Raw genomic sequence first — 55,800 nt, forward strand, 5'->3', positions numbered from 1 at the left:
GTCTCCCCAGCACGTCCTGTGTCTTTTCCCAGGAGCGCGGCCGTTAGGAACAGAGAGCTGTATCAGAAGGAAGACAGTACCGGGGAAACCCTGCCACTCAATCTGCCATGCTCCCTTATACCTGCTGGCAGCGAACTGGTCCTGGCCAGTTTCCTTCCGCCTCATTGGACTTAAAATCTTCCATGCTTCATAGCACAGCAGGTACACTGCACTACTTATCTTTGTTATTGAATCAGCATGGATCACAGAATTGAGAGAGAGGGTGAGGGAGAGGAGTGTGAGGGGACAGAGGACAACATGGACGATAGTTTCTACCTCAGCAGTGACTACCTGCGATCGCACAGCAGAGGCTCCTATGAGAAACGGATACAACTGAGTGTGAAAAACTCCAGTCCAGCTCGCCAATGGTCAAGTTTAACTTATTTTAATTTCATCTCTAGATTAAAAATAGCATTCTATTCCAATGAGGAAAGTATGTTTCCTATCTACAGCAGTAGGGCTGGCAGCAGTCTTCACTCCTGAAAAGGACAGAGGGAAGGAACAAAGTTTCTAGTGACTCATGCTTTCTGCTGCCCCTTATGGCCCTGCATGGACACTGCCTTCACAAGAAATCCAGCAGTCATCTCGTAATGGAAACAACTGTAGCTCATTCCCTGACTCTTTCCGCTCTGACCATCATTAGGCGTACAGCAAAGAGGTCAGTCAGTCAGTAAACAAGTAAATCTAAAGGGAGGGCTCAGGGAACACAGGGCTAAGTCGGATTGCTATTATTTAGATAGTAAGGTGGAGCCGTTCACCTGTCAGCCTATTTGGGAAGGTGGAAGCTACTCCTAAGAATCCGGTAGCATTGGCTCAGTGATGGTCACCTCCTCGCATCTTCAGAAATGCTTACTACTGCACTACTAAATCTATTCCTAGAGGAAGGAAATCCAGGGAACATTCCATCTTACCTCATACACAACATTTACTAGTTTTCCAAGCATGACAGGAATGGGGGGAAAATATATATAGATAAATATTAGAACAAGAACAATTTATGTTAATATTTCCACAATCTGTTTTTTCTGTGAGCAGTGCCTGATTCTTTTCTAAATGAACAAATTTCAGTTCAATGCTAAGGAAAAAAAATCTAATGTGGGACTAAATACAAAATAAACAAGATTATGATTCCAGTGTTTGCTGTAACTGCATTACAAAATCCTTCTTCCCATAGAAACTCAGGAAAACTCCTATAAAATTAAATGCAATTTTCTATGTTCATTTCTGACAAGCAATAACCAATAAAATGTCCTCACAAGGGACCCAGGAATGCTGCCTCGGGAGCACATTACCATTCACGGTCTGTCTCCATAAGCCTTGGCTACTACAGGAGCCCTCTTCTCAGGCCCACGGACCCGTCTCCTGAAAGCCCTACACCAAATCTGAGTTGTTGCAGAAGTGAAACTTGCCAAGCGCCACTCAAATTCTTCTAAGGTAACCATTCTAAAACAACATTGGCAGAAGGAATCTTGTTTAATAATAATAAGGCAGCAAATGTTGCTTTTGCATCACTGGGACAAACAGAGGCACAGAAAAAAAAAAAGAAACAGAAGAAGAAGAAAAAAAAAAGAAAAAGAAACAAGAAAAGGGGAAAGTGACACCAGCGACAAGTCAGGTAAAGTACGTGGACATTTAAACAGGCCACTTTCACAGGACACAAGGGAAGGACGTGAGCAGTGCTGTAACAGAGTCAGGAAGCTGAGGTGTTACCACCAACGCTCAATTCACCTTACAGTCATCAATAAGACAATTGTATATATTTTTGCACCTTGCGCTTGTAAAAGCAGATAAAATATTTAATATGTAATTTACAATGTATTTTATCAGCTCAGCATACAGGATGTTTATAGATTATATCAAAGTAGTAGACAGTTAGGGGCCTGTGCAAACCCTGCAAAAATAGAACTTCACGTATCTGCTAATCAAAAAACAAAAACAAAAACAGTATGCTGTTTAGAAGTGATACAATTCAAACTACCACAAAATACAAAGGACTGCAAAAATGTATACCATTCCAACATCATATATAAGTTATTAAATAAAGATCTGATTTAAAAGAATAGAAATGAAGCCTTTAAGTAGGTCTTTTCTACATGCATATTATTCCTCATTAAAGAAAAAATATGTAAAAAGGCCATTGGTAATTGCTTTGTTAACATTTGTAGAAAATGCCAATCCTCTGTCACAAACCCCACTAAGTTTAGCACTTAAGGTCTCTGCAGTGTTACAAACGTAATTGGAAATACTGTTAATTCTCTAACTCCATTGGTAAAATGACGTGACTTGGAATATGGCAGTCTTCATGTTGAGGGATGATCCACAGTTCCATTTTGTTTAGTTCGCAGGCGTGAGCCGTTACCCAGAAGAACAGCACCCTCCACTGCCACTCTGGGCTTGAGGTTCGTCGTCGATGATCTGCACGCCGCGCCTCGCAGCCCCTGCTTGACTCGAGCCATTGCCCTTCGCCCTCTCATCCACCTGGGCCGTTTCTATCATCCCTGAAACAGAAAGCCAAGGTGAGCAGACCCGCCCAGGGTCTCTCTGCACAACATTTGCCTGGACAGCGCCCTCCCATCAACAGTCTTTCAAGGACACACACTCGATGGTCTGACAACTAAGAAAGCAGCTTTAAAAACTAGAACATACAAAGCATGACACACAGTGGTTTAAGAGCCACAAAGAGAGTAACACAGGAGTCGGTTTTTGTTTGAATAAACACACTGTGTACACTAAGTATAATCCTTGATATTTTCTAAAACTATCAGAAATAGGTAAAGTTCAACTTATTCCTGGTGCAAGGAGATTACATTTAGGGCACAGGACATACTTAAGAAAGTGGTGTTTGGGGACTAGAGACATGGCTCAGAGGTTAAAACCACAGACTATTCTTTCAGATATCCCGAGTTCAACCACACGGTGGCTCACAACCATCTGTAATGGGATCGGATGTTCTCTCTGGTGTGTCTGAAGACGGCTACAGTGTACTCATATACAATCAACCAGTCAATCAATTGGAAAATATGGTATTTGAGGGGCAGGAGAGATGGTTCGGGGTTCACAGTATATATTGCTGCACCCACATCTGAAAGCTAACTGCCTTGGCTTCCTCCAACATGTACAGTCAACATGTAACTCATGAGCACATTCCCACGCAGACGCGCACAAACGTGTAATTAAAGTAATGTGTGTATTATTTTATAAAGCCAATGGTATCTGAAAGAGTAAAAAGAACTTAAGGGGCGGAGAAACAGTTCAGCAGTGACAGTGCAGGACTGGAGTTTGGACCCTGTGTGAAGAGGTAGTGTCCCAACAGAGGTCCTACTGGCTTCAAAGAGGACGGAGGCAGGAGGATGACTCAGGCTTGCTGGTGTGTAGCCTAACCAAGAAAATGCAGCTTCAGACTCAGAGACTCCAGACTGTGAAGAAAGGGTGGAAAATGATAGGAGAGTTCACCGTTGGCCTCCTTTGGCTTCCTTGTATACACACATGCTCACACACACAAATCTTAAAAAAAAAAAAAAAAAAAAAAAAAAAAAAGGAGAGAACTATCGATGTGTGGTACATAGTATCAAATTAAATGAATTGGGTAGAGTGGTCTAAGCACTCAGGAATCAAAGGCAGGAGGATTTCTGAGTCCCGGGCTGGCCAGAAAACCATACAAAGTGAAACAACACATGAAGCCCACGTGAATCATGACAGTGAGAAGCTGGATGCTGGTCGCAGGTGCCTGTAATCCCACTACCTTGGGAGGTGGAAGCAGTAGGATGGAGTTCAAAGACAGCCTCTGCTACATAGGCTTCAAGGCTAATCTGGACTAAAGTAAGATTCTATCTCACATAACTGGGACAGAGGAAGATGGGGAGCAAATTTTGTAATTTTGGCTTAAAGTTTTTTTTTTTTTTTTTTCCGTCTCTATCTCTTGGTTTTTCCAGATAGAGCTGTCCTGGACTTCACTCTGTAGACCAGACTAGCTTGGAACTCACAGCCATTGGCCTCTGCCTTCTAAATACTGGGATTAAAGGTTTGTGCCACCACCACCAGGCAAGAGTTCTTATATAAGATAAAAGGCACAGATTCATTAATAAATAAATGTATAAAAAATAAAAGCAGAAAAGCCAGGTAGGTAGTCCTATGGCCTTTGATCCCAGCACACAGGAGGCATAGGCAGGCGGATCTCTGAGTTCCAGACTACTAGACCAGCTTGGTCTACAGTGTGAGTTCCAAGATAGCCAAGGCTATTGTTATACAGAGAAACTCTGTCTCAAAAAACAAAACAAAAACCCAACCAACCAATTAAACAAAAACAACACCCCCAATCATCTCTTTTTTGAGAAACAATTTACAACAATGAAAATTCAAGAAAGACTGGGAGAAAACTTTTGCACACTAGTCAATCAACAAGACCAAGGAAGAAGGAGAGGGAATCTTTAAATCAGTAAGAGTTCTACAGTCTGCGTGCAGTCTGTAGCTCAGGGAGATCAGTTTTCCAGCTGGGGTGTGCCAGACAGCACAGTGAGATGAAATAAGGAACCATTACAGAATCTGTTTCGTCTTACTTATTAAGCCTTTTCAAGTTTTCCATTTCTGGGTATGTTTTAGTATATATGAAATGGATTTATATTAGTATTTGTATGTTACAGGACTTTAAATGAATATATGGAGAATACTGTAAATATTCTTAGGGCATGAGACTTAGCACACTGGTTAGCAGTCGATCTACCATCTTTGATTTGAAGCATGTCTGAGAACTGGAAACATGACACTTGGGTACTTGGAGAAATTCCAACTTCAGGACGTAACACACCTACATCCGAGTGTGTGCACCTAGATCCTCATGCGGTTGACACAGCACTGGTTCTCAGCTCCGACACATCAACATCACTCGATGGGTTCCACAGAACCTGCCCTCCCCAGACCTCCTGATTCAATAGGGTTGGGACCGGCCCAAGAAGCTGCATCTCTAATAACCTCAAGTAATGGTAATGCTGACTAGCAGAAGGCCTCGTTTTCCTAAAGAAATTATGAATAACTTTAGAGTCTTAAAGTAAAATTTACCTCAATTTAGTGTACACATTATTTTTTTCCTAGAAGCAGAGCCAGTTTCATCAAATTCCGAGAGAATGAGGTCCTTAAGTTTAAAGGCTACAATTTGACAACTACTCACTCTTACTCCACGGACTAGCACTCTCCTAAGTATAAAAATTGTATTGGCAACATGAGAAATGCACTTCTTAGTAAGACCATACTTATTAAGAAACTTGCTTTTCTTTCTCCTAGAAAACCTTTTATCATGAAACTTCAAACTTGTAGAGAAAAAGAGCCTAATAAAACCAACCCCTCATTTTACCCACATGTGTCCTACAATTATTTGGAATCAAGTACCAGACACATTTTATTCATGGAGTACTTTAATGTGCATCTGTGAAAGCCATGCCTTTTAAAGCTTAAGCACATCATCCTGACGCTGGAAAGACTTAGTGACCAAGCCTTCTGTGCTTTCAGGCACTGATTGTTTGCACAGTGTCTTCTTCACTAATCTGTCAATCAAGATGAAATTAGATCAACTCATTGCAACACACTGCTATGGCTGTTAAATGTGTGTTCTTCTTTCATTTAAACAGTGTATGTGTGGGCCCGGTCACCCTCGGATGCCACCCACCTTACTCTTTGAAAAGGGTTTTTCACTAGGATTGAGATTTCACCTATTGAGTTAGGTTAGGCTAGCCCCAGGGATCCAACACCACAGCTTGGGGGTGGGGGAGGGGCATATGAACTTGCGTCACCATGTCAGTGGGTTTTGGGAGTCAGGCTTATGTCCATACATAGCACTTTACCAATGCAACATCAGCCCCTTGCATGTAGTTTAATTCACAAAATTTTCTTGTTTTTTTTACAGATAGTTGTGAGCCACCATGTGGTTGCTGGGAATTGAACTCAGGACCTCTGAAAGAGCAGTCAGTGCTCTTAACCACTAAGCCATCTCTCCAGTCTCCTTGCAGAGACATTTTAAATACATCAGTACACATGAAACAAGTGACTTCCAAACCATCAGTTATTGCTTATGAAAGGCAAAAGTCCCAAGACATTAAAACAATACTTTCTTTTGAGGCAGGGTCTGGATCTCACTATGTAGGCCAGGCTAACCTCAAACTCTGAGATCCTCCTGCCTCTGCCTTCTGATTGCTGGGATAAAGGTATGTGCTAGAAACATTAATAACAGTTTTTTAAAAGCCATTTTTAAATGTACTGATGTGAGTATACGTACTTTTACAAAGGTCAAGAAAGAGTTCCTCAATGCCTTTGTTTTGTTTAGCAGAAGTATGGTAATGCTTTGCTCCCACAGACTCTGCATACCTTAACAAAGGGAAAACAAAAGTTATTGACATAAAGCTTTCTACAATAACAATCTTATGGCTAAATTTACCTTTATTGACTTACTAACTTATCCAATTTTAGTTACACTAAGGTTATTTAGCTCTTTAATTACTCTCTATAATAAATCAAATTTAGAAAGGAAAAAACATAACAGCATAGAACTTTTTATACACTAATTTGGAAAGCAAATACCTTAAAAGTCTTTGTGGTCCCTGGTATTTAATCTTGACAGCTCTCCTCCACATACTTCTCTCATTTTTAGAGAAATCAAGAAAAATTGCAAGAGAAATACCTTACTCTTTCTTGCAGCTACCCACCACTGTGCAGTGCAAACAGGCTTCCTGAGAACAAGTGTCCGGTCCTCCCTGAGGTCTGTGTAAACTAACCATCATAGTGCACAGCAAGTACTCCCACTGCGGAGCACTACCACTGGGGAGCGTGACACTTACGATTCTGCTTCTTGAATGGAGACGTGCCTCTCCTTTTCCAAGTCTATTTTATTACCTAGTGTGAAAATAGAAGAAACACTATCCTTAATATTGATTTATTTTAAATAAAATTAGACAATCCTAAATATATTGTGACTAATTATTTTTAAAAAATAACAGTACTCCCCATCAGCCTTCTAAGTGTCGCATCACTAAGATGTGAGAGCGGTTCATAATCTCACCTCCTGAACACCGGTCAAGTAGCTACTACTTCAACTTTCAGCCTGTCAGAGGCAAACAATCTCTCTTCCAAAGAGACCACACGGCCCAGTAGGGGCTTAGAGTCACTAGAAAGTATAGTTTGTCTTTTAATTAAAGTATATATACATGGTTTTAAAAAACAAAAAAAAATTCTTTATTTCCCAATCAACTTAAAGCTAACAATAATTAAGTATAATTATTGGTTTACTAAAATACAGCACGATTGCATCTTGGACTGTAAATTGGAACTCTTTTATTTGATAATATGAACTAGTTAAAGTAAAAATTTTAATGTGTGAATTTTTAAGTACTCTTCCACCATGGAAAGGCTTTAAGTATATTTTATAAAATAATTTTAGTGATCTTTTACAAGGAAATATATACATGCCATGTAGATTTAAAATTACTGAGAGTACATTTAGTTTTCATGAAACAATGGATCTAAGCCAAACAAACAAAAAACCCACAAAAACCAAGTAGAACCAAAATTAAGATACTGAAAAAGAAAATACAAAACCAAAAACAGTCTTATTACAGAGCAGTGGACAGAAGCTGAACAGAAGGTAAAGGTCAGAGAAACCACAGACAGGTAAGAATGGGAGAGAAGTAACCTAAGGAAGCACACTTGAAACAGTTTCCTTCCTTCCACGTTAACTTTCAGACAGAATAAACAGAATAAAGGCAGCACCCACGGAGAGTGAAATGTTTACCACTGAGAAGTCCCAGTGCAGTGGTCTGTACTGAAGACCTCAGACAATCTGAGCACTTAACTCCCAGGAGCTGCACAAATGGCGAAAGAATGAAGTGTGTGCGTGGGAGATGCTAAAGTCCGTGTGCACCAATCACACCGGCAGAGAACGCTATTCTCTGAACCACACGCTACAAGAACCACATTAACTTCATGTTCTACATTACAGTGTGTCAGTAAAAATTCAGTCTAATAAATATTATAGCCAGTATACTGGACAGTAATCAGGAAGAGAGCAAGCTGTTTAATTCTATAAATATAAGAAGTACCACCTGGTGTAGATCTCCTACAAAACTTTAGTACAGAGCTGGGGCGACGGCTCAGTGGTTAGGAGAGCATTACTATGCTTCCAGAGGACGAGAAGGCTGTTCTTGAGCCATGCTGGTCAGCTCACAATAACTGTAACTCCAGCTCCAAGAGGAAAGGGCCTTGGGCTCTTGTGGGAACTTGAACTCACATGTATATATCCCTCCATACACATATAACTAAAAATAATAAAAATAAATTTAGCCAGATGAGGTGGCACATGCCTTTTATCCCAGAACTTGGAAGGCAGAGGCAGGCTGATCTCTGGGAGTTCCAGGCTAGGCAGAGCTCATAATGACCATCTTTGCTTCTCTGTCTCTCTCTCTACATATGTGCTTGTATGTATATACACATACATATATGTGCATGTATTATGTATTATATATGTATAATATATGTATTTAAATGATGTGATTATATTAGAACTTCTGACCAATCAACATGACTGACCAATCAAAAGGAGATAAGCTTTTGTTAACTATAATCTATATAAAAGCAATGAGCTGACACGGCTGTTATGTAAATATGTAAACCTTGAGCTGGGTACATGAGGACAATAATCCCTAGGAGTCCAGCATTCCTGGAAGTCCAGCATTGCTCCTCATGATGACACCTCCCACAGCTGTAGATTCTGGTGAGTCAGTGACTCCTCTGAGAAGGTGGACAGCATGGAGAAGTATCCCGTTTATCACGGTGCATTACTCAGAGGGCAAGAGCTAGGCACCATTTTGAGAGAAACTATCTGGAAATGAGCTACCCAGAGAACTTAATAATGGGGAACAACCCCAGAAGAGGGAAACTCAGTTTAATCTGCAGTAGCCCAGTGGCCAGGGAGCGCTGAAGGCAGTGCAGAAGGACCAGATGCTGACGAGTGCTCAGTGCAGGAGGAGCCGTTTACAGGAAAGAGCGACCCCACCGTCAGCTGTCAGACAGACAGAGCTCACGTTCTGAGACTAAGCTGGCAGACCCGCAGACCCCAGCCTGAGGCTGGTGCGGAAACCAACCTCTCCAGTCATCTATCTGTTCACAATGGCTGCAGAGTCTGAAAACTGGAGCTCCGCTGGGTACCCGACCCCCACAGCTGCACCCTTCCGGCAGAGCAGTGGCACTTAAGTCATACTGAACAGATGACGGTCCTCAGACTTGGCAGATCTCAGTGTTGTAGCTGCTTTCTATGATCTCTATGCACTTAGGGGACAACCCCTTCAGCTAAGACAGCCATGCTGGAAACTCCATGCTGGAGAGCCAAGAGACCTTGACCGAACTGTAGAATGCAAAGCTAAGTGTTGTTAGCTCCCGTGAGCATCAGACATTTGTCCCCTGCAGGCTCGATGCGAGCATAAACAGTAGAACGAGGAGAGAGCCTGCATGTTCAACTGAAGTCTCTCCCCGATATAAGTAGGAGTCTATAATTATTGAGAACCAAGAAAGAAGCTGTGCCAACAATTTTTTTTGGCCTTTCATATCTTTTTTTCCTTTTCATTACATCTTTGGGGGGAGGATTTAATTATTTATTATGTATATATATGTATGCCTGTTATTTATGTGCACCATGTATGGAGCTGGCAGGGCAGAGGCCACTGGATCCTCTGGAACTGGAGTTACCAGTGACTTTGAGCCTCCTGACATGGGTTCTGGGAACCAAGCCTGTAACATCTGCAAAAGCAGTCAAGTGCTCTTAACTGAGCCATCTCTCCAGTTCCTCTTTTATTACACCATAAGCACTACTTTCTTCTGTCATATTTCTAAAAGCTTTTCCTGTTTACTTCCTTGTATATGTGTTACCTATTTTGGTTCACACATTTATCATTATTTCCTACCCCTTTCTGCTCCAACACACACAGGGACTATTACATTTCTAGCTTCATCTGACTGGAGCTTTTATTTTGGTGTTGGGTTTTGCATTATAGAAAAACTAATGCTTTTACCTAAATAAAAAATTACTATCTTATATGCATGATGCATGTGTGTAAGGAGAACATGCTCTAGCAGACATGTGGAGGCCACAGAACAGAGTTGGGTCTCTCGACACTTACACGGATCCCAGGAACTGCACTTCGGTTATGAGGACTTGTGCCCACTGATGGGTTCACTTTGGATTCCCTTCTTATGGTTACTTACATTTGTTTTCACACTTTTCACTATGAAACCATGAAAAGGGAACTTTTTCATGGTTTCAACTTTCCCTCATCTTTTGCTCTTTTCTCTTCCCTGCCATTACATTTTTTCTCCTTTCCTTTTGTTTACACTAGCATGCTCTTATATTAATTTTCTTATTTTCTGGTCTATGGTCACTGCTGAAATAATAGTGGAATTTTATATATATTTTTATATCTTACACAGTATGATGCTGCAGTTATAACTGTCTGTTTTGTCAAACAGTCATTTTGGGGACTGAACCCTTTCATATAAGCTACCCAGAAAGATCTCAAAATATAACCACAAGAAACAAAGGACTTTAAAAATAAACCAGTACTAATACTTACCAACTATACACAAACAGATTTCATTTCCCAACATTTTCCGTAATTCTTTGACCCAGTTTTTTACCTGTGTACAAAACAGAGCAAACATGACAACAGATCTTACTGGAATTAGTTCCAGAACACCTAAACCCCATGAGTGTGTAAAAACACGCCTCTAATTACAAATTTTTATACATTTTTCATACATTCAAGCAAAGCTATTTGCCAGAACAAAACATTGTGAAGCCCAGTATCTGGTATTAAGACATTTATAGCAGTCACTTTGGACTCAGGAGGGTCTGACCAACGTCTTTTTGATCAAGCCTTAATTGATTCTTAATAGAGACTATTGTTTTATAGCCTTTAGAAGGAAAAAAGTGTGCATGGCAAAATAAGATTTCATTACTTAGTATCTGACAAGAGTTTTCCATTGGCACTACTGATACTGGGGCTTATACAACCCTCTGTGGTGAGGGCGAGGGTTAGCAGAATCCCTCTACCAACTGAAGCCAGCATCACTCTCCCATGCTGTCAGCTAAAGATGTCTCCAGGTTTTTGTCATCCTCTGGTGGGAACCTCTGGTAGAGGACAATTACAGTAACAATGACTGTCCACTAAGGAAGCAGCCCAGCTATGGACCAGTTGGACATAAACTGGAATTAACAATATTAATCTTAAATATTACAATAATGAAATCATAATCAAACAGCATGATAAAGAACAAACCAGGACATCTGCTCTCAGTTCTTACAGTAAAATTTAATCTATATGAAATCAAGTCTCAAAAAACATAAAAAATACACATCTGTGAGTTGGAAAATTCCAGTACTATGTGGTAAACATTCACTGTGCGTCTATACCTATGACATGGATGTTCTACGAAGCTACTTTCTACAAAAATGCAGAGGAAGCGTCGTTATAAATCCTTATAAAAGCAGAGATCATTAGCTACCATCCTATAACAACACACAGTTGATTCCACATGAGAAATATCTGAGAATGGTAAGTGTACATCTTCACAACTCCATTTCTCCCTCAGAGAGAATGTAACCGTCCACCAATCCACATCTTAAAGAATTCACCATCACGAATCAGATCTCTCGGTGGATATCCTAATCTGTGCACTCATGCATTTGTGATGAGGTAAAGCTGGGCCTGTACTCTTCCTTTACCAGGTGAAGTTTTGGCTGGCCCTCTAACTCATTTGATCGAGCGTATGTGACAGAGGGAACACTATGCCCGCTCCAGACCCAAGGTTAAGCCAGGCCTGGTGGGTTCTACTTTCATAGGAATCTAACGATCCTACAAAAGCTTAGACTACAGTGCAAAACGAAGCAGAAACATACGGACAGTGGGCCATATGAAGAAGAACCAGGCCTGTTGGGTATTTCAGCCTCCATCAAATTCCCACCTCAGTACAGCTCTGGGGACTCTAATGCATGACAGGAGCAGAGGACCCGTTGGCCAACCCACAGGACCATGAGAAGTAGTGCTCCTGTGCTTAGCCAGCTTGCTTTAGGGGTTCTGCTCAGTATCAGTAACTGGCTCTTAATCAATGAGATGTGTAAGCCTCTGCTCTTTATGCAAAAAGCCAAGGAACGGTAGCAGGCAACATGGAGCAGCAGCCTCAAAATAACTAAAAAGCAAACAAACCTTAGATCAGCATTTGTTTCATGTTTATTCCCCAGGCTGTTTTCCTGCACCATTAATAATCTAACAGAGAAACTGTATATTTGTATTTGCCTCATTAAAATCGACAGGTGTGGGGGATGAAGAGGTAAATAGAAAAAAAAGAAAACAAAACTAAATTAGAAGCCATTTCACCAAGCATTAGCTTGTAACTTAGCACAAGAAAAGCTTCTGGGGATTTAGCTCAGTGGTAGAGCGCTTACCTAGGAAGCGCAAGGCCCTGGGTTCGGTCCCCAGCTCCGAAAAAAAGAACCAAAAAAAAAAAAAAAGAAAAGCTTCTGACTTGCAAATTACCCCTTTCCTCGCACAAGCCCACACACTACTGACCAGAGGAAGGTCATATGAGAACTATCATGACTGTGGGGAAAGTTCACAGGTGACTTATTTTTGGTCCCAAATCAGCTTAAAAATTCTACATTTGGCAAAGGGCTTGCTCCTTTAATCCCAGTTCTTGGGAGGCAGAGGCAGGGGTTCTCTGTGAGAGCCTAGCCTGGTCTACATAGTAAGTTCCAGGTCAGCCAGGCCTAGATAGTGAGATCCTGTCTTGAGGAGAAATATTCTACATTTACAGTATAAATCTGAAAGGGGTTAAACAAATTATTAAAGAATTTTAAAAATCAACACTATCTTTCTAAAGTTCATTCCTCCAGGGTGTTTACTTGGGGGCTGGGGGAGGGGCACCGACTTCAGTCTGCTCTTCCTCTCCCCTTTAAGAGGAGGCGGTCCGTGCAGGCACTCCAAGCTTTAGGTGCCCACTATGTATGGAATCAAATGCAAGTAGTTTTTATTTAAAGGTAAATATAAAGTCTCTACATTTTTCCTAAGCTTAACTTCAATGATTTCCCTTTCTCTAATATTTGAGAAAACCATAATAAATCATTAATACTCCAATATGAACTAATTGTTTTGATAAATAATGGTCACCATGTATGCTCAAACTGTGTGCTTTACTGTTTAGAAACTAGTCATTGGCAAATGCAGACACGAAAACGAGAGACCAATCAACCAACCAACCAACCAATCAGCATGGTCCTTCCAATTAAGTCATCTACGGAAATAAACAGAATACCTTCTGAAAAGAATCTTCATCTGTTACATCATAAACTAAAATAGCTCCATTCGAATCTCGGTAGTAAATTGGACCCAATGCATGGAATCTCTCTTGACCGGCTGTATCCTAAGGAAGAAAAAATGCTTAGCAGATCAAAAGGAAAAAGCATATGGCTACGAAACCGAGAACCCAAAAGACAGTGAAAAGAAACACAAGGCACAAAGAGCCAGTGTGCAAGTGTCAGGTGACGCTTTACTGTTACATAGGATTATCCTTCCTCCCAGCTATGCTCCTTGGCAACCTCCTACCCACACTAACAGACCAGACCAGGAGTTACATGGTCATGGTTAGAACACTCTCTGCCCTAAACTGAGGATCTTCAGAATGCAGAAGAGGGTGCATCAGGACCACGTGCTAACACTTCGTGATCTCCGCTAGCTGCTGCAGGTGCAAGGAGGAAAGTGAGTGCAAGCAAGGCAGTGCCATCAACCCTGGCCCTTCTGCCACTGAGAAATTATAACGGCAATATTAAAGTGGTACTCCAAATAGATCTCTTTCTTTTTTTTTTTTTAAGGTTTACTATTTTATGTATATGAATATATTGTAGCTGTCTTCAGATACACCAGAAGAGGGCATCAGATCCCATTACAGATGGTTGTGAGCCACCATGTGGTTGCTGGGAATTGAACTTAGGACCTCTGAAAGAGCAGTCAGTGCTCTTAACCACTGAGCCATCTCTCCATGCCCCCCCAATAGATTTCTTAATTAGATTTTAATTAAGGAATGGTTTGGGGTACTTAATTTATATACTTTAAAAAAAATAAGTATGAAATCCAAATTCCTATTCCTCAAATGAGTTAGTTATTAGAATATTTCTGAAGCCAGCCATTGTGGCCATATACCTTTAAGCCCAGCACTAGTGGGGCAGAGGCAGATTGGATCTCTGAGTTCAAGATCAGCCTGTTTTACAGAGTGAGTTCAGGACACCAGAGCCACACAGTGAGTGAGACCCTGTCTCAAATAAACAAGCAGAAAAAAGATTTCTGAATACTTACCCATATAGCAAGGTTTACTCTCTTCCCACCAATATTTAACTTCTTTGTTAAGAAAGAAGCCTAAAAAAATAAAAAGGAAAGAAATACTTGTTAAGCAATGTTTCCTATAAAATAATGAAATGTCCTTTCCTCTGACCATACATGAATGAATGAATCAACTCCATATCAAATTTAGATTGTCTGAAAGAGAAAAGGCAATCACTGAGTTTTTAATTTATTGCCAACTATTCACTAAAGACAAAATATTATTCATAATCTAAGAAAAACTATCTTGTTCTATGAACACAAGTTATCAAGACTCTAAGAGAATGTGAGAAGTGCTCAGGGTTTAGTTTGGCGGTTAATGGAGGAACAGTAAAAACACTGGAGATGGCTCAGTGGGTGAAGCGCTTCTCATGTGGTGTGAGGACATGGCATGATGACCCGAATGCTTGACCTAGAACAACCCAAGTCAAGGATGACATCCCAAGTTGTCCTCTGAATCCCACACAGACCTCGTGCAACACACACAAACACACACACACACACACACACACACACACACACACACACACACACACACGACATGCATTCTAAAGAAGAAAGAATTTGAGACAGAATCTCACTGTGCAGCCTGGTTCACCTAGAACTCACCATGTGGACCAGGCTAGCATTTAACTCATGGAGATCCTCCTGCCTCTCTCTGCCTTCCAAATGCTGAAATTTAAAGCATGTGCCACCATGCCTAGACATGTGTGTGCATGCACACACTTAAAAATTAATAAAATACCCATAAAAACACATTAAGAAGATGGTTCCTCTCCCTTTGCATATATGAAGCATTTTTTCCTAGAGCATTTAATCTAGTGAAATCTTCCTTACTTCTTATTAAAACGAATGTCTAGAAGATCCCTAAGATACCCAGCATTGCTCAAAATGGTTCTGTGCCTACAATTCAGATGTTTAACATGTAACTCTGTCACAGAAATGAAAGGCCATGCGCCAATCTTTCAAGGGGAGCTTACAGGATACTAGAGACTGAGGAACAGAGAAGAATGTTCTGTGACACAGACTAAAACAGAGGATCTTGTCAAGAGAGTCACTATAAGGGGACTTGAGAAAGGAAGTTCAACGCTTGTGGCATTGGAAGGAAGGTGATAAATGATCCCTCTGTTAGGAGTAGGTTGAGTTTCTCCTACCCACTCAACAAAGTCACTGAAGCCTACAACTCATGAAGCCACCCCCACCCCCACCCCCCCGGGAACTCCAGTCGGCACGGTCAGTGCCAAAGTGAGACCACATAAAGAAGCTAAGGCGAAATCAGAAGGTCCTAGGATTGTGACTCAGAAAGACAGCTCAGCAAATAACAGTGCTCACCATTGAGTCTGCCAGCCTGATGTCAGTCCCCAAGACCCACAAGTCATTCTTTTTTAAGATCCTATGAAGGGACTGGAAAGATGGCTTAGTGGTTAAGAGCAGTTTGTTCTGGGGTTGGGGATTTAGCTCAGTGGTAGAGCGCTTGCCTAGCAAGCGCAAGGTCCTGGGTTCGGTCCCCAGCTCCGAGAAAAAAAAAAAAAAAAGAAAAAAAAAGAAAAGGAAAAAGAGCAGTTTGTTCTGACAGAGGACCTGGGTCCTATTCCCAGCACCTACATGGCACAGTATTCCAGGCCTCAAGTTCACCATGTAGACACGGATGACCTTGACCCCTGGTCATCCTGCCTCTACCTCCCACGTGCTGAGATTACACATGTGCAACAATCAGCCTGGCTTAGTGCTGATGATTAACCTCTGGCTTCAAGCACACCAGGCGGGCACTCTAACAAATGAACCACATCCTAGCCCCGCCCGCCTCGTAGGTCTTAATGAAACCTGTTCCAAAAATGCCAGACCAGCAGACCAGCCCCCATATACACATACACACACACACACACACACACACACACACACACACACACACACACACACACACGGAAGGTACATTTGGAAAACTGTACATACTGCTTCCTACATTTCCATAATACCCATGAACATACTACAGTCTGTCAAGGGGAGCTGGCTAGATGCGTCTACACGAGTGCTCCCCTAACTCATTTCCCTTCTCTCACTCTGGGGTTCCTTCTCTACAGAACTAAGCAACTTCTCCCCTGGGGAATGTCTACATCCTAAGAAGCACCCGTCAAGACAACTTATCAAACAGAAAAGACACCCAGGGTCCAGAATCAGTTGGTATGTTTCTAAAAGAGAAGACCAGAGTTCAGAGCTGTGTCAAAGGAGTCACGGGAGAGGAAACACAGAGGAGGCAAAAAAGGAGAGCACAGCTAACTTCTGGTGAGGATAAGAATCATGGATCCCAAGAGCCGTGGCACACTGAGGGAAATGGAGTCGAGAACAGCCTTTGTCTGCGGTGTCCACAGATGGGATAAATGGCAGTGCTGAGACAAGCAGGGATAGCTACCTCCAAGGGACACTAAAACTAATGCAGATGGCTAAGGGAAACATAGATTGTCTTGAAAAACGACAAAAACAAAATCTTAAATGGCAAAAAGCAAAACTTGGACAATGAGACGGCTGTAAGTTAAAACAAAACAACTTAATAAAGGATTTCTCCTACTTTGCAGCACAGAAGCCAAAAATGTTTCAATCTGAATGTCAGCTTTGCTCCTTACTACCTATACAATTTACTTGAATTCAATCCTTCCCGATATGGTTTAAATATCAACGTCTTGTAGAAGAAATGCAAATTCTGTGATTCTTTTTCAAATATATATAAAACTAAATTAATTGCTCTTCCCTGAAAACCTTGTTTTCCAACTTTAGTATTTTGATCACATTCTCCAAGTCACTAAGGTTTAATCCCCGCAACCTGGTGTGTGCGGTCGTGTGCTCATGTTTAAGGATAAGGCCTTACCTTAGTCTCCTCAGAGGCTAAGACACCACTATGTCCAGCTTTCTCGAAGGTTTAGAGTCTTCGAATTATCTCCCTGCCAGCCAATATTCATCCCCAAAAAACTCCCTAAGTCTTCATATTTTCTATAGGATTCTATGATAGCCTTGCCTCAGAGTCAGCCCTTGGTCTCCCTTTACAACCTGACATTGCCCTGAATGTACTGTGTATCTTCCTCATGTCTCCCTGTATGATGCACACATTCTATATTGAATTTCTCTGTTCTATACTTTCTGAAAACCTCACTTGCAACATATGAAATATACTGTCTTCCACTATAACATATCTTTTCCGGATATAAGAATTCTACAAGCTAGATTACATTTTTCATTATTCAATCTTTTTAGACTAACATAAAATAGGCAATATTTAATAGCTTTCCAAATATTATTATTCCAAATAAATTCTCAGAACACTCTGTGAGTCGGAGATAATCATCACCCAAATAACATAGGCATGGAAATTGAGACTCAAGGAAAGTGTCTTGACCACACAACAAGTTCCAAAGAAATAAAACAAGGGTTTTTAAATTAATCTTTACTTGTATATCCATGTGTGTGTAGGCACACATGCTATGGCTTGAGTACCTTTATATGGTCCTCATTCAAAGCTTCCTACCTTTACTTGGGTTCTTGAGACCAAATTCAGGGTGGAGGGCTTGTGTAATAAGAGCTTTTAGCTGCTGGGTTACTCACTGACCCATGGACTAAATTATCTGAATTCAAATAAGAGACGCACTTCTAAAGCATGTACCAAAAGAGACCTGTTTTCCTTTCAGTCAGCCCTCATGAGTGGAAAGATCCTCTCTGTAATGTAAGTCATTTCACTTCACCACACTCTGTTTTCAATAACAGTGGGTTTTTTTTTTAAAGATTTATTTATTATATATGAGTACCCTGTCGCTCTCTTCAGACATACCAGAAGAGGACATCAGATCTCATTACAGATGGTTGTGAGCTACCATGTGGTTGCTGGGATTTGAACTCAGGACCTCTGGAAGAGCAGTTAGTGCTCTTAACCACTGAGCCATTTCTCCAGCCCTGTTATAAATATTTTTATGAGCAAACACTGCTTTTAAAATATAATTTTGGTTTAATATACATCAGAATAGTAGCAATAATCATAATCCTGATATTTTTCTGCTTAAATCAGCTCTATAAAACTATGCCCCTAAATTGGCCAGATTAAATTACCCTTTGTGATTGTAAAATACCAGGCGAGTGTATTTCTTAATTCTGTTATATGGTAGCAAAGGTAAGAGGAAATAATCACAGATTTAAGAACCACAATTTCAGCATTTGCAGGGAATTATACACTGCTGGTAACTCCTAAATAAACCACCAGTACCATCTGTCAGAAGGAGGAGAAGTGATGTATTCAACAGTAGTAATCTGGAAGGTTCTAGGCCTGGGAGTGGGGCTTATAGACTCTGTCAAGCTCTGTGCTCTCCAGTTCTCACTTAATGCTTGTATCAACCTGGTGAGGTAGATAATGAACCCTATTTTACAACTATAAATTTGAGATTTACAGAAATACAGTGACTCAACCAAGGTCAGATAATTAGGGTGGGTGTGGTGGGCAGAATCCTGTCTGACTCCATAACACCTTTCCCATTGCACAGAGTTGTCTAGCCAAGAAAGCACACGTTTCTTAACTTGGCAATTCTCCATTTAGACAGTAAGTGTTCCTTGATACCAAGTCACCTCCCTAAATCTTCTCACGGTAGGAAGAACAGAGCAAAGATCAAAGTAATGGCGTTTTTTCTACCCTCTTCCTCCACACGCCATGAAATCCCAAGTATTTCATCTTCCAAACTTCAGATATATTAAAAACTAGAGATCTCTAGCTGGGTGGTGGTGACATACATACAACTTTAATCCCAGCACTTGGGAGGCAGAGGCAGGCGGATCTGAATTTAAGGCCAGCTTGGTGTACAGAGGGAGTTTCAGGAGAGCCTGGGCTACACAGAGGAAGCCTGTCTCAACAAACAAACAAATAAAAAACAAAAACAAGTGATCTCATTCTTAGTTCAGGTTGTTACTTTTTCCTGGTGCCTATTACCCCACATCTTACCCGAAACCTAGTGGATGAAGGGTAAAAACATGAACTGTGGGCGGGAAGACACAGGATCTTTCCATATCTTATCAATCACTGGTCAGTTCTTTATTGTCTGCTAACTTCTGGAGGTCTTTCCAATAAGCATGAACAGGTTTCTGAAAGCATGGTACTGAATTAAGAACAAATATGATTCTGTTTCTATTTGCTGACTATGCTATACACAGAACTAATCACATTATTTTGCTATCCCTAATATTGTTGTAGACCTCAGTGTGATCACTCCCAATCTTAAGATAGAACTCAAACAAGTAAATTATATAATTACCTTTCTGTAGCAAGAGAATAAAAATGACCAGAAAAGAGACCTGGGTTCTTCAATATTTGTACATTCTTTATTTTCTTTCTTAAAAAGGAAGGACAGGAAGGTAGCTAGATAGGATAGATAGGTAATAGATATTGGTACCTATTAGGTATCAGACACCCAGGACAAATCACATACAGCAAATGAAGAGTACTGAGTGGAGTTTCACAGAAGGCTAGCCTTCTCTGTAGCCTCCAACTTTTTTATTAAAAACAACACAAACAAACACCAACCGGACTTGGTGGCACACCTTTAATCACCCCAGCATTCAGGAGGCAGAATCAGGACAACCATGAGTCACAGGCCTGTATGGGCTACTAGGTAAAATACCATCTCACTAATAATAAATAAGTAAGTTAATTCCCCATTTTCTATCGCCTTCAGACAGCTAGTAAAATAGTAAAGAGGTAGTAACTTTAAATATTGTAACTATTGTGTAGATGCTATAATGGATTAGCTAAAAAAAAAAAGCCACATGATATTCAGAGCTATCTAAAAAAAATTCACACATTGTAAACAATCTAAGAAACAAGAAAAACAAGATTCCTAGACAAGCAGCTGTGATACAAGCATAAAGCTGCAGAGTCCTGGAGGGGAAGGGACCACTAAGACATAAACATTGACATAACGAAAGTGGCACACCTTGTGTTTGTGGGATGTTAAGTCTTGGTTGTCTCACTTGCTAAACTGTCACAATCAGTATCTCAGTCTAAGAGCATTGCTCTGCTTGTCAAAAGCCAGGAACCTACTCTAGACTTTGGAAGGTAGATGGCGGCATTTCAGTTACAACCCAAAAGGGAAGATGATGGTTCGGGTTATAAAACAGAAACATTGCTCCTTTTTAGGGAGATTAGTTAAAAGTGAGAGACATCGGGCTGGAGAGATGGCTCAGTGGTTAAGAGCACCGACTGCTCTTCCAGAGGTCCTGAGTTCAATTCCCAGCAACAACATGGTGGCTCACAACCATCTGTAATGAGATCCGATGTCCTCTTCTGGTGTGTCTGAAGATAGCTACAGTGTACTTATATATAATAAATAAATACATCTTTAAAAAAAAAAGTGAGAGACATCACTTAAGGTGCATAATCTTCCATAAGTACCCTCAGTATGCACACACAGGGCACAACTAAAAAGGAGAATGGTCACCCGAGAGTGCAGCTGCAAGGACCACACACAAGGCAGAAGTAATCACCATTGGAACAGGCGAGTACGTGGAAATGACACAGTCCTTTAAAAGAAGAGAAAGCTGGCTGCTAGTACAGCGCCTTCTCATCTTTACTTCCCCAGCTAACACACAGTAGGTACAAAATAAGAACATTTCCTGAGCTGATAAGACGGCTCAGGATGTGAAGGCTACCAAGTCTGACAACCTGAGTTTGACTCCCAGAATCCACACTGTGGAAAAGTTGTACTCTCCAGAAGGGCACATGCATGTACACACACATGTGCTCGAACACACACAGACTTTTTAAATCCGAGAATTTAATTCCTTAGCATCAACACATTATCTTAACATAGTCCATAGGGAATAATTTTCTCTCTCACCCAATGTCTATGTCAACTTTACTGAAGACTTAAATCATTTACACACACACACACACACACACACACACACACACACACACACACACAAAGCTTGGCGACTCCATAAATTCAAGTGTTCCACAGAACTTACCTATACAATTACTCTACAATTTTAAGCAAGCAAGGAGCAGCTCTGGAAACAGCAACACTAAGACACAAAAGCATGGCTCATACTGTGACTAAAACAGAACAAAATCCCGGAATTCTAGATATGCCAATCCCAGTCAATATTTAGAATGAAAATAATATTAAAATTTAAAACATATATTACTTTTGAATCCAGCTATTATTGTTGAGAAACAGTCTGTAGTCTGGATTGGCCTCAATCTTCCTGTGTAGTTGAAGATGGCCTTGAACTTCTGATCTCCACCTTCCCAGTGTTGGGATTACAGGCATGTGATACCATGCCTGGTTTATGTGGGAATGAAAGCCAGAACGTGATGTAAAAAGCAAGTAGTTTACACAAACTGAGCTCTATTCCTAACCTCTGTGTGTGTGTGTGAGGGAGAGAGGGAGAGAGAGAGACAGACAGACAGACAGACACAGAGACAGACGGGGGTGGGGCAGAGAGAGAAACAGAGACAGATGTTGACTGATTCTCATTTTATGCCAGGCTGGCTTTGAACTCATAATCTTCCTGCCTCAGTCTCTAGAAGCTGAGATCCAGATGTGTGCCACCATAATCAGTTATGATGGAGAAGGTGCCCACGGAGGCCAGAAAAGGGTGTGAAGGGTGTGGATGCCTGGGAGCTGGGCTACAGGGACTTGTGAGACACCTGACGTGGGTGCTGAGGACTGAACTTCCATCTCTCAAAAAGGCAGAAAGTGCTCCTAACACCAGAGCTACCTCCTTTGCCCTCCTTTCCTTACTTTGTGAGGCACTGAGCCTGGAGAGTACTCGTTCAATAGACCAGCTGTGTGGCAGCCCCAAAGGTGCTCTAGTGTCTGGGTCCCTAGCACTGGGATTATAGGCATGTGCCATCAAAGTGTTAGGATCCAAACTCAGGATCTCATGCTCCACTAAAGCCCCTTCCCAGAGCCTATGAATAGTTGACTCCTCAGAGACTTCTCAACATGATTCAAGTCTGATCAATCCCACTCACTTCTCTGAGTTGTCGCTGAAGAAACATGTAATCCACATTGAGAGACCTGTGAAGAAAGCATTCCCATTTTATAGGTGGGCCAGTTTACCACCATGACCGTTCATAACTCAGTCTAATTTCAGAGTCCCACTACTCCTTTCCACTGCTGTCATGAGACTTCCTGATAGAACTGGGGGCTGCTCACACGTGGTGTATTTTGTTATCTGCATCTGACCAATCATCCCGTGACAGTCCTTATGCGCAAGGCTAATGAGATAGGAGAGCATCAGGCTGGAATAACTGGCCAAGCTTCACTAAAGGATTTGTGTTTACTGTATGTAGCAGCCCCAAAAGGACAACTCCATTAACAACTGTTTTCACTCAGGAGGAGGAGGGGATCGTGGATGTTCTGAAACAACCCAATCCTGAAACAGTAAACAGCTGAAGAAAACCTAATCTCTGGCCATGCATCACAGGAGTACACTGGAGCTTGCTACTAAGCTCTATATTTGCTCCCCCAAACCCCATCCCTTTGGAAGTCTTTGTGAACTGAAGAGAACATTGAAGGCCTTCTAACTAAATCAAGTAAGGAAATTAAGGTGCAGCCATTCTATACGACAGGTTCCATATCTTTCTTCTTTGCAGAACTCGGGACAGACGAATACTGGCCTAAATGGGCCCAATGTTTGGGGTGGGGGAGTGCCAAATCAAGACTTAAAAGGATATTAAAGATTCATTTGTGTGTGCTTCCTGGCTGCAGATGTGATGTGACCAGTTGCTTCCCCAGGTTCCTGTCACCATGTCCCCTGCCATGACTGTACCACCAAAATATCAACTAAAACTTTTTCCATCCTTAAAAAATAGTGAAATAAAATAAAATTGGCAAGCTTTAAACACTGGTACAAATCAAGTCAACTTTAACAGATCAAGCACATTGAGAAAAAAAAATACTTTATTACAAATTCAAAGAACTGAGAACCTGAAGGAGACATGAGTTTCTTGAAGCATTTAAGACTAATACTTAGTTGACAACAAACCCAGTAGTAACCAATGCCACAACTTCCCCAGAAACTCACAGGAACTTTACTACTTCAGTGTCAGAAGAAGGGGAAGTGACTACCTGCACCTCTCTGTGCAGTCCAAGCAGGCCTGGACTCAGTCATCCCTACAGCTCAAAGCACCCCACTTAAGTAAAGGAGGACGCCAGCCGGGCAGAGGGTGGTACCTGTAATTCCAGTCACTCTGGAGACTGAAGCAGGAGGATCATGAGTCTCAGGCCAGCTTATGCAACAACAGAAACAAAGAAGGGAAAAGAAGGAAGGATGGGGGCTGGTGCCCTGACACCAGGAGTGCAGAGGACGTTAAATGCCACTAGAGATCCAATTAAAGAACCAGAGCTGTTTACCTAAGACAAAGACTCGGGAGGTCACTAGAGCCATCTCAAGGAATGTCATATGAGACCAAAGTTCCAGAGGGCAGAATTGAGACTCAAACAGATTCTGGCTCTACAAAGAGAAAAACTTGTTTGACACTAGACATAAAAGGACATGGAAAACCTCCAGGCATAGTAAGTCTTCTGTTTTCAGTGATAGCAGTTCATTTCACCTCCAAATGAACCCAGCGCCTTTGGCAGGTTAAGCAAGCTCTCTACCACTCAGCTGTATTTCCAGTCTGTGACCTCCAAGATGTCTAAAATGTTTTGAAAACAGAGTACTCTAAAGAATACTTTAAACACAAAGCCCTTTAAAAGAATATGGAGTTTGTGAAGGATTCCTCTCCCATCTCTGATGCATAATCTCCTCCTCTTGGAAATTAAAGCAACAAGAGGTTGTGTCTTACAGATGACACAAATCAAACTTCTCTGGGAAGAGTGTTGAGAACGAGGTGGTGGACAGCTACCCACAAGGAAGGAATCAGAGTGTCGTTTCCATGTGTTAGTAAACAAAACCTTCACTTCTGTCAAGTAACCCACATACTGTTTACCATGAAAACAGTTTACGCAGAAATCTAAGCTGTGATGCTATTGGTACTGAGATCCACCATAGCTCGTCCTCCCTGCGTGGTTCACACCGCCTTCTTTCCACAGACTTAAACATCTTTCATCACTTTTAGCACTGAGGGGGTCTTAAGAAATATATAACCTAAACACAGTTTCTTGGTTTGTTCTTTTGAGACAGGGTCTCACTGAGTAGCACTAGCTGGTCTGGAACTTGCTGTGCAGATCGAGTTGGCCTCCAACTCAGAGATCTGCTTGCTCTGTCTCCTGAGTCCTGGGATTAAGGATGTGTGCCACCATCGCTGGACTCGATAGTGCAGATTCTTAGGTTGAAGAGCTAAATTAACTTTGCAGTTAAGCTTTCCTACTGTAATACCTTTTTCTTGTCTCTTCCAGCATAGAACAGAGGGAAGTGTAAAATGGGTTGTTTATTATAATCTCCAGAGGCAGTGAACCATAACCTCTCAAAATCTAACGAGGGCTGAGCACCGGCTCTGCCATACCATTCACTTGGGCGTTACCACCTGACATTTACTTCTCTAGGTGCCATGCTTTATATGGAATTGAAAACAGAGGAGTAAAAATAAAGTATGGAATCAGAAACCGAGCGTCCTGGTAAACTCTACACTCGGTCGTTTAATAATAGCACCCGACATCAAATGTCACACCCATTAGGTTACGCATTCCAGTCGCATCTGTGTTAATTAAGATCAATTGCACACGATGGAGCAGTAATAATAGTGTTTACCCCATTTCCGGTGCTAAGTGCGGTTTCCATATTCACCTGGACAACTCTGTGTACTCGATATAATCATTATGGATACAGTGGCAGCAGACACCCGGGGATGCACAGGTTAAGCAATTTACCTAAGATCACAGGGCTAGAGAAATAAATGGGGGTAGGATATGAATCTAGACGGCCGAACTCAAGTCCACTAGCCTTTTTAGCCTCTGAACAGTCTGATCAAGACACATTAATAGATAATTTTCTTCTAACACATGCAAACTGATTTTTTTAGGAGAACCGGGAGATCGCAGAGCCTTCAATGGCCTGGTTTCACTTTCAATTACATTGTAACACTTCCAGACTCTTCCGCTGTAACTGTAGAAGCAAGCCCCGCGTTTCATGACATGACAGTAAAGAAAATATGTAGCAGCAGCGCCCAGATTTTTAGTTTGATGACCAATTGCTGTCTACTGTGTCATATGATGTTTCAACGTGGATAGACCAAACCTCAAAGAATAAGTGAGCCGCCACGTCCGACTCAAGAAGGCTGCAATGAAAACTGCGTAACCTGCAAGCAGCAAGCAAGCGGTCGTTTCAAAAAACCTCCAACGACGGGTGTTTTAAACCACTCCATTTACTTTGAAAGCAGGACAAAATGGAACTTGCATAAACACTTAGTCATCAGCACGCTCTGAAGTTACAAACCACCTCGTTCGCAAATTCTAATCTGCATCTAAGTTCCTACTTCGCCAGGAAAGAAGGGCTGACCAGAGACCAGAGAGTGAAAACACCTGGTGCCCCAGCAGAAGCCCATCAAAGGGGAAAACCAGCCCGCAGACTGGGGACTCCCCAACCTGCGCAGCCTCCACCAGAACTGGGGACTTTTCCGGGTCCTTTCCCTCCCCTCCGTGGGTCTTGACATCCACAGACTGCCGGGGTCCGCGTGTCCCCAAAGCAATAGCAAAAGGCAATGGGTAGGCGGGGGGTTGGGGGAGTTGACAGGCCAGAGGCAGAGGAGCGATCGGGCGCGGGTCCCTAACCAGGTTCCCCGGGGTCTGCACCTGCAGGGTGGTGATGTGCTTGTCGTTGAACTTGTTCTCGCAGTAGCGCAGCACCAGCGACGTCTTCCCCACGCAGCCTTCTCCGAGCAGCACCACCTTAAAAGAGTAGGCTCGGCCCGCCGCCGCCGCCGCCCCGCCGCCGGCCGCAGCCATCCCGCCGCTGCCCCGCCGCCCGAGCCCAGCGCCGCGCCGAGCCCCGCACCACCGCCGCCGCGGCGCCCGCTCCTCCCGGGCCCGGCTCTCTCACGCCCCGCCGAGCCCGGTGCCCGCCGCGTCCTCCAGCGGGCGAGGCCTGCGAGGGCCGAGAGAAAGTCCCAGAATGAAGGGCCCCGGCTACCACGTCAGGGACCCGAGGCTAGGAGAGAGCTACCTCTCCTCCCTCTAATGGCGTCTCCTTCCTCCTACGTCACACTCCGCGTCACGTGACCGCGGCGGGCGGAGCCTGCGGCGGGCGAGCCTGGGCCTGTTCCGGTGTCCGCACCGACCAGCTCAGCGCTCCGGGAATCCCGCGTTGGGAAGGGGTTGATCTTTGCGGCCAGACCCCACTCTGATGGGATAGAATACAGGACGCGATCGCCTGGCCCGAGGAATGGTTCCAAAGAGGACAGCCATCACGCCAGGGGGTCATCCCAGGCCAAGTCCGGCCAAGGTGCCCTTGAGTCTTTTTTCTCTGGGCTCTCAAATCCGGGCTCTTGAACTTTCCAGTTTGTCCACACGGCCAGGTCTTCTAGTCATCGTCCAGGTCTCGTCTGAAACCGGAAAGGCTTCCCTGACCACTCAGTCCTTCCCACATCCTTCCATCCCTCCTACTCACTTCCTCACTAAGATATTTCCTAACAGTGGTGTGCCTTCTTTATCACTGCTTACCACACTCGGTCGAATTCCGATTCGGTTGTATGTTTAAGGGCAAGGATTGCGGAAGACTTATCCTCCCTCGGTTCCCAGCCCTAAAAGCCAAGCTAAGAATGAATACTGCTGCATCAGTCATTAAGCCCTGCTTCCCTGGGATTTCTGTCTTTCTATACTGAGTCCACTTTGATGGGTCTGGTTTATATGACGATTTCTTGTTTTTCTTCCTGTGCTTCCACTTTTATTTCATGAAATACACTCTCCCAAGAAAGCAACCTGGTATTTCTGAAATTTTGTAAGTTGGTGCCATTTAAAATAAACTTTCGTCTCTTATTTTACACTTCAACTTAAAGGCAGCCCATTCATTCTTCAAGGACCCTGTGAATGTAGCCACTACTTGCCATGTTCTGCATCGCATTAGATACAATGTCTCTGTCCTCAGAGAGCTTACATTTTTTATTAATCAGGGAAACAACGCATGGGCAATTGCACAGTGAATAGTTTTAACGGGAAGCAGTTCAGAGTGTTTTACAAAGATACATGGGAAGCCAGCCTAGTTAGCGTCCTAGAAGAGCTTCCTGGAGAAAGTTTGCCTTTTGTGAGGAGTATCTTAGGCAAAACAGAGAGGCATAAAATAGGAAGAAGCATCTGGCATTGAGCAACTGATGTGTGTGACAAGAGGTCAGACAAGAAATCAGAGTCAAGAACATCACCTTTAAGTCAAGGCCAGCTTGTTTTGAATTGTGAGTTCTTAGTTAGTTGGAGCTTTGTAGCAAGACACTTTCAATAATAATAATAGTAATAATACAATGATGATAATATTTACAATAATAATGCAAATAGGAAAGGAACTTATGATGTAACTTGCAAGGAATCGAGTCAACTCAAAAACAGCCTTTAATCGGGTACAGAATGTTATCGGGTCCTTTTATAAAATTATCTATTATTAGAAAATTGGACAAGGGTAAAATTACTTGTGTCTATCTAGAATCAATCATTTATAGATTATTTTGTAAATTATTTTCATAGTGAGATTATATTTCTACCTTACTCCTTATGCTGGCTAGTCTACTGTCAACTTGACATACAAACTAGAGCTATCTGAAGGAGTGAAACACAGATGAGAAAATGTCTCCATAACATCCGGCAGTAAGGCATCTTCTCAATTAGTGGTCAAGGGGTGAGGACCCAGACCATGGTGGCTAGTGCCATCCCTGGGCTGGTCTTCCTGGGTTCTATAGAAGGCAGGCTGAACAAGCCATGAGAAGCAAGCAAATAAGCATCACCCTCTATGGCCTCTGCATCAGCTCCTGTCTCCAGGATCCTGCTGTTTCTGAATTCTTTTTTTTTTCCATTTTCCCAAGATTAAATGATTATTTAAAAAAACGTGCCACTGTATGGAAATCAACATTCTCTCCCATAATTCTGTGCATTGGGACTATAGAAATGTCACTGTCCCTGCCCCACTTCTTGTCCTGACTTCCTTCAGTGATGTGGGGATGTGAGTCAGATAAATCCTTTCCTCCTCAACTCACTTTTTGCTCACGGTGTTTCATCGACGCAATTGAAATCCTAACAGACACTTCTTTATATACTTCCCACGAGGACTTTACACAATCATTTCTAGGATTAGAAAGGACCTTCCTTTGGAACGAGACTCTTCTGTTGACCATTCTAAAATATTCTTCACAATAGACTGAAATTTGTATTTTTCAGCCTACATTTAGTTGTTCTAGAGAACAAAGTTATGCAGTCTGCATTTAATTCTCTTTAAAAGCATTCTCTTCCTTCTTCCTTTGGATAGCCATTCAAATGACAGGTACCCCACAGGTTACTTTTTTTTTTAAAGATTTATTTATTTATTTTATATATAAGTACACTGTAGCTGTCTTCAGACACGCCAAAAGAGGGCATCGGATCCCATTACAGATGGTTGTGAGCCACCATGTGGTTACTGGGAATCAAACTCAGGACCTCTGGAAGAGCAGTCAGTGCTCTTTTTTTTTTTTTTTTCTTTTCTTTTTTTGGGAGCTGGGGACCGAACCCAGGGCCTTGCGCTTCCTAGGCAAGCGCTCTACCACTGAGCTAAATCCCCAACCCCCCAGTCAGTGCTCTTAACCGCTGAGCCATCTCTCCAGCCCCAGTATGGACTTCTTAAAATGTTCTATGTAAGTCAGGTAGTGGAGGTGCATCCCTTTAATCCCAGCACTTGGGAGGCAGAGTCCAGTGGATCCCTGAGTTTGAGCCTGCTCTGGTCTACAGATCGACTTCTAGGACAGCCATGACCACACAGAGAAAGCTTGTCTCAAAAACAAAACAAAATATCAACAAAACCAAAAACAAACAAACAAAAAAACACCCAACCTTATATGTAGCCCTTCTTTGCACTCACCTAATCAAAATTATTTAAACACTATTGTAAAATGAAATAAAATTGAATGTCAAGATCATTTTTCCAGTTTAGCTTACATAGTAATTTAAGGAGTGTATATAAATTTTTACAGACTTCATTGAGTAGGTCATCATTTTTGAATTCATGTTGGCAAATATGAATATAAATTGTTGTTGTTTGGTACTGACCCCAAAGTTAATACACCTTAGTTCCTAGGGCCTACTAATGCCTTTTTAGGTATAATTAATTTAATGCGATTGAGGTGGGAAGATTATCTGGTATTTGGGGCAGGCCTAAAACAATCACAAATATAAGAGAGGGAGATTCTACACACCCAGAAGGAAAGATAAGGCGACCCCAGAGACAATATCACCTCAACCCGAAAGTTCTGACAGTCACCACAAGCAGGAAAACACATGGAACCCTAGAACCTGTACTGAGAGTGCAGCCCTGACAACATACTGATTTGGGACTCCTGAGTTTTAGATTGGGAGAGAATTAATGTATATTGCTCCAAGCTACCAAGTTTATAATTGGTTCAGAGCTATAGCACTAATATATAATTTATATTGGAGAAAACCAGTGCAACCCCCATTAGTCTAAACAACGAAAGGAATTCAAGATGATTCTGTATGGGATTTAAGTCATTCTTGGTATTGGCAATGACTGGTCTACATAAACATGGGAAGGAATGCCATAAAGAAGTGGGGCTCTAGCTCTTCCAAAAATACGAAGTGATGCAAAAATGTGAGGGTTCCTCCCTGAGCAGATAACTGGGAATAGATTAACGTAGATCAGGGCAGTAATGTACAAATGCAGTCTCCTCTGCACCCAAGGATGCTCTCCCCACACACAGAAACAAGGAGAGGGACGGAGGGAGGGGGAGGGGAGGGGAGAAGTTGAGACAAGCATAGTGTATCAAATGGAGACTATTGCCACAGAAGGATAATAGATTGATGTCGTCTCCAATAGCTTCTGTCTCGGGAGAAGAACTGATAATAGTAAGGTTGAGATTATAATGTGTGTGAGTCCTACTTTTTACAAAGCGTCTTTTTTTTTTTTAATCTTGTCCATACACTAGTCTCATGTACTAAGACCAAACTTGTCTCTAGCGTAACCATCCAAGGATCTTGGCTGTTGAAATTTGAGGGAATGCCTAGAGCTGAGAAATCAGATAGCTATTGTTTTGTTTAAGAAGGGGGATTGTCGACGATTTTTGTACATCTTTGGCTTATTCATTTCCCATTAAAATTATTTATCTAGCTGTTACTATCTGTCAATAACTGTACTGCGCATGTCGCTCAAGTGGATATGGTCTCTGTCTGAATGTAGCTCAATAAACAGTAGCCACAGATTATCCGTTAATAAGGTTGTGTTAAATGAGAGCATAGACTATACACACGGATGTCTAAAACGTCATAGGAGCCATTCCAGGAGAATGTACCTCAGAGAATATGAACGTACTGTTTTTCATTATTTATTCAGTTTACGTTCTGATCACTGCCCTCCATCTCTCCCTCACACAGTCCCTCCCCACTCCCCCTTCTCCCCTGAGAAGGTGGAGCCCCGTCCCCCGCCCCCAGCATCCCTCCACCCTGGCATATCATATCTTCACAGAGCTAAGTGTATCCTCTCCCACCGAAGCCAGACAAGGTAGCCCAATTAGGGGAACAGGATCCACAGACAGGCGACAGCTTCAGGGACAGTCCCTGCTCCAGTTCTTGGGGACCCTCATGGAGACGGGGCTGCATATCTGCAGGTATTGGGCAGGATGTTTATGTTTCTAAAAGCTGTTCTTCCCATGATTTTTCTTGCCTTAGCATCCGTCCCATGAGTGCATTTACTACAGATAGAATGTAGTTCTTTTTGTTCAGGGATCAAACCAAGGCTTGCACATGCTAAAAAACTTCCATCGGACCGTGCTTAAGTGCCAGCCCCTATGACAGACTCTATGTGTTGCCCAAATATGTCAACCTCTTCTGCCTTATCTTTCTCGGTTATGGAAATTAAACAAGAAACACTCGAAATCATATTCTTGGAGTAATGTGTAATGCAGATGGTTTGGGGAGAGAAACAGGCCCTACAAGAAGAGGCAAGACAGGCCTGGAGAGGCGGCTTAATCATTTAAGTATGTGCTTTCCAAGTGTGAGGACTGGGGTTTCGATTCCCAAAACCCTCTGTAAATGCTCAACAGGTATGATAGCCTGCTTGTAATTCCAGCATAGGAAGACAAAGAGGAGATTCCTCAGAACAAGCTGGCTAGCAAAACTAACCATATCTATAAACTCTAGAGTTGATTGAAAGACCTCGCCTCAATGAGTAAGGAGTAACTGATAATGATTGCTGACATCTATGTAGAACACGCAGGAGCATGGTAAAGGAAAGAAGATGAAGTCACACAGGATGGTATGTGAGGGGTTCAGAGGGGCCTAGGAAACACTGACCTTTTAGCAATAGGCACAGGACGAGGAACTGCAGAGAACCACCCAAAAGAGTGGTCAATGGAAAACTTGAAGTTAATGTCAAGGAACTTTTAAAAAGGCTTTAAGAAGAAGAAACATCAGATGGTCACATATCCCAGCACTCAGGAGGCAAAAGCAGGTAGGTCTCTGCGAGGAGCTCAATCTAGTCTGTATAGTGAGTTCCTTCCAACATAGTGACACTCTGCCACCCACTCAACCCACCCTCCCACCCCCCAACTGCCACCAATTCAACATAAATCAAAATGTCAGTGACAAGATTAAAAAATCCTGCTTTCAGGCTGGAGAGATCTCTGCATGGCTAAGAAGGGACACGGCTCTTTCAGAGGACCTGAGTTCAGTTCCCAGCACCCAAGTGGGCAGCTCATAACCTCCACCCCTTCTCCTGGTCTACTGTGGCTCCGGTACTCACAAGCACATAAACCCCCATAATTAAGAATTAAAAAGAAATTAAAAAAAAAAGAAACCTTGCTTCTATCCAAGGAAGTACGAATGCTTTCCAGTTCACCACAGTTATAAACCCCACAGAAGTATTATAGAAGTTGAAGAAAGAACGGCATGGGCAGCGGTGGTGGGGCATGCCTTTAACCCCAGCTCTCAGGAGGGAGAGGCAGGCAGAGGCAGGCAGATTTCTGAGTTCAAAGCCAGCCTAGTCTACACAGTAAGTTCCAGGCCAGCCAGTAGAGAGAATGAAAAATGGAGAATTTAAAAAACTGGTTTCGGGCTGGAGAGACCGCTCGGAAGTTAAGAGCACTGACTGCTCTTCCAGAGGTTCTGAGTTCAATTCCCAGCAACCACATGGTGGCTCACAGCCATCTGTAATGGGATCCGATGCTCTCTTCTGGTGTGTCAGAAGACAGCTACAGTGTACTTATATATAATAAATAAATAAATATTAAGAAAAAAAAAAGAAACTAGTTTCAACTTTGGCATTAGTTAATATGCATGTAGTCTGTGCTTTCTCAGTTCTGCTTTCCTCTGTAGAAGCATCTTGTACTCTCAAGGCATTCTTTAATTGAAAATTAATTCTCTCACACAATATCCCTACCACAGTTTCTCCTCCTCCTAGATCCCCACCCCCACCTCCCCTATCCCCCAGATCTACCCCACCCCCTTCATTTCCTCTTTAGGAAAGAGCAGGCCTCCAAGAGATGACAACCAAAAAGGACAAAACAAGGTGCAGTAAGACTAGGCAAAAGCCTTTATAAGGATGCTGGACAAGGCAACCCAACAGGAGGGAAAGAGTCCCCAGAGCAGGACAAAGAGTCAGAGAAACACCTACTCCCACTGTTCGAGTCCCACAAAACCACCAAGCTAACCAACAGCAGTAACACACGCGGGGGACCTGGTGCAGACACATGCAAGCCCCACGCTTGCCTCCAGTGTCCACTCAAAACATGTCTTAATCCTCATTGAACACTAGTTCCTTTCAGCAAGTGTTACACTACATTTTTATCCTAACTCGGCTTTTTCTCAGGGAGAACGGGAGAATTCAAAACATTTCTGTAATTCCTTAGATAGTACTTACAGATGTTTTGTTTCTGTTAGGTTCTTCGAATTCAAGAAGTTTGGGCTAACGAACTTTCACATGCAATCATTTGGAAAATAAAATCAAATATTAGGAGATACGGTGGGATTTAAAACAGGAGTACACTAAGAGAAAAAGGAACCTGAATGAAGCCAAAACCAAAAGAAAACGAAATAACTACAGCTGCCTATTGCAACAACTTCGGGGGCCAGGGCAGCTAGGGAGGGGCATACCGAAGTGAGTGGTTACAGGTAAGATAAGGACTTGGACAAAAAAACAATGCATTTTCCTTTAGGAGCTTCTGACTTCTAGGAAGCCAAGAAAAATGTCTTTTCATACCATCTAGGAAGCTAATAACAGGACAAAGAAACGATTCTACCAAAGTCTAGCTTGGTGAGTGGATGACTTCTGACGTTACCTATAGCTGAGGGTTACCGGCAGGAGGGGGTGGTGACATAACTGAAGACGGATCTCTGAAAAGCCCAGCCCAGCGTAGGCTGAGGATGTGTGGATGCTGTCCTCCATGAATTATTCACTGCTATATGACCTTGGGAGAGGCTTCATGACTCTTGTAACTTTCTGGATGTTCTGTCTATGTCTTGTAAATTTCCTAAGCTTCATAACTTTCGTTAATCCCCTAGTCTTTTGAGCCTCCACTTACTTCCAAGCAGAATCAGAATTCTCTCTCTCTCTCTCTCTCTCTCTCCTTCCCTCCCTCCCTTCCTTCCTTCTTTCCTTCCTTCCTTCCTTCCTTTTTTTTTTTCCCTGAACAGGTTCTCACTGTGTAGTCCTGGCTGCTGCCTTGGAATTAACTGTGTCAACCAGACAGACTGGCTTCAAACTCATACAGAGCCACCGGCATCTGTCTCTTCAGTGCTGGGATTAAAAGCATGGGCCACCATGACCAGTGAGGATTTTTAATTTGAAGAAAATAGCTACATATGAGGGTGTACTGGACAATTTTGCCAACTTGACACAAGCTTGAGTCATCAGAGAGGAAGGAGCCCAAGTTGAGGAAATGCCTCCATGAGATCCAGTTGTAGGGCATTTTCTCAATTAATGATCAATGATCAATGGGGGGAGAGTCCATTCTATTGTGGGTGGTGTCATCCCTGGGCTGGTTATTCTGGGTTCTATAAGAAAGCAGATTGGGGCTGGAGAGATGGCTCAGCGGTTAAGAGCACCCGACTGCTCTTCCAGAGGTCATGAGTTCAATTCCCAGCAACCACATGGTGGCTCACAACCATCTGTAAAGAGATCTGGTGTATCTGAAGACAGCTACAGTGTACTCATATATAATAAATAAAATAAATATTTAAAAAAAAAAAAAAGAAAGCAGATTGAACAAGCCATGAGGAGCAAGCCAGTAAGCAGCACCCCTCCATGGCCTCTGCACCAGCTCCTACCCTGACTTCTTCCCATGAGGGACTGTGGTGTGGAAGTGTAAGCTGAACAAACCCTTTCCTCCCCAACTTGCTTTCCATCACGGTGTTTCATTGCAAGGATAGAAGCCTGAACCAAGACACACGTCTAACAGATGTTTGTATCTGTGAGTTCTGCGATGCAGTGCTTCATTCGTACGGACTCATTGAAGACAGTGAGTGACAGACCAGTCTATAAAAGACCGCATGTTGGACATGAGATTTCAGAAACTCTCTTGGGCATATGGGGTTTTGACAGATAAGATTCTCCATTAGAAGCACCTGGTAAGAGTGATTAACAATAGACAGTAGCAGTTGTGGATGAGCATGAGCTCCCATAGGAATCAATATCTTTCCTTTATTTGTGCAGCTATTCAGCAACTTGTGTTGACCGTAAGACTATGTTTCTGTGTGACGTCACACTCTGGTGTGGGAGGTAACAGGTAAAGAATTAGAATAAGGTGTAGTATTGGTATAAGGTGTTTAATGTCAACAAAGAATTCACATCCCTTCGTCTTCCAAACAGAATCAATCTGTATCTTTCCTTTCTGGAGCAGCTCAAAACCTACAGCTTCTCTTGTCTATCTTCTCCAAGCTCTTCCTGACTGACAGCTGCCATCTCACTAGCAAAAAATAATAAAGCTGCAAGTGCGTGCAGTAACCACTAGAGGGCATTAACAGCTCAATGAAATTTACCAAGTAAGGGCAAAGCCTTCCAAGACTACTTGAGGGCTGTCGCGATTCTTCAACAAAAATAAGGTAGCCAGCAAAGATTTTCCCCCTAAGTTTTAGAAAACAAAATGTTCTAAGAGACATGAGGAATGTAAGAAAGAAGAAACTACAGTTCATAAGGTGACAGATGTTCACTACAAATGTTCCAAGAAACTTAAAAGTATTTCTTATCAAAGAAATACTGAAATACTTCTCAAAGAATTTTACTCAACATTAGAATTCTCAGATCTTACCGATTTCTACTAAAATATCTCAGGAACTAAAAAGAGAGGGCAAAGAAAGCTATTGAAATGTTTGTTTTAAGGGGCTTGGAGAGATGGTTCCGTGATTAAAGGCTGAGTCCCTTGATTCTTCTTCTTCTTTTTTTAAAGGTTTATTTATCATATTTATATATGTACACTGTAGCTGTCTTCAGACACACCAGAAGAAGGCATTCGATTTCATTACCACTATGTGATTGCTGGGAATTGAACTCAAGATCTCTGGAAGAGCAGTCAGTCCCCTTAACCCCTAAGCCATCTCTCCAGCCCCCTTGATTATTCTTTTTTTTTTTTTAAGATTTTTTTTTAATGAGAGTACACTTGTCATTATCTTCAGACACAGCAGAAGAGGGCATCGGATCCCACTACAGATGGTTGTGAGCCACCATGTAGTTGCTGGGATTTGAACTCAGGATCTCTGGAAGACCAGTTGGTGCTCTTAACAGTTGAGCCATCTCTCCAGCCTCATGAATCCTTTGATTCCTGGTATCTCATATAAGGTGGCTAATAACTGCTTGTAACTCCACCTCCAAGACATGCACTGACCATGTCCTCCTTGTACACCAGCACCTATACACACACACACACACACACACACACACACACACACACACACACACACACACAGAGGCATGCATGCACAGGCAAACACAGAATAAAATTAATTGATTTTTAAATAACCAGAGTATCAAAACTATTTGGTTATTTGGTTTATCGGATAGAAACATTGTATTGCCTATTCTGAGGTCAAATGGTCAAATTATTGGTAACACTGTTGCAAATTGGCTGTTTCTAAATGACTAAAGTCAGTTCAGAACTCAGTCTCTTTGAGTCAGTCTGAAGTCTGTAGTGTGGCCATTTCCTGTAGTTATAATACACTATAAATTCTCAAGCAATCTACGTAAACTAGACCTAGATGACTATTATAATGGTTAATATTGATTGGCAACCTGACTGGTCTAGCCTCACTTCTGAGCAATCTCTGGACACATCTGTGAGGGGTTTCTAGAGTGGGTTTATAGGGGTAGGAAGAGCCATCCTAAATGCTAAATGCCAGGGTCCTAGTCTGGCTGAAAAGAACAAAAGGGGCTGAGTTTTTCATTCGCTCTGCTTCCTGACAGTGGATACAATGGACCAGACCTGGGCTTGGCTCATCCTCACAGCCTATATATCCAGAATGGCTGGAATATTATACGTACAGAATAAATGACCAAACTTTCTAAGTACCAGCTTCCTCATGACTTAATTTTCAATGTCTATGCACTTAAACCTTTGTACAAACTTTCCTTTAACCGTGGAGCAGGACCTGCCTGTGTCCATTTATCACGCCTCTCTCTCCCCGTGCCCCGTCCCTACCCCACCCTTACTTCCAGCTCCCTCATGTTCCCACATTTCTCTACTAGTAGCTGGAGAAGCTTTTTGAATAACCAAAAAGTCTTTCCAGCATCTGTTTTTTTTTCAAAATATGAATATGTGTACTTATAAACATTCAAGTGTGTATGTATATGTCCATTTATGCAGAGGCTTGAGGTTGACACTGGATGGCTTCTTCAATTACTTTCCTATTTTTGAGACTGTGTTTCTGACTGAACTTGAAGCTCCTCATGAGTTCTGGGGGGGGGGTCCTCCTGTCCCTGGCTTCCCATGCTGGAATTGTGGGTACACACTATCACTCGGGATTGTTGGCTTCTGTTTTTCGAGACAGGGCTTCCTGGAGTAGCCCTGGTGGTGCTGGAACTCAGTCTGTAGACCAGATTACCTTGAACTCACAGATCTGCTTGCCTCTACCTCCTGAGTGCCTGACCCGCTCTGGTGTCTAGCGTGGGTACTGGAGATTGAATTCCAGTCTTCAAACTTGTGTATCGAGTATTTTACTCACTGACTCATCTCCTTAGCTTCCTGTGATCGATGTATCTCTCCTTGTAATTTCCACTGTTGTCATCATAAAACCCCTTCCTTCAAGTGAACTTTTAGAAAAGTTCTCTGAGTCACTTGGATTTTGTGCAACAGTACACATTGGTGGCCATCCACATCTCAGGTTTAGCCCTCATGGTCAACTCTGTGGGATTGGGAATCACTATCAACAAACCTCTGAGCTTCCTCTAGATTCATTCAGTGGTTAGACTCAACTTGACCATAGATGGCACCATTGAGGCCTGAGGACCCTGACTGACTGACTGACAAGGAGAAGGGTCACCAGGCGAGAGTGTCGTTTCATCTCCTGACTGCAGACTTGAGGTAACAGCTGTTCAGGCCCCCGCTGCATGATGGACTCCCCTCCAGTTTAAGACAAAAATAAGTCCTTCCTCCGGTGAGTTGCTGTCATTGAAAAATTTGTTGGGGCAACCAAGGATAGCAATTAAGATGGGGCTACCTGTCAGGGCTTTTCTCAGTAGACTTTAGGTCCCAATTAGATGAGCCTACAATATTCCTTTGTTAGCCTGTCTTGTTTGAGGTGATTTCTTAATCTTTTTGTACTGATATTAATTTCTGTCTTAGGATCTCTATTGCTGTGATGAAACACCATGACCAAGAAGCAAGCTGGGGAGGAAAGGGTTTATTCAGCTCACACTTCCACATTGCTGTTCATCACCAAAGGAAGTCAGGACAGGAACTCACACAGGGCAGGAACCGGGAGGAGCTGATGCAGACGCCATAGAGGGATGGTACTCACTGGCTTGCTTCCCCTGGCTTGCTCAGCTTGCTTTCTTATAGAACCCAAGACTACCAGCCCAGGGATGGCTCCACCCACAAGGGGCTGGGTCCTTCCCCCTTGATCACTAGTTGAGAAAACGTCTTACAGCTGGATCTCATGGAGGCATTACCCCAAGGGAGGCTCCTTTCTGTGTGATAACTCCAGCTTGTGTCAAGTTGATAGACAAAAACTAGCCAGCACAATTTCCTTTTGCATCCTCCTGTTTTTGGTTAGTCTGGTTGGAGAGTCTAGTTAAAATTTTTCTAGGAATCATTTTTATTTAATTCATTGATTTTTTTCCTCTATTATTTTTCAGTTCTTTATTAATTGTCAGTATGTGTTACTTCTTGTAACTTTTGCTTGTCTGGGGTTTCATTAGGTCTCCTTTCTCCGATTTCTTAAGGAAAAAAGCCTAAGCAACTGCTTTAAGATCTCCACTTTTTGTTGTTGGTAGTGGTTATATGTGTTTGCGGTTACACCGTCCCTTCTAAGAACTCATAATTTTGGAATCCTATATTTTCATTTCCACTCAGCTTGGCGAGATGCCTTTTACATTTCCCTTGAGACTCTGTCTTTGACCTTCAAGTTGTTGACAAAAGCAGCTTCCTGTCTCCCTCCAAAGATTCAAATCCTAATTCCAGAAACCTGTGAGTTCCGGATTACATGGTATCAGGGAAATAGAAAGCCGCAAGGGGAATTAAGGCTACCGATGGTTGGGTCAGAAAATAGAGATACTGTCCAGTGGAGCCCAGTCTAAGCATGAGGATCCTTAGAGGAGGCACTGAGAACCAGAGAAGTCAGGGATGCAAGCAAGGGAAGGGCAGTGTGTGGTCCCCGGCAGCAGGTATGGATGATAGAGGGAAGGAACCGTGAAGCAAGGCAGGCGATAGTCCCTCGGAGCTAGAAAAAGATGCTTCTGTGAGTCTTCCGGATTAGCATGCTGTTGCGGTATAATTAAAAATGGGCACGACGGGTTCCCGCGCGCCACTGTCCCACGCTGGGCCCCTGGTACTCTCGGACCCGGGCGGTCGCTCTCTGGCGTTAGTGTACTGCAACTTCGGCAACTGTAAGACAGAAAAACTGTATGCTAGGCCATGAAAATAGTTACTTATTATAGCAGCAGAAATGGAACCAAGGTAAGAGGTATGCTTGCCTGCTGTGTCCTAAACGGCACCAAGAGATGGATTCTTTTTATATTTTATTTTATTTTTCCTGGATATTTTATGTATTTGCATTTCAAATGTTATCCCCTTTCCCCCCTCTCCCATACCTCCTCTCCCTACTTCTATGAGGATTTTTTCGCTCCCACCCACCCACTCCAACCTCAACTCCCTGGCATTTCCCTACACTGGGGAAACGAGCCTTCACAGGACCAAGGGCTTTTCCTCCTATTGATGCTGGACAATGCCATCCTCTGCTACATATGTGACTGGAGTCATGGGTCCCTCCATGTGTACTCATTGGTTGGTGAAATGGATTCTTCTTTATTCTTGATATCTAGTTTGCATAATGTAGGCATCAAAAATAGTTTGTTAAGCCAATAAATAATTGAAAGCCATTTACTGATAATGGCTATATCATCTGTTTCTTCAGACAAATACACTCTTAAAGACACGGGATTTTATGTGCTATGTTATTTAATGTGGCTGAATAAAAAAGAAATTAAACTTGGCTAAAACTACACCATTCTTTTCTTCTCCAGTGGAACCCCTCGGGATACTCTGTGTTTGGGAGTCAGGGGAGGAAATTAGCGAATTTGTCTTCTTTATGGCCTTATAAAAACATCCCCAGTGTGGGTTCCATTAGGAATGCATCATTCAGCTGTGGGCCTGACATTAGGGGTCGTCTTTACTGCCTTCATGCTCCTGGAGGGAGCGTTCATCACCCGTTTTCAGGGACTACTGCCCCAAATCAATTTGATAAGATAAGCCTGAAGCTGCCGGTTTTACACATGAAGGATATTAACCCCCACTTCACCCCTGTATTCTGTACTTAGATCTTAAGCCTCCCTTTCTGTGCAGGCTCATGTCGTACCTCTGCTTCTCTCATAGATGCCCAACCCCCACTTGAGAATCTCTTTCTTCATCTGTGCCGTACATTCCACTTAAATGGCCCCTTCTTGAGCTCTCTACCCAAGCGAGGGAGTGGTCCATGTACCTTCCCAGCAAAGAGGACTGTACACCCCATTCCACATTTCACTCTTGTTGCTCCCGTCTGTGTAAGCAGAAGACGTGAGTCTGCAGCAGGTCATGGGTGTGTTAACTGTGGTCCACTTACCACTCTTTCTTCCCCATCAAATAAATCTCTCTTCAGGACTCGTGTCCCTGATGTCTCTACCCTGCAATAATCCTGCCTTATGAATGTACCAGGGTTCTCTCAGATTACATCCTGTTCTTTGTACCAGCTTTTTTTTTTTTTGGTTCTTTTTTTCGGAGCTGGGGACCGAACCCAGGGCCTTGCGCTTCCTAGGTAAGCGCTCTACCACTGAGCTAAATCCCCAGCCCCTGTACCAGCTTTAAGAAACATATTTACTAATAACTAGTCCGAAGCAGGGCTCCTACTGGCTACGAATAACCAAGATCATGACTATGTAACCCCTTCAAACAGCGCTCAGAAAACCTCCGAGTACACGCGCCCTTGGCTGCACTTTATCAACGACCTTAGTCTGGTGAAAGAGCACATTAATGTGGCGAGTTATAAGAAGCAGATTTACTGCTTACGCGGTAGGCAGCCGGAGAGTAAGCCTACTTACTGTAAAATAGTTCCTGTGGCTCAGAAAAGCTGCCCCGGGGCAAGCCGAGTCTCACTTCTGTGTGTCCCTGCTGGGCTACCGCTGGAGAACCCTGAAAGGAAGCCAGCTCTGTGTCTGTGGTACACATTTCTGACAAACATGACTCACTGAGTAACATTTTGAGGGACATCGTGTTTTCAGAGAAAGGAGGAACCAAAAAAAAAAAAAAAAAAAAAAAAACCAAACCCCCCCCCCCCAAAAAAAAACCAAAAAAAAACAAAAAAGAAGGCTGTTCTGGAAAGTTCTTCTGAAGCCACAACAGTTATCAATGTCTTTTCCAATTGGGCTATCACCACATTTAGCTGAGGAGTGTCTTTAACATTTCTAGCAATTGTCTTGAGTTTTAATAAAATCTTAATTGAAGATCTTCAAGTTATTCTTATTGGGGAAGGGTTATTTTGTTTAAAATTTTCTTTTTGCTCTTACTATACAGAATGTCTTCAATTATTGGAATCTTTTTATCCTCTTCCTCCTCCTTCTCCTCCTTTATAAAATTAGGATTCTGGTTTTTTGGGGTTTTTTTTTTGTTTTTTTTTTGTTTTTGTTTTTTTTTTTTTTTTTGTTTTTTGTTTTTTCTTTTTTTTGAAGATCCAGGGCTTATTTTGTTTGGTTTCGTTGTTTACCATTGTGCTGGCAGTAGACAAAGTGTGAAGGTTGTTACTTCCCTCCTGACAGCACAAGCAGAGGGTTTGCACTGAAACATGTGAGAAGGGGGACTTTGGAGCCTGATCCCCAGAGTTCAAGTACCAGCTCTTCTGTTCAGTAGTGATGTGGCCTTGAGCAAACCAGTCACATTCCCTTATCAGTTTCCTTGCTTCCTACTTTCCAACCATCCTTGCAGGGTTATAGAGTAATGTAGATACGCCTGGGAGGTCCTGAAAACACTCCCGAGGAATGGTATTTGCTTCTTAAAATACCCTCTTAAAAAGGGAAGTCTATGTAGTGGATTAATATCTGTTGCACCTTGAGTTTAGCTTTCCTCTACACTCCACCACAGCTGTACACACACACACACACACACACACACACACACACACACACACACACCTGCCCTTTATATTCGACCAATGAAATCAAACTTCTCCATGAGAAGAACAGGCAGTAAGAGCTCAAAACTCCCTCGGCAGTCCTTCAGGCCATTGCTTCAGCCCCACCGTGAACATGACTGCTGGTAGGTTGGTCTAGTGCTACATTGGCCACTGCCCTTAGACCTCCTCAGGCAGAACAGATACTAAAGGGAATACTTGAGAGGGGAGCTACCTCGCAGGTTCACTGAAATTGATAAAAGCTTCCTGTAAACTCCTGTTGCTCTGAGATAGACCTGGAAGTCCTGATAGTCATGTAAGGCTCACGGAGGACCTGGTCTTTGCCTCCTGGGACTCTGGCCTCTGTGCCCCACCTTCTCTCCTGCTCCATGGGCTCTCTGTTTCCCTAATAAGGCAGGGATCTTGGCTTCTGGGTTTTTAACCCTCATTTGGCTGTTTCCTACCCTCTCTCAGGAGAACATTCATAACCTTCAAATAGACTCAGGCCCCATGATCAAAGCAACTCATGTGATAAGGAGTTCATTTGGCTTTGGGTTCCAGATGACTCAGAGTCTGTCATGGTGTGGGGCACGGCCCAGACCAGCAAGTGTTGCTTTAGAAACTGGTTCACACCTTGACCCAGAACACAAAGCAGAGAGCACATCTCAGAGCCCAGACTCAGAGACACACTTCCTCCGAGGCCTAACCCTCCTCAACAGCACCACCGACTGGGGGCGGGGCACTCAAATCCTGGAGCCTATGGGAGGGGCTCCATTCCCATTCAAAAACCATCACAACCAACTTCAGGATTTCTGTCACAACAGGTAGTTATTCAATCGTGTGTAGCTCCGAGGAATTTACAAACTTTATTTTTTTCTTCTCCCTTGTCTCAAGGCCTTATGTCCTACACCCAGTTTACAAAAGTATTAATTTTGATTAGAGATTAAGAGAGCATACACCTCTAGTCTCAGCATTCAGAAGGCAGAGGGAATTCTAGTCTAGCCTGGGCTACATAGTGAAATGGTTACAAAAACAAAACAAATACATACATAATACACACACACACACACACATATGTATATTAAAAGTTTTTGATATTTGGTCCAGATTGTTGTGCTATTGATAAGGAAACTGTTAGCTTGTAGGTTGATGTCATTATGGAGGTGAAGGCAGGTACAGGACAGGATGAGGCCTGTCATTGGACGGGAAGGAAAGATGGGTGGGAGAAAAGTGTTAGAGGAGGAGGGGAGGAGGAGACTAGAACGACAAGAGAGAGCAGCAGGAGAAGCAACATAGAAGCAGATGTGAACGATCCTTGCCGTGGGTCCTTACATAGATACAGGTTGTTATGAATATTCTTAAGGGATGGATGTGTACAGGATTTTGTGTGTCTAGATGAGCAAATTGTATCTTATCTAGTTGGGCAATTATATCTTATCAATTGGATCAGAGGTTATTGTGTGATGTGTTCTTTCATGTGGCAATTTAATTGAGTTCAAGAGAGTGTGTGGTGGCTGGACACACTGGACCCACCACGGAATTGGGATGTGTATGTCTGGCATGGTGGCAACCTGCCTTGGGAACTAGATGGGTAGAGACATTGTTGCCAGGCTCAGAGAATAGCCTTCGGCTGTGTGATATGGGATGGAGCCCAGCAGGTGAGACGCTTTGCTGACTGAGATGAAGACATCCCACAGATGCCATGTGGCTGTATGGTGCCGGCACTAGTGCGGGATAAAACAATCTTTTTTTTTTTTTTTTAATATACCACAACAGTAGCTGACTGCTTAAAATTATCCAGGTAATTAAGAATGGGGTGAGAGGGGTTGGGGATTTGGCTCAGAGGTAGAGCGCTTGCCTAACAACTGCAAGGCCCTGGGTTCGGTCCCCAGCTCCGAAAAAAAAAAAAAGAAGAAGAAGAAGAAGAAAAAAAAGAATGGGGTGAGAAAGAGCTTAGGCTAATTTCTTCTATTTCCCAGCCCAGCGAACTTTCTAGTAATAAATTATTTGCTACTATAGATATAAAACAAGAAGGTCAAAAAGATAATGCAGATATATAAAACGAACAAAGGTTTAATGCAATTATCACGGGCGCCAATGACTTTACTGCATAGTAATGCAAAATGGACATTAGGGATTCCATTAGCAATGGAAGCTTTGGCTATAGTTAGGGTTTGTCAGTCAGGACTTTATCAGGTAAATATAATCCCCCTCGTGGGTACTAGGAAACTTAGTCCGACCAGGCTGTTGAGAAAAAGCGCCCTTTGGGAGGCGAGGAAGGTGGAGAAGAACAGACGAATCCCGGTGGCTGGTAAAACAGGAGAGACAGACACACACACACATACACGGTGCGCTCAGACTCTCTCCACATCAGCCTCTTCCTTGCCTCAGGACTCTGCCAGCAAGAAGGCAGATGTGAGTGACCCAGAACAATGAACTGTGAGCATGGATCAAACTCCTCCTGTTCAGAACCTAACCAGCGGGTTGCTGTGTTCTTAGTCACAGGAGGTGGCTGAGTGCTGAAGGCGTTAGAAACCAAACCGAGTTAGCAGCCTCAGGACCGAGGAGGCAGAGGTTTGGGTTAACTTTTTTTGTGAAGTGTTTGCTCATCTTTGCTCTGGGTCACACTACGGTTTGGAATATGCCCAGCTCCTCACCAAAGAAAGGCAGCGGCCTCCACCCTGAATTCCTAAGCCAGACTAAGAGTTTGACTCACACAAACCCCGAGGCTCACTACCGCAAAGTTCATAAATGGTAACATCAGCATTAAAACCACCGTGATGACTCCCTGTCCCACATGTGACTTAGAAGTCATCACTTCCATCCTTGGAAGAAGAATGAAGCCAGGCAAACTGAAACTTGATCTGGGCATGTGGCACAGGCCTGTAACCCCGGAATTTGGGGATTGGATCAGAGCTCAAGGTCACCCCCCCCCCCGCCCCGTGCTGCATTAAGTAGCCTGAGACCAGATAGAATGACATGAGATCCTGTCTCATAAAAGCAAACCCAAGCCAATGTAAACTGCACAGAGAGTTTAAGCTGAAGGCTCTCATTTAGACTCATCAGAAAACTGATGTCATGGGGCAAATTACTGCCTGGAAAACTGGCACAAAATGTGATAGAATTATAGTTTTCAGGGAGAAACTCTGGGCAGAAGTCACTGTAACTGACCCATTACCAGAGGCTGAGTGTAGACTAGCTGGAGAATTACCCTCCCGAGGGGACCCATGATTAAGAGAACACACACATTTCCCAAAAATTCACCTCCATGAGCCATATCACGTACTCTCTGTGAGGTCAGAGAAAAGCCCCTCTACGGGACTTTTAGAAACAAATGCCGAACCTTTTGTTTTCCTTAGCAAGGCTTTCTCTTATTTTCCTAATGCCTAAGCACTTGGAGTTTTACCAAATTGTACCTGACCAGGGGAAAGGGAATTACCCAGCTTGGCTACCTCCAGTCATTGTGGAAATACCCAACCGAGTTTCAGTTCAAGCTGGAGAGCTGATGACTCGCAGAACACCTCTCTCATAGCTTGCAACCAGATCACCCCGCACCTGCCTGCCAACAGAAGACTCTGGTGGAAATGACCGGCAATCCCTTAGTTTTTATTCTTCAATTCCTACTTTAGGAAAATGCAGAGTGGTGGGGAAGATGGAAACAAACAAGTGGAGGGAGGGAAAGTCAAGCCTCTCACGTAACAGCAGAGCAAATACATAGACAGTTTAAGTCTCAGTTAGAGAAACGTAAAGCACAGAAGCTTATCTACCTAAGTTCCCAGAGGCCTGATGCTGTCAGGATAGGCTACACAAAAAACCAGTCTGACCAGACCCAAAAAGGAGACATAGAGAGGCGTGGTGGTAAATCTTGACGGTCTTAGCTACTTGGGAAGTGTTGGCAGGAAGGTGAAGAGCTCTGGGCCGGCTTGGGAACAAGGACAATGTATCATGGTTCTGTGCCCAGTGAGCCCACATACATACCAAAACCCCAAAGCAAACCAAAGCAACTGAACTGAAGTTATTATTCAGACCTGGCTGTACAATAGAGATTCTGGAGCAGAGTCTGGAATGGAGTCTTTATTTTTCTTCTTTTTTCTTTAATTAGATATTTCCTTTATTTACATTTCAAATGTTATCCCTTTCCCAGTTTCCCCTCCAGAAACTTGCTATCCCATCCCTATCCCCCTGCTTCTATGAGGGTGCTCCCCAACCCACCTACTCACTCACTCCTGCCTCCCCGCCCTGGCATTCCCCTATACTGGGGCATCGAGCCTTCATAGGATGAAGGGCCTCTCCTCCCATTGATGCCCGTCGAAGCCACCCAGGCATGGAGTCTTTAAAGCATGCTCTCTTTAGAGAGTGGCTGAGCTGAGAAAACTGTACCCATCACTCCAAGACATCATTCATCTCATCTCCAGCTGGCGGGCTATTGAAGGAAGGGAAACAAAGGTTGTTCACCATTCCAAAGTTCAGGCATACCACGCCTCTGAGACCTGTGGTATCTGTGTTTCTCCTGTCATCCCTACACCCTTCTCTTGGTCTCTGCACATCTGAGCCCAGGCTGGACTTGGAATGCTGAGTCTGATTGGTGTCTGCTGATGCTAACGTACTGATGCTACTCCAGGCAGCGGGCTGGAGAGCTAACTCAGAGCAAGCAAACAGTGAGAATGGGGCCATCCAGATGGCACAGTGTCTGGGGAAGGACGGGTCATCCTTTGGTGAGTGTATGGCCACCGACAGGATTCCCCTGTTCTAGTGCCCCGTACCCATGCACTTATAAATGCCCCGTATTAGCTGGACTGGTGGCTCATAAAACAAGAGGTGGGGGCTCAGGGGATAATGACAGATGTAAATGACAGCGGAAAAGAGAAGGCATGCAGAATGGCACTCCCCTCATTACTAAGCCAAGGAGTAAAGGGAGCAAGGGACTTGGGGGTTAGCATTTAAAACCTGTCCTCAATCAGTGCACCTCCATTCTAGGCTGATGCCCAACTTTGCAAGCTTGTGAAACTGCACTGCCTTGGCTATTCTGAGTCTCCTTGTTCTTACTATGAAGTGAAGGTCCATCCATGTCTCTCCAGAAGATCATACATACTCCCTTGCAGAGTGAGTCAGATGTGTTTCCTCCTCTACCACTAGGGGGAAGGAACAACCCAAGTGGCTAGGCCATCTTCCTTTCCTAGAACACTAATAATAAATATAAAACGAGCAGAGGCATCTCAAGGTTTCATAGACCTAGCTGTTAAATGCCATCAAATTCTAACCTCCTGGTGGCTTACATTAAAGACGACACTATCAATAGGTTTGATCCTTTAAGAGATAGGTGCTATTCACAGCTCTAGTTTATGAGTGAACCGCTCGAACCACAGGGCCAGAAAACTGGAGTGGCAGGACTAGGGTTTAAAACTGTAGTCTGGGATGACACTGCATCTCAAATGTGCCTTGGTGGATTAGCTCACTTTCAGTTGCTGCTATGACAAAGTGACACAAACTCAAGTGGCTTAGAATAACACAAACTAAGTACCTTGCAGATCTGTAAGCCAAAAAGTCCTCAACTCAGTGTGTGGGCGTGGCTGTTTTCATACATTTCTAGGGACTACAGACAGGAGTCTGTCTGACCTTTCCAGCTTCTAGAGGCCACCCTCCCTCCCTCCTTCAACTTCACAGTCAGCGTCTTATGGCTCTTCTGTTGCTACAGGTCTTTCTTTGACCATAGCAAGGGATAAATTAACGGATTCATTTACTAAGTTCAATTTTGGTTAAAATTCATAAAATTTACCATTTATATTTTAGCAACGTTTAACACATTCACACTCCCCGGGGCAAGTCTGCAGTACTTTTTGCCCTCTTACGGATCCGAATTCTACACCCAATAAACATTTCCTCCCCACTGGTCTTCAGACACACCAGAAGAAGGCATCGGATTCCATTATAGATGGTTGTAAGTCACTATGTGGTTGCTGGGATTTGAACTCAGGACCTCTGGAAGAGCTCTTAACCACTGAGCCATCTCTCCAGCCCCTCAAAAGATGTTATTTAATTTTGTGTGTTTGAGTGTTTTACCTGCATATACCACAGACCAGACCATAGTGCCAGGTCCCCTGGAACTGGAGTTACAGGCAGTCATGAGCTGATTTGTGGGTACTGGGAATGGAACCTGGACTCTGCAAGGGCAGTAAGTAATTTTAACAACTGACCATATCTCTAGCTCTCTGGTATCTGCCGTTTCGATTCTCTGTTTCTTTGGATTTTATTTCAGATATTATTGACATAGAGTCTCACAGTCCAGTTTGGCCTCAAACTTGCTAAGCAGCCAAGGATGACTCTGAACTTGTAATTCCTTTTGTTTCCGTCTCCTGAGTGCTGGGGTTACAGGTATGTACCACCATGCCTGGCACATGGGATACTAGGATCAACTCCAACATGTTACACACACGAGGCAAGCAGTCTACCAACTGAACCACACCCCCAGATCCTATTCTAGTTGTTTGGAGACAAGTGAGACAGGGTTTTGCTGCACAGCAGCGTTCCTACACAGTTTCTGCTTCAGTTCCTGATTCCAGATTCCTGCTTTGGCTTTTATCAGTGATGGACTGTGATGTGTAAGTTTAAACCAAATAAACCTGTTCCTCCCCTGTGTTGCTTCTTGGTCATGGTATTTACATAGTGTTTTAGTCAGGGGTTTACTGCTATGAACAGACACCATGACCAAGACCACTCTTATAAGGACAACATTTAATTGGGGCTAGCTTACAGGTTCAGAGGTTCGGTCCATTATCATTAAGGCTTCCAAGCAGCTAGGATGAGGGTCCTAAAGTCCCTCAGTGACACACCTACTCCAACAGGGCCACGCCTTCTAATAGTGCCACTCCCTGGGTGGAGCATATAAAATCCATCACACATAGCAACAGAAGAAAAACTTGCTGTATGCAGAAGCTACCTTTGGTCGTAGTGTTATTTTTTTTCTTTTTTCTTTCTTTTTTTCTCGGAGCTAGGGACTGAACCCAGGGCCTTGCGCTTGCTAGGCAAGCGCTCTACCACTGAGCTAAATCCCCAATCCTAGTTGTAGTGTTATTTAGGGAACCATTGTAGATCTAATTTTCATTAAAAGTATGAATTTCACTTCTCTTAGTTTTTGTAAATGATAGGAATCTATGGTCCAATTTCATTGTTATCTATGCTAATGCCCATTTCCCCAACACCATTTGTTGGAGAGACTATCTTGTGTATCTTGTGTGTTCTCCGCAGTCTTCCTGAGGCTTCTTGTGACCACAAGTGAGAGTTTGTCTCTGCCCTCTGTTCTAGTTCTCGGATTCACTTGTCTCTTTATACCAGAGCAACCCTGGCTTGATTACTGAGCTTTGTATTGTGTTCCAAAATAAAGAAGCACCAAGTTCTTTGAGTTTGAACATTTTAAAAACATGCTATTTGGAGTCCGTTAAGATTCCATATAATGCTACTGTTCAGGTAAAAAAAGACAAGAGTCATTGACGTTTTAAATGTTTTAAAATGTCATTATTATATGAGTCTGTGCATGCTGTACAAAAGAGTATGTGCTTATGTGTGAGTGTGTGTGTGTGTGTGTGTGTGTGTGTGTGTGTGTGCGCGCGCGCGTGCGCGCATAAGACAGAGAGACAGAGTGGGTGATCTGCATGTGTGAGGTCAGAGAACAACTTGTGGAGTTGGTTCTCTCCTTCCACTTTTACACTGACTCCAGGCTCAAACCCAGGTTACCATGCAGGTGAACCAAGCATTTTTACCTGCTGAGCCATCTTATTGACCTCCCAAATGTAACTGAAGTATGTTTTAAGCATATTTAATCTTCTTATCCATGAGCACAAGAAGTCTTGTCTTCTTTAAATATATATGTACATTTTTTAAAAATTTATACACACACATGTGTACATGCGTATCGGTCAGAAGACACCCCCCCCCCAAGGGACTATCCCTCTCCTTCCACCATCTCAGTCCCAGGGATCAAACTCAGGCTATTAGACTTGGTGGCAAGCTCCTTAACCCGCTGAGCCCTCTATCTCATTGGCTTGGGTTAATTTCTTTGTATTTTTGATTTGTTGAATGTCCTATTATCATGTTGCTACTTTCTCTGAGGCAATTGAGATAATCCCGTGGGTGTTTATTTTCTTTTCTTTCTTTTTTTTTCTTCTTTTTCTCTTTTTTCTTTTTTTTCGGAGCTGGGGACCGAACCCAGGGCCTTGTGCTTGCTAGGCAAGCGCTCTACCACTGAGCTAAATCCCCAACCCCTTCTTTTCATTTTTAATGTGATGTGCGTCACTGACAGATTTTCGTACATTAACTCACCCTGGTAGCATTCCAAGAAGGATGCTACTTGATCGTACTCACTAGTCCTCTTACTGTACTGTTGAATTTGTTTGCTAGTGGTTTTGAAGTTTTTGTTTTGTTCTGTTTTGCATGAACATTAATAAGGAATATGGATGCATAGCTTTTCGGGTTTTGTTGTTTTTTTAGAAATTGAGCTCGGAAGAATTGCCTTTTTTTTTTTTTTGTCTTTTGATAGAGTGTGAGAAAACACTATGTTAAACTGTAAGCATCAGATATATATCTTTAGGGAAACCATGTGGTCTTGGGTTGCGGAGAGAAGCTGTGATTAGTGATTCAGTCTTCTCCCTGCTAATATTTACATTTACCACTTCATAATTCTAATCTTGGTCTGTTGCATGTTCCTAGGAATCTTTTAATTTTTTTTAATTTCTCTAACTTACTGCTATTAAATTTAGATTTCATTTTTAATTTGTGTGTATATGTGCACATGAGGGTGGTGCCCATGGATGGCAGAGGTGTTAGACCTCTGAAGCTGGAGTTACATGTGGTTGTGGGCCACCCAATTCAGGAGTGTGTAGAGAAGGAGGAAATGAACCTGGCTCCACCGGAAGAGCAGTGCTCACTCTTAACCACCAAACCATCTCTCCAACTGCGCTTTCTTTATCACGAGTTGCCTTTCACTGTGATTTTTAGTTACTTGTATTTTCTCCATTTTTTTTCTTTAACTAGAGGCTTCATGGATTTTGCTGATAGCCTCAAAGACCAGTTCTGTTGTGTTCTTTTGCTTTAGGCTTCTTTTGTTTGTTCCTACTTTGTACAAAGGTTGTTGTTATTTTCAACCTCTGGTTCTGTATCCACGTGTGTACATTTTGTAGCTATTTGGCAGTGTTTCCCTAGTGCTACATTTGTTGCCTTCTATACATTTTGTTACATTCTTTCTTTTTTCATTTGTTCGTAGTTACTTCCTACTATTTTGTTACCTCTTTACCCTCTTGGTTATTTTTAAGATGTGTTGCTTAGTTTCTACATATTGATATACTCCCAGGTTTATGGTTTTGAGACAGCATCTCACTATGTAGACCAAGTGCTGAGACTAAAGGTATGACCCCAGCTATTTCCTCCTTTCTTTGTGACTTTGCCAATAGTTTATCCCACTGTAATTAGTAAAGACACTGAACTATTTCAAAACTGTGTACCTTTCAACACTTATTTTGTGACGTAATTTGGTTTGTCCCCAGGAAAGTATCAGAGAAAGTGTATTTTGCTCTTGTTGGCCTGGAGTACTCAGTGTGGCTGTTAGGTTTCACTAGTCCACAGTGGTGTTCAACCCCCTTTCTGAGTTCCCATTTTATTAAAAGTGCACTTGGGACCTGCTATTGTGTTGTCTGTTTCCTTCCTGAATTTAGGAGCTCTCCTGATCACTACATGTACATGATGTTCTTTTTCTGGGATGTTTACACAGGTGCAGACAGACAGACAGACAGACACACACACACACATTTTATTTTGCCTGCTACAACCATTCCTTTGTATTATCTTCCATCTTTTCACTTTCAGCTCATGTGAGTCCTTAGATAAACCAAGTACCTTATGGAAATACATGATTACTTAAGGCAAGAATTGGTAGGAGAATACTGTCACTTAGTTATTTCTGTAGTCTTAAAAATACTGATTTTACGGGCTGGGGATTTAGCTCAGTGGTAGAGCACTTACCTAGGAAGCGCAAGGCCCTGGGTTCGGTCCCCAGCTCCGAAAAAAAAAAAAATACTGATTTTACATTGAGTGTGTATGTATGTGGTGTGTATGTATATGCTCGTATGTGTGAACATCATAAAAGTCAGAATACAACCTACCAGAGTCTGTTCTCTCCTGCCATCCATGTGGATGTCTGAGGGGACAGTCCACTATGGTGGGACAGGCATGACAGCCAAAGCTTAAAAGAGCTGTTCTCATTGTATCCACATCAGGACACGGAGATGAAAGCCGAATGTGTCAGAGCTTCTGCAGTTAAAGCACAGAATGTATGTATGAGGCAGTGATTCTACATGGGGGATCTGACGAGGCCTCTTCAGCTACAGAAGTGTCATTGAGATGGTTTCTGTAGGATAAGAAAAGAGGAAAAAAGAATCTAGGCATAGTGAGCAGTGCAGCAAAGGAAAGAGAGCCAAAGGTTAGACTCACTTGTCAGCGATGATGCATGTGTGTCTTAGCTACATATCTGGGCAATGGGCAGATGAACTTCCTTAAAAGTCTGTGTACCAGAATTGCATGACAGTATACTGAAAATGTTGACATCTTACAAGGTGTTTGAATGTAAAATTTCAAGCGCATATCTTGCACATACTGTGTGCACACAACTAAAAGAATATGACATTTAAAGAAGAATCTTTTGGGGATTGTTTTGTTTTGTTTTGTTTTGAGTCAGGGTCTCACCATGCAGCCCTGGCTGTCCTGACACTCACTATGTAGACCAGGCTGGCCTAGAACTTGAGAACTCCACACACTTCTGCCTCCAGAGTGCTGATATTAAAGGTGTGCACTGCCATGCCTGGCCTTTTAGTTTTAAGACCAATATTTTAAAAGTATGTAAAAGACATCAGGGGTCTGAGGAATGTGTCAGTGATTAAGGGCATTTGTTAATGTTCCAGAGGACTCAAGTTCAGTTCCCAGTGCCACATAGGGCATTTCTCCTCATGCCTGTAACTCCAGCTCCAAAGACTCAGGCCCCTCTTCTGCCATCTGTACCCACGTGCACAGAAACACGCACACAGGTAGGTAGATAAAAACAAAACAAGTCTTTTCAAAAGAAGTGTCTGGGGCTGGAGAGATGGCTCAGCAGTTAAGAGCACTTACTGCTCTTCCAAAGGTCCTGAGTTCAAATCCCAGCAACCACCTGATGGCTCACAACCATCTGTAATGGGAAACAATGCACTCTTCTGGTGTGTCTGAAGACAGCGACAGTGTACTCATATAAATAAAAATAATGGGGTTGGGGATTTAGCTCAGTGGTAGAGCGCTTGCCTAGCAAGCGCAAGGCCCTGGGTTCGGTCCCCAGCTCCGAAAAAAAAAAAGAAAAAAAAAAATAAATAAATACATCTTTTTTTTTCTTTTTCTTTTTTCTTTTTTTCGGAGCTGGGGACTGAACCCAGGGCCTTGCGCTTGCTAGGCAAGCGCTTTACCACAGAGCTAAATCCCCAACCCCATAAATAAATCTTTAAAAAATTAAGTACAAAATGCTTAATAAAAAAAAAAAGAGAAGTGTCCACATTTGTGAAATTTGGGAGAGCAACTAGGGTTCTGCACTGGAAAGGGGAACAGAGCCGGGGCCTGCCTGCCCAGGCTGTCACTCCTCCTACAGCAAGTACCTGACTCATTAGTTTCAAAGTCATTAATACTGTTTCACACCATTGAGAAATGTTGGGATCATTACAGTACTCAGAAATTCAGGCAGCCAACTGGCATCTTTAACCTCTCCCCCAGAATATACCCCCAGGTCAATCAGACTGATTCAAAAATTACTTTGAATTTTTAAAATATGCATACCTGGCAGGAGTTAAGGTAACAGATACTTTGTAAGTCGAGGAGACAGTTAAGCTGTACATTGTGTTTTGTTTTTGTGGCGTGCTGTTATTTGTCTGGGGAAGACAGTTCATTCTCATGGTGATGACACCTGTGCATGAGTTCAAACATAAGGAAGACAAATGTACCAGCCCTAGAATCTGCATGGACAGAAGGCAGCAGCAGACCAGACTGCGGGCACAGGACAGTTCCAGACACTTCATTTCTCACGACTTTTCACATCAGTAAACTGGGATGTAACTGAGGTGGGGCTGCCATTTCTCTAGCCAGGACCCTACACATACAGATGGCTACTGGAAGCAAGAAACATGCGAGGTGCTAAGTAAAGAACTGAGAGAGGCTGAGGACAGTAAGACTTGCTCTTCCAATCATCTGCTGTTCCATGGTTGCAGCTGCTGTGCTTTCACAACGCTACCCTTGAGGGATCCTTCAGGAGCTGGGCCGTCATGCTCTATGCATTGCTTCCTCCCTGCTCACAGAATCGTAAGAGCAGGCAGGTAGCAGCCTGATCAGGCCTCTTACGAAGAAGTCCTCCCGGGATACAACTGCCAACTGAGCAAAGAGGAACGATGCGCAGAGTGGTGCCTGCTTACGATTCCAGCGCTCGGGAGGTAGAGACAAGAAACCACTGGGCCACAGTTTCCTGCTTGTAAATGTTATTTTCAAAATCTCTGAAATCAGAATTCCTTCTCAAGTTTTAATTGATCTGAAGCTCTTTATATTCTTGGATCTCTCTATTAAAATTGGTTATCAGAATGAATGGAGGCTATTCATAATTCACAACGAAACCAGTAGTATATTTAATAACGAGGCTGTGCAAACTGACAGTAATGGTCTGGTAAATGATGTAGCTGTGCGATATTGTACAGTGTTTAAGCTATAATCCAGAGTGCACAGCACTGTGTGAGGCTAGTAGTCATTCTGACAAACTAGGCCCCATTCTCTGGAAGGTTCTTTCAGCAGCACTTTAAGGTACTCTTCTTCAGTGGCTCTTAACCTCGTGAGACAAGGAACATTACAGAGGTCTCCAAAAAGACTCAAGTGCGGAGGACGCCACATACAATAAGAGCACAGGGCTGTCTGATCTATGTGGTCTACAAAAGCACCCTGGCAACAGTGTCCGAAAGTCTGTACCCTCATCTCATGTGAAGAGCGTTGGACGTCAGTACCACAGAGGTAAGTAGGTTTTCTGCATCATTTCCAGGTGCTTCTGAAGTACGCCTGAAGTTAGAAGCCAGTGCTGGCGACCAGCCGAGTGGATGGTTTCGGGACTAAGTGTCAACAGCTTCATTCTGTCTCCAGATCCTACGACAGGAGACAGGAGACAGTGCTAGAACCAGTAAGCAGTAGCACTCTGGTAGCATCTTATTCAGGGAGTTCTTCCTTGGCTTTGTCAAGGATGGACATGGGGTAGAGAAGGTAGGGCGATCAGACATGGGACATATTAGGGTACATTTAATAAAACAACCCACTCTTTCTTTCTTTTTCTTTCTTTCTTTTTTTTTTTTTGGTTCTTTTTTTCGGAGCTGGGGACCGAACCC

The 55,800-nt window shown here is 42.9% G+C and overlaps 1 protein-coding gene and 1 long non-coding RNA gene across 2 annotated transcripts; one reads left to right on the plus strand and one right to left on the minus strand.

Moving 5' to 3' along the window:
• Positions 1-1,796: 1,796 nt before the first annotated feature.
• Positions 1,797-26,582, minus strand: Rab21 (RAB21, member RAS oncogene family). Its single transcript, NM_001004238.1, has 7 exons — positions 26,210-26,582; positions 14,418-14,477; positions 13,381-13,488; positions 10,644-10,707; positions 6,864-6,918; positions 6,305-6,393; positions 1,797-2,537 (listed from the first exon to the last, which is right to left on the minus strand). Exons 1-7 carry the CDS (start codon positions 26,360-26,362, stop codon positions 2,395-2,397), a joined length of 672 nt encoding a protein of 223 aa, NP_001004238.1. The 5' UTR covers positions 26,363-26,582; the 3' UTR covers positions 1,797-2,394.
• On the plus strand, positions 13,486-17,556 carry LOC134479691 (uncharacterized). The gene is made up of 2 exons (XR_010053307.1): positions 13,486-13,823; positions 16,523-17,556. It is a non-coding gene; the product is annotated as an uncharacterized LOC134479691 (long non-coding RNA).
• Positions 26,583-55,800: the final 29,218 nt, after the last annotated feature.

This window comes from Rattus norvegicus, chromosome 7 (assembly GCF_036323735.1).
Source record: "Rattus norvegicus strain BN/NHsdMcwi chromosome 7, GRCr8, whole genome shotgun sequence".
Lineage (NCBI taxonomy): Eukaryota > Metazoa > Chordata > Mammalia > Rodentia > Muridae > Rattus > Rattus norvegicus.

Bases quoted from the DNA above. Each gene is read 5' to 3' on its own strand.
- Rab21 (NM_001004238.1), bottom strand. From the start codon at position 26,362: ATGGCTGCGGCCGGCGGCGGGGCGGCGGCGGCGGCGGGCCGAGCCTAC. The intron at 14,478-26,209 runs GTGCAGACCCCG...TTATTTTTTTAG, and splicing joins AGCACATCACCACCCTGCAG to GCTTCTTTCTTAACAAAGAA. The intron at 13,489-14,417 runs GTAAGTATTCAG...TTTCTTCCTTAG, and splicing joins GAGTAAACCTTGCTATATGG to GATACAGCCGGTCAAGAGAG.